This window comes from Bidens hawaiensis, unplaced genomic scaffold (genome assembly GCF_021521415.1).
Source record: "Bidens hawaiensis isolate Kalapana, Puna unplaced genomic scaffold, B.hawaiensis_p1.1 tig00018136_1, whole genome shotgun sequence".
NCBI classification, from domain to species: Eukaryota; Viridiplantae; Streptophyta; class Magnoliopsida; order Asterales; family Asteraceae; genus Bidens; species Bidens hawaiensis.
In genome coordinates, this window is record NW_027492741.1 from 181,567 (window position 1) to 253,655 (window position 72,089).

Sequence of the window (72,089 nt, forward strand, 5' to 3'; positions counted from 1 at the left end):
TAAAGTTGAGTCTTCTATGTAGGATTGCATGCAAGACTTATGAATTAGGATGTGATTCTTCCAAGACCATCTTCAAATCTTTTCATTTAGTTTTGATTTAATTTTCTAAAATTCATTACTTATGTAGCTTTCACAATTTGAGTTTGTGCGTTATAAAAATCTTTTTCTTTGTAGAATTTTATTATGTTATGGTGTTAATTTAATGTCTCATGACTTAAAACATATACATGCTGTAGCATTCTTGATCCATTTAGCATTCTTATGTTTAATCTCTCTCCTTTTTTTTATAGAAACATAGATATTACATCAATATAGCAGGTAGGCGGGCAACAAGCTGCGCCGCCACCTCTTTCTGAATTGCAAACCCTAACCTGCTAAAGACATACTTCTGCCCCTTTGGAGTCGACACATTGCTATGCACAACCTGTTGGACCCTTGTTAGGAAACGGATAGCTTCCGGTGCCAAGGAGCCAAATGTATCAAAAGCCAGAGGGACAAAAACATGTTGGTTCTCTTCGTAGGCTTTAGCATGTTTCTCCACCTTCTTCGTTTCAGCCCTTTTCATTGCTTGCCCATCTACAAACCCATTATCCCTCAAACCAGCTAAGGGAGATACCCCTGTGAGGTCAACACAAGCGTGTTTTCCCCCGGCCCAACCAAAGACGAGCAAATCTGCCTGTCGTAGAGTGGATCTCCCTTCCGAGGGGTCTGTAAGGAAGTTTACGGGGGCTTCCTTTTTAGCTGATATCCCAGCTCGCCTTAAGATGTCCCAAAGAACGTCCTGCACCCAATCATGTCGGTATTTGAACCCAGGCATCTCCTTGCAATGAACCGCATGCTCTCCGAATTTATCCAGGCAAGCCTTACGGCAGATCGGACATGTTTCGTCTTCCGGGTACATTGGGACCATCAAACGGTACTTAAGAATGGCCCTATACTCGACCGCAGACATGCTTTGGCCCAAGCCATCAATCGGGATAACGGTCAGAAAATCTTGGGCATGAGGACCTTGTAAGCATTCAATAACCGCCTTCTGTCGGGGGGACAATCCAAAAACTTCTCCCAGGCTCTGAGCGATTTTGCCAAAAAGGGCATTCGCCAAAGTTTTTTGAGGCTTTGGTGGGGCGGTGTCCATATTAGAGAAACCGCCAATGTCAAAGTCTGGGAGAGCGCCATTTAGGCGTTCCAGGGCCTGCACGTAGTCTGAGTCCAGGTCGACAACCCCGCTATTCCTTAAGATGTGATTCTGTAGCTTCCAAGACTGAGCCCTCGACGCTACAAAAGCGTAAACCCCAACATCATGAGCCGAAAGAAGGCCTAAACCCCCTAAGCGCATCGGTAAAGATGCAAGTCGTCACTGAAGATCACCAAAGAACGGGCCTCCACATACAACTATGTCTTCGATGGCTTCTCGTAGCCCCTTATCAAAACAGGATACCGCATCATCCATCAAATGGGGGTGGCATGTTCGTAACCCAAAAAGCAACTTAGCAACCCCCATGCAAGACCTAAGTAGGAGGAGTTCGCTTTGGGGATCCCTAAGGCAAGGTAAGAGTTTCATAAGATCAACCGCACGAGATGCTCTCCGCCTCGCCAACTCCTTAATAAAGTATGGATCTCGACTAACAGCCCCTCCAAGGAGCTTTACCCCTCTCTCTGGTCTACCAATCCTATTAGAGAAGAGCCCATCTTTGACTTTCACCCCATTACACGCTGGCCAAAAAACCTCGGTTTTCTTAATATTAAGTTGCAGCCCCAATGATGGCCCTTCCGAGTTGATAATGTCTAGGGCTTTAGCGACTTCGTTGGCACCACCAATAATAGTCCCATCATCCAAGTACCAAGCATGAAATGGGAGGTTACAGTCATTTTGTACCCGGAGAACCAGAGGGTGTAATGCTAAGGCAAAGAGGAGGGGGCCAAGGGGGTCTCCCTGCTGAACCCCAGTAGTAGCCCCTATACAGTCATCACCAACATACAACCTAGCCGGCTAGGCATAAAGGAACTGGACCCATAGATAGATAGACGGTCAATGATGATGAACCTCCCGGAGAAGGGCTGTGCGGTCGACCATATTGAAGGCGTTGGAGAAGTCCACGGTAAGCATAGCTAAAGAGCCGTCCGCGTGAAAGGAATTAAGAAACCGGTTTGCGCCGTGAAGCACCGCCTCTGCCCCATTAGGGGTCCCCACCCCAAACTGAAAGTCCCCTAAATACTGAGTCATTTCCTTCCCAACCATCTTCATAGCCACTTTAGAAACCAACCTACGCCAGATAGCCCCCACAGCAATGGGCCGAATTCCATTATCCGGCTTTAATAAAGGGGTAAGAGGGCCGAAGCAATAAACTCAGCGAGCACCTTGGGGCACAGACCCCCTAGCCATAAGTTGACGACTTCAGTGATGGCTGAGAGCAGACCCATGGAAGTCACTGATCCCTCACCACTAAGAGCGTCCAACAAGTGTTGCGCCCGCATCCTGTCTCTCCCGCATGAGGTCCCTTTAGGAAATGATCGGATACATCTAAGCACACAGTCCCCATCCACAGAGAGAGTAGGCAGGGCGACAGAGCTAGAAGGCAAGGACGGAGGCAGCACCACTGGGTGTTTATCAATGAGGGCTTTCATGGTTGAATCTACGAGAGGGGCAACCCCACTTGAGCATAATACCTTGACTGCAGCTGTGAAATGACCATCCCTGACTTTCCAGAGACATTGTTTAATATTGAGGCTGTTTTCAGAACCCTCCTCCCCTCACTACCATATAAATAAATATATATATATATTTATATGCATTTGTGTGTCTGTTCGCATGTGTTGGGCGAACGAGACAGAGATTGAAAAGATAAAAAAAATTGGCAGAAAGCGCAAATGATTACGTACAAATTACAAATGACCATGCCGATTTAATAGATGAAATTGATATTATGACGAGACTCTAATTAATGAAAGTTAAATATATCTTGAATAACAAAATTAACTAAACTTTTCATTGTTTACCCTCTCTTTCAGATCAAGTGCCACAAATTTTGTTAAATCTTAAATCTTTGTATATAGTTTTTTTTTAATTATATCATAAAAGATTATTTTTGTTTTTAATTTGAGTAGGGTAACATTACATATTCTTTAAATATTGACGCATTATTGGTGTTATTGATGCGTTTAAACTAGTTACAATTATGCATCTGAATTTTATGATGCGATGTATGAATGGATTATACAATTTTCTCTCTGATTATATGGTATTTGATTCGATATTATAAACCACAAACCAAAATGATAATCCTACCATGTGAAACCTTGCAAAAATTGTTGAAAATTTTATGTGAATATAAGTTGATATACATGTGTACTTAAACATATACATTTGACAATCAAACTAATCTACCACCTTTTCAAAATTAACATTAATGAAGGTGGGCCCCCATGTTTTCTACATAAATTTTAAATACATACTACTTTCTATAAAACCATCCGCAATGAGAATGTTTTTCACCTCAAAATTCTCCCAAAACTCTATGAACATCGCCCCCCCCCCCCCCCCCTCTCTAAGTTATGAGGTAAGTTTTGGCATGAAGAGTTATCCACAAAACGCCTCTCCTCATCTCTTCTAGCCAATCAAATTTTTGTCCCATATTTATTTCTTTTATTTATATTAAAAAATTAGAAAAGAATAAAAAAAATAATAATTGTTTAATGATTGTTGGAGAGTTTTTAGGTATTTTACCACTACACCATTTTTTGCAAAACTCTCGATTACTGACTGAGATGACACGTGTCGCACAATGCCTATATGTGAAAAGTTTTGACTACACATGTATAATTATTATTCGTTATTTTTTTGCCCTCTATACGTTCCACTTAATCTTGGAAATATCACAATTTAAAATATTATTGTTTAACGTGTAAGATATAAAATGTTTTCATTTTTTTTAAATAGATATATGTTATATATAATATTACAAACTTTAAGATGGGTATATAAAAAAATTAACTCTTTTGACTATTGAAATAAGAAGTTTCGGATTGAATTATAGAGTAAAGGCTATAATAAAATAATAATATGTGTTATAAAACCTTAATATAACAAACAAATATATATTTTTTATTTTCAAAAAGAATTTAAACCTATCTAACCATAAAGAATATTCCATGAGTCGTTTTCAATTTCACTATGGATTTCATTCATATTAATTAGCATGATCTACACCGTTGTGAAGTATAATATTTGTTTTAAATTATATCCAAATCATATTCAAAAGTTCAATTTTCGATTTTCAAATTTTATGGTATCATGTTTTCAATCTAACACTCACGCACCGCCTCCTCAACCCACCACCGTCATTCACCATTTCACCATCACGTAGTCGTACTAAGCACTGACTTAGCACTTACTAACTTAGAGTTTCTTAATCAACATCATACTGGCCCCACACTTACTGATACCGAAGTTGTCAAACAAGTGAAACAACCCTTTAAAAACACATGCATCTTGCAAAATAAAACCATACACATTTTTTCCACTATTTTGGTGCATAAATATGTAACCAACCATGACTAAAGCTTACAAAAGATATTTAGGGTGAAAATATACATTGTCAATCGAAAATTTGAAAGGAACATTGTGATACTCGAAAACTTCCTTACACTTGATACACAAAAACTCGTCGTGTGTGTAGAGGTTCAAATAAGAACTACATGAAATACGAAAACTATAAACATTATATGTTCATTCATACGTGAATATCAGAATATAGACAAAAAACAAATAAGAAGCATAAAAAGGGTTAAAAGCCACTAAACAATTCTTCGATTCAAATGTTATTAGACGTGTCTATATGTGTCTAAATAATCATATTTAACTTTATTTTTACTTTTTTAGTATTATTTTGATTTTTTTTATCATGATGTTATCAATTAACTCCTAATTATATGTGAAATAAGTTATAAAATTTGGATTGTCATATAGTTTTGCTTCTAGAACAAAAGGTCATTTTAATGTATTTACTTTTTACTTGATTATATTAATAGTAAAAAGCTCACATTGTCCATTTTTTTCCCTAAAAAAAAGCTAACGTGGAGCTTCAACTATTCTTTTCGAAGCCCAAAGTTAAAAAGCCTTTTGTTTACCTTATTATTATTTCAAAATACAGATTGCAACCACATGATATCCACGTGATCGTATCTTTGTCTTAGAACAATCTTTTATGTTTGTAATTTATGAAACATATTTAAGAGATTTAAGTACCCTTAGTAATATGATCAAGTACATAATTTATTTGTTTTTTTATTTATTAAGAACATAATTTATAATAAAGTTTTTTGAAACTTACCGGGTCAGGTACACAGGGGCGGATCTACGGTAGTAACGGATGGTTCCGCGAAACCACCCGAGTTTCGAAATTATAGTGTATTTATATATAGAAAATAATAAAGGAACCACCCTATAAATTATACAGGAACCATCTTAAAAACATATAAAGTGCATGCCCGGCTGGTAGTTTGTGGGTTTTGTAACCCGGAGGTCGCAGGTTCTATTCCCGTTTTTAATAGTTTTTTTTTTTTTTACTAAGTTACCCTAACTGATGTTAGGGTTTTTTATAACAAACATAAGCAAAGCAGCTGCAGCGCCTCTGGCCTCTCTTCGCAAATCGCAAACAGGCAACAGCCAACAACACTACAGCACGCAGCCACTGCCCAGCCCACTGACCACCGTCCACCGCCGTCCGTCGGCGCCAGCAGCCTCCCTCAGCTACTCCCGCTGCCCACTGCCCACTGACCACCGTCCACTGCCCACTGACCACCGTCCACCGCCGTCCCTATCAGCCTCGAATCCTCCCACTTTGAAGGTAATAATTTATTTTTAAATGTTAATTGTTCATAATTGTTAAGTGTTAACTACTTAATTGTTAAGCTATTTGTTAAATTTAGTTTTAGTTTGTTAGATTATTGGTTTTAATTTGTTAGTTTGTTAGTTTTTGTTAGTTTCTTAGTTTGAAATTGTTGATTTGTAGGTATTTTGAATATGAAGAAATATTATCAAAGTGAACCATCGAACCTTGGATCATCATCTTCAAGTAGTAAACCATTAAAAATAAATTTGGATGATCTACCATGGGATCCTTCCGAAAGGCAACCAATTTCATCTTATCACCCAAGTCAAAAAGATGAAATTAGACGGGCATATCTACTTAGAGGTCCATATCAACCAACCGGGCATGATTGTCCTCTAACAAATTTTAGTGGTAAATTAAGACGCTTTAATGAGGAATGGTACACTAGTGAATTTGGAAATTGGTTGGAATATAGTGTCAAAGCGGATAAAGTGTATTGTTTGCATTGTTACTTGTTTAAGGAAAGTGGACAAAATGATGCATTTCTAAGTGAAGGATTGCGATGTTGGAATAGGTGTCGGGAGAAATTTAGCAATCATGTTGGAAAAATCAATAGTTTTCATAACAAAGCACGTAAAAAGGGGAAAGACTTACTTAACCAAGCTCAGTCTATACCTGTGGCCATTGATAAGGGAACAGATCTACATAAAAAACAATATAGAATCCGATTACATGTTTCGGCTAGACTTACCAAAGCATTGTTGAATGGTTCATTAGCTTTTCGTGGTCATGATGAGTCTGAAGAATCTCTTTACAGGGGAAATTTTATTGAGTTCTTAAAAGTGTTTGGAGAACTAAGTGAAGAAATTGGTAAGGTTATATTGGGCAATGCTCCCGGGAATAATCAAATGACGTCTCCATCAATCCAGAAAGAACTTTGTAATTGTTTTGCAGAAGAAGTATTAAAGAGGATATTTGAAGAACTTAATGATGATGTCTTTTTCCATATTAGTTTATGAATCGAGAGATATTTCTAAAAAAGAACAAATGGCCGTGGTTTTAAGATATGTTGATAAATTAGGATTTGTGTGAAGGAGCGATTTATTAGCTTTGTTCATGTTATGGAAACAACCGCGTTATCTCTTAAAGCTGCAATTGATGACCTATTTGCTCGCCACAACTTGAGTATTGGTAGGGTAAGAGGCCAAGGATATGACGGTGCAAGCAACATGTCCGGTGAGTTTAATGGTTTGAAAGCTTTAATTTTGAAAGAAAATTCTTCGGCATATTATGTTCATTGTTTTGCTCACCAACTTCAACTTGTTGTTGTGGGCCTTGCAACCAAACATTATGAGATTTACAGACTTTATAAAGAATTATCAAATTTAGTAAATGTTGTTGGTGGATCTTGTAAAAGAATAGATTTGTTAAGAGAAAGTCAAAGAGAAAGTTTGGGATTGAATTCGGAAGTTGAAACCGGAAGTGGAAAGAATCAAGAATTGTCACTTGCAAGAGCTGGGGATACACGTTGGAGTTCTCATGAAAAAACAATTATTCGTTTGCTTACTTTATATCCTTGTGTTATTGACGTGCTTGAATATATAGAAAAATCGGGAGAGTTTTCAAATTACCAAAATGAATCACGTGGGCTTCAAGAATTCATAAAAACTTTTAATTTTGTATTTTATTTACATTTGATGAAATACATCTTGGGTGTTACTAACACATTGTGTCAAGCGCTTCAAAGAAAAGATCAAGATATGTTGAATGCAGTTAAGCTAGTTAAGTTAACTGATGAAGGCCTAAAAAGGTATCGACTTGAAGGTTTTGACTCACTTTTGGAAGATGTCACATCCTTTTGTGAAAAATATGAAATTGAAGTGGTTGATATGGAAGCCGAGTATGTTGACCCGAGATTTAAAAGAAAGAAGACCGGTATCACAATCGTCATCATTATGTGGTTAATAATTTCAACACGGTTCTCGATATGCAATTCAAGAGCTTGGAAGCCGCTTTAATGAGGTAACCACTGAATTGCTTACTAATATAAGTTCTTTGAGCCCGTCTTGTAATTTTAGTGCCTTTAGTAAAGTAAACTTGATAAACTTGGCCGAGATGTATCCATGTGATTTTGATTTTGATGAAAAGGATAAGCTTGTATATGAACTTGGCCACTACATTACTAACGTGAAAGAAGATAAGCGGTTTGCCAACTTGAGTGGCTTAGGTGATCTTGCTAAAATGATGGTGAAAACAAGATTACACATTGATTATCCGTTAGTGTATCGTTTAATAAAGTTATCATTGGTTTTTCCGGTTGCAACGGCAAGTGTTGAAAGATGTTTTTCTTCAATGAAGAATGTGAAAATGGATTTGCGTAATAGGATGGGTGATGAATACATGAACGATTCTTGCATTTGTTACATTGAAAGGGAATTCCTCCAACAAGTTTCGGTTGAAGAAGTAATGCAACGATTTCAAAAGATGAAGACTCGTAGGGAACAACTATAAGCATTTTTTTTAATTCATAAAGACTATTGTATTGATATTATGTGTTTTTTAATTTCTAATGACGGTGTCTCTTTTATTATTTTATCGTATTTTTATTATGTAATGAACTTTTCCCGAACCATCGAACCGACCCGGAATTTTATATACCCTACTAGGTGAAATTGAAACATATAAAAGTAGTGCACCACCCAAAAAATATTCCTGGATCCGCCACTGCAGGTACATTCCACATTTCCAACTCCTTGTATTTAAGTTACAACATCCGCATTTCACTACAATAAAACACAACTAACCGTCTTTCAACGTAAACGATCTCCACTTCTCCCTAGTGATATCCGTCATTTTCAATATTTTTCGTACCCATAGAAACCCAAAGGTTTTTATATTCCCAACCACATTGTTTAAAAGTACCGGTTACCGACTAAAAACCACATCGTTTTGAGCCTTTCATAGACACCAAATCGTTGCAAGACAAATAGCATGAAAAACCGGATTGGAAAACTGCATATACATCTCCAAGACATCCCGAGTACCAAAGGCAAACAAAGATATTACATTGCACCATTAGGTGATCAATTGTCACGTTGCTTTGACGAAAGGACACGACACAAAAATGTGTTATGTGGATTCTTCGATTGTCCCACATATCAGATAGTCTACCGGTGGTACGTCCATATTTTGTTGTATAAGCAGGGGTGGCTCGTAGGACAGCGAAAACAAGTAAAGGCTTTAGGCTCTCACTCAATTAAGGGCCTCCAAATCCAAAAAAAAAAACATTATATATAGATATTTTATAGTGGGTATAGTAAACTCGAAGTAATGTATTGGTGTGATGGTATGCTTGGTTGTTATTAGAGTATAGGTTATGAGTTCAAAACTGGTAATAATCAAATTTTTTTTCTTAACAACTGTTATGAAAAGGCCCCAAAATCTTGTTTTGATTTAAGCCTTCACATTCGCTAAGCCGGCCCTGTATATAAGTAAACATTACTTTCAAGCCCTTGTATAAGTAGTTATTATTTTTAAATAAAACAATTCAACCTAGTTTTTGTATACTAAAATATTTAAATATATAAAAAGTACAAAAAGGTATATCAATTTTATCGTAATGAAATCTCTAAACTTATTTAGAATAGATGTATTTATGAAATAAATATATAAAACAATAACTTGTTACCTCTAAAACTAGTCATAAATTTATAAATCAACGTTGGATCATTTTTCAAAAAGAAAAACATAACATCTAATTTTGACAAATTTAGAGACAACAAGTCATTATTATAAATACTTTTCATAAATAATGTATTCCATATAAGTTTACAAATTATAGCAAAATGATTTCTAATTAGAGAGTGCAATATCCTAAACACAAAGGAAAAAAAAAGCGTCATTCTAAAAAAAACTTTTTATATGTATAGGTTTTAATATACAAAATTTGAATTGAAAACATTATATGAAAAATAAGAACCATTTCAAGTGTTTAAAATATCAATGTATTTAATAACACGAAATTTTTATTATTATATTAAAGGAATAAAGAGAGTGTTACGTTTGATTTATCACAGGCTTTTTAATGTACAATTCTAATTAATAACACCTGATGCTAAAATTGCATCTTACATCATCACTTACAAATATTTTGTTAGCAAGTACAAATTGAAGAACGGAGCACGCGTATATTTAATAAAATAAAATATCTGAAGTAAGGTTTAAAATATAATTATTTTTATAAGTTTTTTTTTTTTTCATGAGAATGAAAATTTGGGTCTCGTTTTTTATCATTGTTTTCTTTATTAAACTCATGGATACGGATGACTAATTCAACATATATTTTTAACTCCAAACACCATATTTTTATTTTGAGTATAATGCGGTTTTCGTCCTAGTAGTTTGTTCAAATATATGGTTTTAGCCCAACAGTTTTAAATTTGCGATTTGTGTCCCTGTGGTTTCATTTCACTTGCAATTAAATCTGAATTCACTAATCCTGTTAAGTCTGGTCGTTAAATCCACCAGCGTGCCCTTCACATGGGGGGTAATTTTTCCTTTTTCCTCGAATACACATCAGCCCCTCACGTGAGGGGGCTTGCGAATTAGGACTAGGGTTTATTTGGGGAGAAAAATGACAAAACTGTCCCTCACGTGAGGGGCACGCAGACGAGTCTTAACAACCAGATTTATAGGGATTAATGAATTCTGGTTTAAATGCAAGTGAAATGAAACCACATGAACGAAAATCACAAATATGAAACTATTGGACTAAAATCGTAAATCTGGCCAAACTACAGGGACGAAAACTGCAGTTTACTCTTTTATTTTTGTCGAAAATATCAATCTAAATATATGTATATATTTAAAATCGTGTGACCCAGATACGACTTCTTTTACCAATTTATCTAAATATGCGAAACCATATGACGGGTTGGCTGGTAGTACTCAATTTTAAACATGTTAATCACGTTGATATGTCGAAAAAAAATGGGTTAATGAGTTATGCATAGGTTAGGGGATTGACATGTTAAATTAAGCATGTCAAGCCTAAATATAACCCATTTAATAAGATAGATAAACCGGACTATGACTGATATATTAAACTAGTTAAATATTGTTTTTGTGTTGTATATATTTTTTTTGACGTGTTTAAAATTGTCACCTAGGACGACGTTAGTTAGAAAACAAATATTCCATGTTATATATTAACATTATAGTTATAAGTATAATTACAACTAATTTATTAATATTTATCTATTTTTTAACAGTATTTGGAACTAACGTTGTAGAAGTATGTTTACAAGGTCGCGTACTCGCATCAAGGTATGTCATCGAGGGGAGTTTACTTAACTCCGCCTAATTACTAAGAATCAATCAAAGGTGGTTAGCCCCAACCACAATGAGCCGATTTTGACTTAAAAAACAAAACATAATTCGTATTTCTATAATTTTAAGGAACGAGTATAATTTTTTTTTAATTTAATGATTAGCAATTTTAGAATGGTTTATTATTTAAAATGCATTTTTTTTCTTATTTGTATTGATATGCACATATTTTATTATAAATACTAGTAAACTAATGATATGTGTCATATATATAATATCTAAAAATTAATTTTATTTATATTTTTCATGTCTGAGTACTCTAAGTACACCCAACTCTCTAATCGGCCACATAGGGTCCGCTTAGCGATTTTTGCAACTTTGTTTGGAACGATCCTCGATACCTGAGTAAGTCTTATTGAGACAGGATGTCAATCATCCATGCTGATTTTAACATTTCATGCTTGACTCACCCATGAGCACCGTCAACGAGGAAACCCGACCACCATTGTGAAAAACCCCATTGAGTCATGTTTCAAACATGAAATCGAGTGAATAAGATCTCAAGCCCTATTCAACCCCATGCTATTAACCCTAAAGACCAACTATATTAACACCTAAATGTTGGTTATTTGACAAATCTCGTATAAATTCAAAATAAAATCCCTAACTTGCGTATGATTAAATACCTAAATATTGGTTAATTGACAAATCTCGTGTAATACACATGTTTTCAAAAGCTAGTTTGTCTAATATTTATGTATAATTAATATCCGTTGAACATAAGATACCATTTATGCTCCCAATAAATAATCAAAGGTATTACTATTTACTATTTACTAGAGAAAGCATATAGAGACAATATCCAAAACAGTGTTCGGTCACTTTTGTTTAAATGTTCTTTTCTAAGCTTCTTTGAAGCCTTCATGCTAATCAGAAGTTTTATTATTATTAAGTGATATCCAACATTCTAACTCATCTATTAAACAATAATAATAAATAAATAAATTTAATTGAAATATATTTGATCACATTGAAGAAAACGTGTGCTCAATTTAAACCTTTTAAATTGGACACAAATACACATGGTAAATTTGATTCTCATACGGTATAAAAAAATTAATTTGCATGCCAATATTTTAGATGTAATTTATTAAAGATTCTTATAGTTAAATATATGCATTATTTAATCATAATGTTGATTTTATTGTATACTGGTTTAGTGGTTTTTTATGGAATTTGTATACTATTTTTTCTAAATGAAATTTGCCCTGGTCGATTAATATGGACAAAGATGATAGTCGTTTTATGAGGATCTATTTGTTTAAATTATAATGTTTTTTTTAATTGTTTATTATATTATTTAAATATATACTATGTTATTAAGTTAGTCAAGTTAAATTAAGATGAAGATTTAATGCGGAGTACTCAATAATGATAAATAATTTATCTTGGGTCGTGCACCGTAACATATCGACATCAAAGAACTGTAACTTTGTTTTTAGTATGAACGGATTTGTCATTCAAAAAGGGATTGCGGCGCAACTTGGTTGACCGCTTACATGACTCTCTGTTGTAACCGAATCCTTTAGTGAAATTATCTATATTATCTTTTAAACAAAAAGTATTTTGGTTAATAAACCAACAAGTTAGTAGCGAAGTACATAAAAAAAAAAACTTTAATAGGCCAATTCCCAAATCTAAAAAGAAAGTCTCTTAATTTTATTTATTATACTCCTTTAAACTTATTTGATGATTTTATTTGCTTGAAATTTAAGTTTTATATGTAATATCATTTTAATTTATTAGAAATACTGAAATTATCATATTTGCTTCTTTAATAGTGAATACAATGTTAGTTACTTACAAGAATATATTTAAGAATAAACAATTTTTTACGGCAAATTTGTTTTTATTTTCGGCGTACGTGGGACTTAACCAAATACCTTCTACACCCTCCCAACCCAACCCAACCCAACCCAACCCAACCCAAGGTGTTTGAATACTTTGTCTTTGCAAATGAACAACCAATCTACTGGTTATAGAATAAACCTCTCATAATTATGATAAAAACCAGTTACTTAAAATAGTTTCAATGTAACGACTGTCGTTACATTGAAACTAGTTTCACTAACTAATTTTAGCTATCAAATTAATATGACAGGATTGTTAAGGTAAATACGAATATTTTAAAAGTTGTATGTATTATTTATCTCTACAATTATGAAATACATTAATAAAATTATATAAATTATATGTCCTTGTATCATCAAAATTATATTGATACATAGCTATAAATTATTACTTATTAAAGACAAATAAAATATATACTCAAAAAAATTACGTGTAATTAAAGACGAGTCAACTTTGTATATTTTAAGAAGTTTAATATTATCCAAAACTATTACAATTTTAAATATAAATATACAAGAAAATGACTACATATATATTGACCAAATTCCACCAATAATAATAACAATAGAACATTCCATTGTACTCTTACTATTTTGAACCCAATAGCCACCTTAATTGGCCACCACCCCACCTCTATATATAATACATTTGTGTGTTGAAAACACATACTCACTAAAGCAGCTCATAACTATATTTTCCTAAAGGTCTTACTTGCATCATAAATTAATTAGAATCCAAGTTATTTATATTTTTAATATTTATATTTTTTTTCTCACTAATTCTTGAATTCTTTTGTAGTTATGGAGCACAATTGGAGGGTGAACAACAATGGCATGATTGATGTTACTCCATTCTTGTTGTTTGAGTCATCTGCTGATTCTGATGATACTCATATAGATGTTAATCATAACCATCATCATCATGATTATCATCATCATCATCATGTACATCATCATCATCATAATAATAATAATACTCATAGTCATCTACAAGAAGAAGACCAAGAGCAACAAGGAGCCTTGAGTGATCATGATGCTGAATCTTGGAGTTATGACCATTCATCATATCCTAATGTTCAAGCCCATGATCATAACCATCATCAAGCTCATGGGTATGATGGATATGAATCATATGATAGTTATAACAATCATCAAACTCATGGGTATGATGGATATGATTATAATATTAATAATAATAATATTAATAATAACAATAATATTAATAGTCATATTCAAGCTCATGGGTATGATGGATATGATTATAACAATTATAACAATAATCAAGCTCATGGGTATGATGGATATGGTCATAACAATCATCAAGCTCATGGGTATGGTTATAATAATAATCATCATGGTTATGATGATTATGGAGATGAAGATAATGATGATGACAAGAATTGGGGTGATAGCAAGATGATTGGCCAAAGAAAGAGATGGAATGAGTTGTGTGGTAATTCTTCTAACATGGATGATAGACAGTTTTGGAAAAATTGTTTGGGGTCTTGATTTTGTTTTAAAAAAATGAAAAAAAAAAAAATAGAAAAAATAAAGATGGAGGTCCATGAAAGGTTTGTTGGATCTTGACTCAAATGGTTGTTGACATTTGAGGATCAAAATTTTCTTTTGTTAGTGTTTTAGTTTATTTTCTCTAAATATTAGACATGTTCCATTTGTCATCCATTTGTCATCAAAGTTGTCACCTTTTATATATGCAAAAGTTCATATCCTTTCTCTTATTTTGTATTTTATTTTGAATGGCGGCGAAAACATGACATAAAACAAACGAACTAGCTAGGAGCTAGAGAGAATACATGTCACCTAAATAAATATAGGCTCACGAAGTTTCATAATTTTTATTTAGTATCGGAAGATTCATGGGGTTTTGTCGATATAAGTGAAAGCAAGGTTTAACCTTTCAAGAGGTGATAAAAGAAAGTTAGTGAAATCGAGATTTGATCCGATACACCACCCCTTAAAAGTTTATGTTGTATGCTTTATGCTTTTCTAATCTGTATTGTGAACGGGACAAAACTAAAACATATCAGATGTGACTTAAATGTAAGCTCGTATAAATGGGTGTTAAAGTGGTCAATACGATGGTATGTCTTCATCTTAATCTATTCAATCCCATCTTTATCGCATATGCATTGTAAAGTTATGTTGTATAATATAACGTCGTATGCGCATTGTAAAGTTTGATAGGAAACCAATTTTGATTTGAGAACCGAATGTCATGTGTGATATAAACGAATATAAGGGACAACGAATTTATTTAAAATAAAATGTAAAAATCCTATGCCAAAAATCAACTTCATATAAGATGTATTTGTAGCTACACTAGATGTTTGTGGAAGTACAACTCCTTTAGGAGATAGTAGGTCATGTACTTCATGCCAATTATCCAAGATTAACAATAGTTGGTACATGTACTACATGTCAATTATCCAAGATTAATACGGGTTAGAAATTAGACAATACATATAATATTATAGTTCATGAAAGTTACTAAAATTAACTTTGTTGACCAAATTTTTATCAAAATAGACACAAATTTTCATCTTATAAGTTTATAGACATTTCTTATGCAAGCCAATCACATAGCTTCATTTTACACCTACAAGTCTCTTTGGGTTTTTTGTTTACACATTCAAATATAATTTTAATACAAGTTAATTTTGGCAGTAAGCACCAAAGTAATTAAAATTACCGAAACCCTAAAACGTTGCTAAGAATCATTTTGAAGAATCCATTTCAAGACATAAAAAAAACTCTAAAACGTGTATTCTACTTTTAAACAAGTTTGAGTAATCACAACAAAGCAAAAACTCTAATAATTCATAGTTAAAAATCAACGTACAACATGTAGGGCTTCGTACATGTATTTTAAAATTTCATATGGCAACATAAACGCGTGTATGAACTGATCAAAACTGAGTTTTGGATTACCCATCATGGGTCCATATACAAACAAAAATAGAAACATATAAATCCAACCACATGGGTTTAATCAGACATGCATATGACGAGTAAACAACTTAACCAGTTGAAACACCACGAGAACAACGGATCCAAACGCCAAATCTGATCACACGAAACAACTCAAACGAGTCAAACCCGAAACAAACAATTCAGTTTACTCAAACTTGACCCGAAAGCACCTGAACTTAACCAATGACTACTACTGGTCTGGCCAAAATTCCAGTATTGACGATAGAATGAGCAACACATTATATTTCTCCCAAGGGTTGAGTATCTCTAAAGTTTGCTCTAAAATCTTCTTCAATCATTGTTCATTCGAAATAAATTATATGTTTAAAAGCCACCATTTCACATGTGTATTTATACACTAAAAACCTTTAATACAATCATACACCAATAAATTCGAAATCTACATCCGAAGATCCTTTAAAACACTACTATGACGACTTATATAACTACAACTCATCAATCATCATTCCTTCGCGACTAGATAAACACGCAAAAAGTTAAACATCTCAAACCATGCAGACATAAACTTCAACCGCCATACTACTTTCAACAAACATCTTTCCCGCGTTTTACATAGTAACCACCGACTTTTCAAAATTTCTGATACCATCTTCCAAAAAAATAACCATATTCACCAATCGCCAGACAATCTAAATAATCGTAATGCTATAAAGTTGCCATTAAAGTTTCTCTTTTAAATTTAATTTATGGTAACAATAGAGATTTAATACTAGCCATTAATACATACATAACAACGATCCATGTTCGATCCTCACAGACAATACTTTGGGAGAGCATGAGTGACTCAATAAAGAAAGATCAGGGTTTTTGTGATCTCCGGTTTGATTGTGAGGGCGTCCGAGTTTACCACCAGTGGGCAGATGAGTATTCCCCGGAATTGAAGATTACTTTGAGGCGCTCTCCGTACGGCTGGCGGTGACCTTTTGCCATAGTCACCCCGTACAAAGTAGAGGAAAGCAAATAAACCGGTTAACCGAACCAACCCAAAAATCAAACCGAAACTGATTATATAAAAACTGGTTGAAACTGTAAGTTTGGAACCGGTTTGTAATTTCCTCCACCAAAACCAGTTCCAAACAGGTTAACCAAACCAAAACCGGCCAAAAACCAGTCAAAACCCAAACGAAACCAATCGTAATCTGGTCAAGAAACAAGTTTCAACCCGAATCGAAACCGATCATAAACCGGTTTTAACTTCAGTTGATCAAGCTGAACCACTTTCTACCCGAACCGAAACCGATCATAAATTTGTTTGTGCCTTTTGTTGATCAAACTGAACTAGTTTTAATCCGAACCCGACCCCAAACCAAAACCAATCATAAACCAGTTTGAACTTTCGTTTACCTAACCAAACCAATTTCAACCCAAACCAGTTTAAATTTTTAAACCGGTTTATGCACCTATATCAAGAACACCCAACCAGTTTATATTTATATTTATATACAGTATATATAACAATATTATTATTCATTCAATACTTGCCATTAATACATAATTATACATACACAATACACAATAATAATAATAATAATAATAATAATAATAATAATAAATTTTTTTTTTGAACGACCAACTAAGTAACGCCGGGTACTCCGTACGCGGCTCCCATTGGCTAAAGGTAGCCCGAGCCAGCCACTAGTCCGGACGGACGGAGCCCCTAGCGGTCCACCTATTGAGGGATTCACCGGATAAAACCCGACCCCATGGCACGACAACGAGGAGCCGGTAAAACCGGGTGAGATCAGGACTCGAACCCTGACAAGCCAGGGCCATCCCTCATATCTCCCATATAAATTGGTGATAGTGAGGTTTGAACCCCCCTATCTCTCACTTGTAAAATGAGTGCTCTACCATTGAGCCACAACCAATAATAATAATAATAAGACAGAATTACAAATTTTGTCCTTTAAAAAAAGTCAAATTACGGTTCGTGTCCTTTTTTTAGTTTCCTTGCAGGCGGTGTACTTTAAACTTTTTTTTCTACACGTAATGTGCTTTACGCTATCTGGGTTAGAAAAACTCAGTTAAATACCCTCACGTGAGGCGCATGTGAGGGCATTTTTGTTTTTTCGTATATACCTACAAAACAAAACCCCTTATTTGTTTGATTTGAACATTAAACAATCTTTCTCTCTCTCTCTAACACACCACCACCACCACCTGACAACCACCCGATAGCTAACAAATTCGGCAACATCTTCATCTCTCTACAAGAAAGCACCACCAAGGCCATGGTACCGTCTCCGCCGCTTGTGACGACCCCGTCGGGTTAAATACCATATCAGACCCCATCTGTACATGCTTTCTCTCTTTCTGGGCAACAAATCTGTTAAGAAAGAAGGTGTCGGCGGTGTGGTGTTGCGGTGTTCCGAGGCGAAACCTAGATCTGGTGTTTCAATCGACAAACCCTAGATCCGGGCCGCCATATCCATCGTATGAACATTCCCACCCACATATCCACTTGCCTCAAAGTAGTTGTGGGTTTGGTGGGTATGGTGAGATTGAAGTAGTAGACGGAGAAGATGAAGTGGTTGCCGGAATTTGGTGACGGTAAGAAGCCGGCGGCGAAGATGGAGTTGTTGGATTTTGTGAACTGGGTATCAATTGGTTGAGTTTTGTTGCTGTTTTGAGATTAATTTTGTGCTTGTTTGTTTATAGAAGAACAATTGTTTGGACTGATCGTTTCTGGGTTTTTGATTTTATGAAATGGGTATTTGATTGTTTTGAGTTTTTACTGCTGTTTTGAGATTTATTTTGTGTTAATTTTGTGCTTGTTTGTGGTGGTGGTGGGTTGAATGAAATCTGTAACGAGGTGGCCGGAATTTATGGTGATGGTGGTGGCTTAGAGAGAAAGAAGAGAGAAAGAAATGGAATGTATTATATGTATTTTCTTTTATTTTTTTTAAATTTAAGGATACATTAAAATTACAGTTATGGCCATCACATGTCTGGCACACATCATACTTAACTGAGTTTTTCTAACCTAGTTAGCGTAAAGGACATAACGTGTAGAAAAAAAAGTTTAAAGTACACTGCCTGTAAGAAAACTAAAAAAAAACATGAACCGTAATTTTGCTTTTTTTTAAAGGATAAAATTTGTAATTCTTAATAATAATAATATTCATTTCATATCTATACTAATTATTAACCCCCAATTATTTCACTCATTGGCGGGAACACACACACACACATCGATTGCAATCCAATCGAATCCATGGAAGACGAACACGAAGCTCCTGATCAACTCATTCGCCGTTCGGTAACTCTCAGTTATTATTATTATTATTGACCTAGGGTTTCAGTTTTCATTTTACGGCTATAATGACGTGTGATTGATGTAATTGATGTGTTTATGTTCAATAGAAACGAGCTAGGGTTCCGTCGAAGGCATACGATGGACAGCCGAGTGGTTTCGAGTCCGAAGACGAGTCCGGTGACGAGTTTGACCTACGGAGACGGAAACCGACTAAGCATCGGGCGGCTGAAGCTGCGGCTGCTGCTCCGGTGGTGATAGGTTTCGAGAATTTGATTGGTGAGTTGTTTATAAGTTTATAGGTTTAGGTTTAGTTTATGTGATTGTGAAATTGAAGTTAGGTTTAGTATGTTATGCCTTGCTTGCGGTGTGCGCGTATAGTGTATGTGTGTGTGGGTCAATAAGTAGTTAATGCGGAAAAATATCGGACGGTATCATTAATTTTAATATCATGCAATATATATATATATATATATATATAGGGGAAAGTTAACGTACAGATGAAATTAACGTGCTAATTGTGAGAATCAAGTAGAGTAATTATATATACAAGTAAAGTAATTATGTAATTACATCGTAGAGTAATTATGTAATTACTCTATGATGTAATTACATAATTATTCTACTTGATTCTCACAATTAGCATGTTAGTTTCATTTGTATTTGATCCAAACCCTATACACACACACACACACACACATGTATCAGTTTAACATTAATAATTCAGTATACATACTCTCCTACTATAAACAAATGAACATTTTGCAATGAGAACCAATATCCCACCGATTTTGACTATATAGGCGGGACTAATTTTGACGTTATTTTACTAATTTCGTGAAAACCACGCTAAAAGAGTCGGAAGGTTAATCATGCGTAATGTGGTGGCGTTGATGGCCAAAAGACTAGGGTACATGCATCAATTGGGCGTGCCCAGATGGTTGAGTGCTATGTGCCTTATGTCGTGTAATGACTGATATTGAATCTTTGTATCTTTTCTTTTTCTTAGAGGTGGTTAAAAGTAACGGGAAGCATATTCCACAAGTGGTGAAAGCGTGGGTTGAACAATACGAGAAGGATCCAAAACCTGCAATGGTTGAACTTTTGGCAATGCTGTTTGAGGTAACTATACTTTTTACCCCTTTCCAATATCACACGGGCAGTCTTATACAGCTTTCATATATTTGTAGTCAGAAGACACATTTATTAACTTGAGCATGCAACTTATTAGCTTTGATATTATACAGGTATGTGGAGCTAAATACCGCATCCAAGGAGAATTTTTGGATGAAACTAATGTTGATGATGTTGTAGTTGCTCTTGTAAATTTAGCCGCACAAGTATCCTTTGTTGCTGTTTTAACTTTTGTGTTTATTTCATGTAAATGCCTTGAAATGGTTTATGCAACATCCATTCTTGCGTTTTTCGCTTAATGTGACGTGAATTAGGGTAACATTGAAGACCATCAAAGTTCAAAAAAGAAAGAATTCAGAAGTTTCAAGGAGAACCTTGTGTCTTTTTGGGATAATTTGGTGTCAGAGTGTCAGAATGGACCTTTGTTTGACCAAGTCCTGTTTGACAAGTGCATGGACTATGTTATTGCTTTGTCATGGTTGGTACTTTTATCTGTTCTCTCACATGGTTTTTATAATAAACATAGTTCTCCGGATAGAATAATTTGGCTAATTAACCGAGCACATATATGTTTTTTCTCTTTCGATTTTGCAGTACACCACCTAGAGTTTTTAGACAGGTGGCTTCTTTGGTCGGCCTCCAGCTGGTCACTTCCTTCATAGGAGTTGCCAAGATTCTCGGTGCCCAAAGGCAGACTACCCAAAGACAGTTAACTGCTGAAAAGAAGAAAAACTCTGAGGGGCCTCATGTTGATCAACTTAATAAGAGGTTATCAGAGACTCATGAAAAGATCACAATGATAGAAGAGATGATGCGGAAAATATTTACAGGGTATTATTTTTATGTTTGAGCATAGTAACACCCTACGGGCTTCCAATTTATGTGTGGATAAATTCCTAAACTTTGTTTTCGCATTACTAAATTTAAACAAAAGTCCCCTGTTAAGAAGTTACAGGATCTAATGATCTAGTCTTGCAAAATTAATCTTAACAAGTTAAAAGATTCAATCATGACAGACTCGTTGGAAAGGAACTTACCTTTAAAATCTTGAAATTCAAGGACATAATTATGCAAAAGAAATGTCTGGTGATTTGTTTTATACAAAAAGTGAAAGTTTATACTTTATTCATACTACCTTTAATGTTTGTCATATGCTTTATAGTTTCTCTGATCTTTTTCAAGGTTGTTTATGCATCGTTACCGAGACATAGATGCTGATATCCGCATGTCGTGCATACAATCACTTGGAACATGGATTGTTTCATATCCATCCCTGTTCTTGCAGGACCTGTATTTGAAATATCTTGGATGGACATTGAATGACAAAGTAAGTTGGATCCATTCCATGAGTATTGCTAGTGACAGGCTTTTCTTGTGTAACATATATATCTTTTATATCTATAGAATGCTGGTGTAAGAAAAGCTTCAGTACTGGCATTGCAAAATCTATATGATGTGGATGACAATGTGCCATCTCTTGGACTATTTACTGAAAGATTTTATAAAAGGATGCTAGACCTTGCTGATGATATTGACATCTCTGTTGCAGTATGTGCCATCAGCCTTGTAAAACAACTACTGAGGTATATGTCAGCATACGTTTTCTGATTACTTTTAATTAGGTAAATGTGAGTAATATGTTCTATTTAATGGTTCCTTGCAGACACCAGTTGGTCCCTGATGATGATTTAGGCTCGTTATATGATCTACTAATTGATGATCCACCTGAAATCAGGCGTGCCATTGGGGCACTTGTGTATGATCATGTGATTGCTCAGAAGTTTAATAGCTCACAACCGCGTTCATCAGGTCTACCTGTTGACGACAGTTCTTATTTATTTTGACAAAGCGGACTTGGCTTCACACTTTTGAGATTGATTCTTGCAGGCGATGAGGGTGATACATCACAGATTCATCTTCTTAGGATGCTGCAAATACTAAGAGAGTTCTCAACAGATCAAGTACTGAGCCTCTATGTCATTGATGACATTTGGGAGTTTATGGATGCCATGAAAGTAAGTTGTATTAAATATAGCAAATATTTAATTTGCAGAAATAAAAAGTTGTTTTTTTTTATGTTTTGCAGGACTGGAAGCATATAACATCTATGCTTCTGGATGAGAATCCCTCTACGATTGACCTTACAGACGATGATGCTACAAATTTGGCTCGATTGTTTTGTGCATCTGTGAAAAAAGCTGTTGGAGAGAAAATTGTTCCTGCTGCAGACCATAGGAAGCAAAACCACACTAAAGCTCAGAGGGTAATTCATAATTGAGCTGTTTCTTTATTCCATTTGATACCGACATACGTTTTCATGTTGCGTCTTTATTTATTAGTTTGATTGTTTGGTGCCAATCATTTTCTTCAATTGTCAGGAGGTAATTCAAAACAGCAGGAAGGAGATAACTGTTTCAATGATGAAGAATTACCCGCAACTTATGCGCAAATATATGGCTGACAAAACAAAAGTACCGTCACTTCTTGAAATTATTTCTCACATGGACCTAGAGCTCTACTCTCTAAAGAGTCAAGAACAGGTATTTAGGTTAAGCTTTTCAGCTATAATATTCCCTCCGTCAGTTCGTCCTTAAATTATTCTCCACGAACAACAAAAACAAATCAAAATTTAAGATGTGTGCAATTAATGCAGTTTTTAGTTAGTAGAATGCCAAGTTTACCCTTGCATATAAGACACTGTCTACTTGTACAGCTTGCATTTATTGACCAGGCTAAAGGGTAAATGTGGCCATAGTTCTTTGATGGAGGGAATGCATCTATGTATATATATGCATGTATGTATATGTAGGGTTTGGTTCTCTTCAGAACTCCAAAAGAGTTTAAGAACTTCTAACAACCAATCATTTTGTTTATTTATTTTGAATATTCAATATTATTTTAGTGTATTTTTATCATTTATTATATGTAATTTACATGTATGTGATAACCAATTTACGCATGTGTAATAACCATAACCAATTTATATACGTGTAATCATAAAGTTACATATAATAAATGACAAATATACCTTCAAATAGTATTTAATATATAAAATGATTGGTTGTTAAAAGAGTTCTTAAAGTTTTTTAATTATTTGGACCCTATATATATGTTAAGCCTTAACATCTGAATACATATATTATTCTCTTTTCAGAAATTCAAAACACTTCTTCAGCTGATAAAGGACACATTCTTTAAACACGGTAACAAAGACGCTTTAAGATCCTGTGTTAAGGCGATTAGTTATTGTGCGAATAGAAGTCAGGGAGAGCTACAAGATTATGCTCAAAATAAGTTGAAGGAGCTTGAAGATGAGCTTATTAGCAAACTCAAAGCTGCTATAAAAGAAGTGGCGGTATGATTGTATATAACAATTTAAGTAACAGTATTCATGTTTTCGTTACAATAATATCCTAAATGTGAGGGTTTTTTTAGGACGGTGATGACGAGTACTTACTTCTTGTGAATACGAAAAGACTGCACGAGCTTCAATTAGATAGGCCTGTACCAATTGAAAGCTTGTATGATGGCATCATTATGGTTCTTAAAAACTTCCGGAATATAGATGACGAGGTGCAGAATCTAAAGGCTTTGCTGTCAGCCTATGTGTTTTTTATTCTATATTTCATACCTTATCTTGTTGTATTGTAGGTTGCTAGTTTTTTGCTTCTCAACATGTATATGCATGTTACTTGGTGCTTATACTTCATTATGAACAGCACGGATATCTCTGAGGCGTCCGTATCTTCTCTTATATTCAAACGAGACGCGTTGTTTGATCAACTTGAGCACTTTTTACAAATTTCACTTGAAGCTCATGGAAAGGGAGTTTCTAGAACCCTCGCGTGTAGGGTGAGCATGTATATGTTTTAGACCTTTTGAAATTAATTATAGGGTCAATTTCATATATATCCTTCTTAAGTTCATATTTTGCTATATCTCTCTCTAAATTTCATAATATCATATTCGTACATAAGTTACAAGTAATTGGTTTTAATTTATTAAGTTTGGAGTGGCTTAAATACAAATATATTTTTAGTGATTTGAAAGGGTAAAAATAGGATACAAGTTTCAGAATATGTAAAAAAATCTGAACTTTTACAAGGATATATATATATATATATGAAATTTTCCTTTAACAATATTGTTTTTTTGAACCGTTTAATGCAACTTTGGTTTACTAAAATCTTCTATTTCTCCAAGGTCTGTGAAATACTGGCAGAATTGTGGTGTTTGTTTAGAAAGTCGAATTACAATTCATCAAAGGCTGAAAGCTTAGGATACCGTCCAGACCCTTCCACAGTCAAAAACTTCTGGATGCTTTGCGAGCAACAACTTGATATTTCAGGTAATATAATCGTACTATGTTAAAACTGCTTATACATGTGTGAGTGTGTGTGTATATATAGTTGCCTCCTGTATGATGGGATCTTTGAACAAACCTGCAGATGAGACCGATGATGAAGATGCTAACAAAGAGTATGTGGAAGAGACAAATCGAGATGCTATAATGATTGCTGCTACTAAATTAGTTGCAACCGGAGCTGTTGCTAAGGTTAGTTTTTGTACTTATTCATAACTGTCGTTCTGATTACCGCTATCAATAATATTCGTAGTTATTATTAGTTGTTTACATGTATACTATCAGTTATATTATCTCAACAAGAATATAGTTTATTTGAATAAAATGTAGGAGGTATTGTTTATTATAGTACACTTTTGGAAGTTTTGACCTGTTTTTATTTAGATATTTTTGTTTTATTTTTTTCACATTTTCTTTGTTTTTTAATGCAGGATGACCTTGCCCCGGATATTATTTCTCATTATACCATGCATGGGGCAAGTGCGGCTGAAGTGGTTAAATTTATGATTGTCAATATTAGTAAAAAGGACAAAGATGTCGATGTTTTATTTTTGAAGGCACTGATACTGGTAACTCACATAATACTTTTATATATTTTTTGCAGCTAATTATTAGTAAATGTTGTTCTTTAGAGTCCACTTACACTAGGATATTATATAGTGCTCGATTCAAATTCTTATTGAGCATTGTGAAGAAAAAAAGGAAAGAAAATACCATTTGAAACATGTTTTTCATTCATTATGCATTCTAATACCATTTGTGGGTGAAAGCTTACTTTGAGATGAATAAAATGCACAATAATAGAAAAAATCATTGCATATATGAAACATGTTTTTTTTTCTGGATTTCCACTTTTACTACAGGTCACAATGGATTCTGGTCAAAACGTGTCATTTTAGTCTGGCCGGGTTTGCTTGACTCGAAATCACCTTTTTTTTTATAGTTCATTAATCTATTACGACAGACTACATAAGCATTATGATAATTAAATGATTTATTTGACTTGTTTGAGATTGAAAAATTGTTTCGGGTTGAAGTTGTCACAAATAGTTTTTACTAAAATATTTTAATTATTTATTTTCTTTCTGATTATTGATACTAATTAGTTACCGGTTTTTGAGCAGGCACATACACGCTACTTAAGTGCACTTGATACATCCAATAATGAATCATTATCTGCCACACGACTCAAAGAATGTAAAGATTTAGCAAGTCGGCTTTCTGCTTTCCTTGTTGGTCCTGCTGCACGTGATAATTTAAAATATATAGTGGGAAATGGAGTTAAGTATGCCTTCACGGACTGCCCAAGACGTCTGTCCTTTTTGACGTGTGCCGTCACAGATTTTGCATCCAAACTTTCCAAGAATGATATATCTGATGTGTGAGTATTAATATTATACCTGGAGATCTATTATGCTCAAGCACTAATATTTTTTTTTTATAACAGATTAAAAATTCTTCAAGGGCAAACAAAGCATGTAAATACTGATGAAGATCCGAGTGGCTGGCGCCCCTACTTGACGTTTGTCGAGACCTTACGTGAAAAGTCTTTCAAAAATGAAGGTTGGTTTGTTTATGTAAACGCCTTTTGACTTTTTTAAACTGGTCAAATGGAAGCGGATCGAATGCATCCCAAATTTTATTAATAATAAAAGGTGTTGGTTTTGTGAGAGTAAATAGTCACCTCCAACCGTAGCATGTCATGTGGCATGTAATTTGTTTCTTCAAAATTTCAGTTTCACCCCCTTGTACTATTTAATGATACACATCTTTAACCTATTTAATTTTTAAATAATATTTTTTCTTTAATAACTTGTTGTCGCTAACTTATTTATTTAAAAAACTAAATAAACGATTGTGATTATTTTTTTTCTCTCAACATACTGATATAATTTATATTAAATACGAAGTGGTATCGGAAATAAAACATTTTTTTAGTATCGTAGACTATACCGAGTGTCGGTACCTTACCATGCTAAATCGAACTCGTACCTTTTTGTTGAGTGCTTTTATCTTAATATTGTTTTTTGGTAAATAATTTTTAATTTTACTTTTTATCTTTATTTTTATTTTTTGCTTTTTAATGTTCATTTCTGTAATTCTTAGCGTACGTTTTTACAATGATGTCACTTTTCGTGCTTTCCGAATATACCATTGCGAAGTGTTTTCTACTCTATATTTCGATTTTTAAAAACAACCCGCCGCAACACACGGGATATATTTTGCTAGTTTTTTAAAATGCGTGTAAAACCTATTAATGTGCTTTACTTAACAATAGACTATATATACCTTTTGTTTATAATAATATTTGGTTTTCAGATGAGAGGGAAGTGAAGGAAGGGACGGCAGCTAAACGGGGTCGTGGTCGGCCTCGTAAAAATCCAAAGATTGAAGGGAAAAAACTGTTTGATGAGAAAAGCTCAAGTGAAGAAGAGGATGAGATACACGGATCCGATAATGACGAGGATGAAGAAAATCAAGTGGATGAAGATGAACAGGTGCCTTTAATACAATCAATTAGGGCTTCTGCTAAACTCAGGGCCCTAAGAATTTCGAGAGATGAAAACAGAAATCAAGGACATCAGGTGTGTTTGTGTGTTTTTATATATTTATACAACATACATATATGCATACATGTATGTATTACATATACATGTAGGGTGGAGATGTTTGAGAACTCGTTGAGTTGTGAGAACTCGAAAGTTTTTCACTAAACAATATTTTTCAAAGTACTTTTTCTATATGTATAATAATAGTTAAGTTACATCTTCAAACAAGAAATAAATAAATACGTGAATCGGCTTCGGACGTAGGTCTAACGAATATGCGAATGCTCATTACACTAACACAGAGTACACTATTCAGTATTTACATATACATGTCAACGCTTGTTACACAAGCAATCCATATAATTTATTATTATTATTATTATTATTATTATTGTTATTATTATTATTATTATTTGTAGATATGACTTATAAAACATGAATTTGATTTTTGTAAAGAATGCTGATAATTTGAGTTCTTTCTAGTTCTCCGAGTTTAAGTGAGTTCTCAGATGATCTCAATCCTATGCGTGACGCCAAATATGATTTAAGATATGTATTATTATTACAGAAATAATATGATTTTAAGGATGCATTTTGGTTGTGCAGGGGTAGAGAGAAAGAGAGAGGTAAGGACAGTGAATTTAGGGGATTGAATTATAAAGATATTTAGTTTGTTTATTATGTAAAAGTATTGCGGTATTTTATGATCTTTTTTAGGTCTTAAATGTTTTGGACAAACATGTTTTAACATTTGCTCTTTATGTGGTATTGGTGTTAAGAGACGATATCGTCTTTGGCCGTATCATGCAGGAACTTTGTGTTCTATGTTCGGCTATTTCTATAGTCTTTTATCTGACAAATCATCAAATTGGCGGTTTTATTTTATAAGTTTTTTTGGGCACTCGCAGTTTCAGATGTTCAAATGGCCTGTAAGTTGTAACTCAAACTGACGCAAATCAGCTTGAGCTATTCACGCGTTAGTTAATCGACTCATTTGTAGTTTTTCTTGATGAATTTGAGCCGGTATGAGTAGAGTTGCACAAATCGCCTTTTTTTTCTAACGGGTTCCGGTTTTGGTCAACAAAGGCAAGAACCAAGTAGAGATAAAAACGGTTCCAGGTAGGTTGGGTCTTTGGCCGGTTTATTATCGGTTTGTGACTGGGTGTATGTAGATCTGGTTCCTGTGGTTCCGATTCGGTTCCAGTTTCGGTTTCTCTGAAGACTGGTACGGGTTTGTACCGGTGGCTTGTGTAGGGTCAAGTCTGGTTCTGGTTTGGGTGCGCTTTACATTTTTTCAGTTTTGATTACGCTTTGATTATTTAAAACGAGTGATGAGTTGGCTCAAGTTGTAGACTAGTCAAGCTCAAACTCGTATTTCTATATGTAATGTGGGGTTAATTGAAGCCGACAGTACTATGAATAACGTTTTGTCCCAAACATATTATGGTAAAAAGTGGTCCAAAGTTTGGACAATTGTAAGAGCAAATGAAGTGTAATGATTTATAAAGGCGGACAACACTATGAATAAAATTTTGTCCACAGCATTATAAACGCTCTAACGGTATGAATAAAGTTCGAACTTATGTCTATTACTCAACATTAGTTTGAAACTCTAAATGCCTAAATAAAGAGAACTGAATCTGATCATGTCCAAAGAAGCATACAGACACTCTTATCAAACCATTATAAGGTACTATGTAGTGGCCTAAATCATGTGTTATCAAACCTCTACCTTCAAAAGGACTAATGTCCGGTAGACCAACTAGTAAAAAGGAAATGAGATTATTTAAAGATTGAGAAGAACTCGAAGGTTGGATTTGGAAGAAACATGACCTTAAAAGTAGTCAAGGAATTGGACACAATATTAGGTCTTGCACGAAAGAGAAAAAAGCCCATAACCAAAGTAAGCGAGACAAAATGGACGTAAAAAATTGATTCAACAAGTGTAGCCCGTGGTGGATACGGTTGTTAAGAAGTTAAGAACTCTTATTTTAACGTGTCATCATTAACAATTTTCCCAAAAAGAAAAAAAAAATCACGTCAGCATGGTAACCTATCAAATAGATAAAAAAAAAGATGTATGACTAAGACATTAGGTGAAACTCATAATTAAAACAAAAAAAAATAAAACAAAATAGAAACTTGATTTAATTGGAACAGTGACAAAACTTGGTAATCATTCTATAACGTTTTTCCTTTTAAAGAGAATGAGTAGCCTTGAGTTGTAAACAAGTCAAATTCAAACTCAGATTTTTATGGGTAATGTGGTTTAGCGAAAGCTAACAAATGCACTGTAATGATAAATAAAGGCTCACGTACGCACTGTAATGATAAATAAAGGCTCACGTATCCGAACCCGACCCGACGGTTACTACATGGAACCGGATCTGACTCTACCCTACCCGCGGGTACGAACCGGGCTTTGGTTTTCCCCCAAGAACTGTACCAGGAACTGGAACCGACTCAAAACCGGTTCCTACCCAGACCCGGTTTTGACTTTTGTTGACCATACCCGGTTCCGGTTCCTGAGAATACCCGGTTTGTGCACCTTTAGGCTGACAGGGCAAACGTACATTCTAACGCTATGACAAGCTCCAGCTTCCCTAGGTTAAGTTCAAACTCGCGTTACATTAATGTAAAACCATTATCGTTGTAACTAATATAAGAAATATAACCATAAAATATAAACCATGACACAAGACACCAAAACCACAATCACAATTAGTTCAAAAGTTGTGTAAAAAGTTTGTATTCCTTATTGTTGGACGATCGATGTAGTAGTAAATATATGCCAGAATTTACATACACAAAGACAATGTCACTCTGCACTAAATCAAATTACAATCAACCCCACCGACGATACAAACGCCCCCCGTAATAGTTTTTCTCTATAACTTACAAAGAAATCAATATGTTATTATCCATTTGGTAAACTCCAAATTTAGAAGCATATAACTACTGCGAAAAAATATGCCGAAAGTGAATCATATATACGCAAGCGAGTTCCTATCATGATCTTGCGGACGGCCCCTTGTGGGAGTAGGTGGTCTTTGAATATTAAGTTCCTACGATACAAATAACATAAATAAATAATAAGCTTAACTATTACATAAATAGACACCCAGTGTCATCTTGTGAACACGGCCGTGGGCATGTTCGTGTTTGTACACTTAACTTTAACAGAACACAGGCACGAGCATTTGATCGAGCATATTTTCTTGTTCACGTTCGTTTATCAAGAAGGCTGTGTTCATGTTTGCTCGTTTAAAACATAACTGAACAGTTTGCGAACGTAAATGAACACAAACGAACATAAATAAACGATAAAAAATGTGTGTTCATGTTCGTTCATTTAACTAAAAGAACAAAAAAAATTGTTCATGTTTGTTCGTTTACAGGCCATTATATTGGGGAGAAGGTTACCTGCATCCAGGTGTCATCTTGTGCACGTTCTGGAGACATTTTTGGTGATTGAAGTGGAGGCGGTAACGGATGAATTAGTTTTGGAACTTCCTTATGAAAATGAAAACGATTGTGTTCCCGTTACGCGTCATAAATGAGCCAGTTTTGGTCGTTGTCTTGCCTTTTGGGCTTGACAGTAAACATATTAGTTCAGTGTTCAATTTATACAACTACTTTAATGCCCAAATAGCGATTTTCAACTCAATATAGCATATAATAAATATATAAATAAGTCATTAATCAAAATGAGGTGTTTCGGTTAATATGGTCCATTTTCCACATAAGACAGGAACAGAATAAAAAAAAATTCGGTATTAAAAATCTTAACCTGAACCATCAGTTAGCTAAATGGGTTTGAATTTTGTGTCAATTATTCAATTGTTGGTTCAGTACCTGTCTGCTACCCCGAACAAAGTCTCTAATCTTTACATAAAGAATTTTTTGTTAAGTTTTAAAAGTCCAAAGATTTAATCATGCAAAAATAAAGTCAAGGACTCACAATCACTTGAAAACTCATCAAAAGTCCATAGGACTTTTTCAACAATTGCCTAGAAGAAAAAAAAACTTTGAAGACACTAAAAACTTACCGCAATAGTTGGTTGCAGAAAAAAGGGTAATTAATTGTCCTTGACCAAATCTTTCAAATCCATCCATTACGCATTCATGTGCTCTTATAATAAGCTGAAGTTTATTCTTTTTACAAAAATCCGAAACCCTGTCAGGCTGCAAGCAATTAAAAATTCATCAGTAACAAATGTAAGATCGAAAGGAGATAAAATTATGCCCTGTTTATGTACAAAATGGGTCGATTTGGATTATGTTGTATCTAAATATCTACCAAATAGGATAATCCAAAATAAATAACTAAAAAAACTTGTCATATGAGATGTATTCAAATGCACAAAACCTTCTATAACATTTACTTTAATAGTTGGATCGTTATTAATGCAATGGTTCTGTAGTCATATTTTACACTAACCATTTGTGTTCACTTGCTTAAAACGGTTATCTTCTTTATCCTTTTTTGAGTTGTATAAATAACTACGGTATCAATTATGATTAATAATTTGCACTATTAAATCAATTGGCTTTGGGAAACTTGCAAGATTTAATGATTAAGAGTAAAGAATGACAAAATGGAAAAGCTAGTAGATTATACCTATTTTTTTTTAAAGCGGACAACTATTTCAAGACACAAAATAAGAAAATGGGACACAGGGAGTATTAAATAATTAATTCTACATATTAAAAAACTGCATTCATACCCCAAAAGTAACAAGACCAGGTCCTCTGGCGTTTAACCTTCCACGCTGTCATTTTCTGTGGGGTCAGACCTACCAAAAACAAACAAATTAACAAATAAATAAAACTTGTATCTTCTCTACTTGGTACATAAAATATTAAAAAAACAAACGTTACCATAGCAAATCCATTAACACGAGCATCCATAGTTATGGGTCTTTCTACTAAATGTATCGACCTTCCTATGCCACCATGCATACAAATAATCTTTTTTTCAACAAGTGCTGCAAGTGGAAGGTGGTTAAACAGTTGATTGAACCGAGTCCAAGCCCAGATCCCATCATTTTCTCCCTGCATGTCATACATCATATGTTAATAATGTAAGAAGACTAAACAATATATGTAATAAGTTTTGATTTGAGACTTTAGGCATACTCCAGCAGTAGAAGGATATCCATATTCATCAAACAAACGCATCAAATCACCAAATTGACCATGTAGATCACCAAACACTTTAATGGGAGCTTTTAACTGAAGTACGGTTGGCTCATGCAAAAATAGCTGTTCAGCAGCATAACAAAGCTCTCCAACTTCATAAGAATCAAGAAAAAACCTCCTGTTAGCAGGAGGTTTTCAGTTTCTAGGCCTAAGTAAAGTAGATATGACCTGATAATTATGAAGCAATATCGTTGTCAATAAATACTACAAAATAAGTCAGATATTATTACACAGACTTAATAAAGTTGCAAATCTTACCTTCTTATGCAAGCCCTGCGGTGACTTTTGCCTTGTAAACCTTTTAGCAGAAGATGACATGTCATTTTTGCAATGGAATTATTCGTCTACTCTCGTTTTCAAATTGATCCAATGACAGTTGCCGAACCAATCCGCCAAGGTTACCGACTGCCTCTTTAGCTACCACAACCTGCGTTATATGTTTATATTAACATCAGTTTAGAGAATACAATATGCACCCACTAATGAATGGATTGATTAGGGTTTGTTTTATCACATACTAGTCAAATTAACAATTCTAGCTACGAGAAAAACAGATTAAAATCGCCCAAAGTTTATTAAAAACGCGTACCACCACTTACGTCGCTTTATTCACAAATTTAGATTACTATTATTGTACTTCTTTGTCCCAAAATAAGTGCCACAAATAACAAATTAGAGTTTAAGAATATAGAATCTACAAAAAAAGCAATACTCCTATCCCGAAAGTACTGAAATAAGCATAAAAACACAATTTAAGCTATAAGATATGTAGAATTAATGCAGCTAAGCAGGGCCCACGTTCTAGCTATAGGAACGCTCTCAATATATATTGAAATCCTGATATCTATCAGATATCAGGATTTCAATATATATTGAGAGCGTTCCTATAGCTAGAACGTGGGCGCTGCTTGTAGTGCGCGCATATAATGTATTGAAGAAACACTAACCGGACCCCGGGCAGATTACGGGTAACCTGGGGATTAGATAGATGTTTCCCACGAGGGGTTAGACCCAGGGAATATGGTTCTTCTGATAACCTGCAAAACAGACACCGTGAGCTCGTCACTGAGAAGGGGGGGGTTCCTCCTTGTGACCACCCTCCGGCGTGAGAATTAGACTAGATTGCTCTTTAAATATAAGTGTATATTAAGAGATTGCTAGAGCAGATATCAGGTATAATATGATGATAATGTGATAAGATGAGATGGTCATACCATTTGTGGTATTTATAGCCGAAGGTAGGTTTCCAAGGAGGTGTGGCCGGCTGCAACAGTGTTCCTGTTCCACCAACAGTGGCCTACGCACGTGCCCTGCTGGTAGTTGGTGGGTAGGCAGCGGCTGATAGTGACCAGGCATGCCGTGTACTATTCCTTTTCCACCAACTGCCGGCTACGTGTAACATCTGCCCTGATCCGACCCGACCCAGGTACCCGTTTCTCTTACCCGATCTCTTTCTTTTATGATTTAATATTTATTTATACTTATATTTTATTTTTAATAATAATAATATATATTTCCTTCCCGCCTCTTTCTCTCTCTTTCTTTCCGCCGTCCCGTCCCTCTCCTTCTCTCTTTCCGCCTTCTTTTCCCCCTTGTCGCCGTCCCGCCCTTACTCCTTGTTTCCCTCTTTCCTTAACTCTTTGCTTGTCCTTTGGTTCTTCCCGCATAAGGATGTCTGCAGCTCCACGCGCCAGACTCCTTACATGGAAGCCTGCGTGAAGACATCTTGTTCCTGCGATGCGTGAAGAGAACTCCTCTCGCAGCGCGCTAAGAATGCATGTTCTTCCCGCAATGCGCTAAGAATGTATGTTCTTCCCGCGATGCGCTTAGAATTCTAGGTTCTTCACGCAGCGCGCTAAGGATTTGTGATCCTTCCCGCAGCGCGCTAAGGATTTGTGATCCTTCCCGCAGCGCGCTAAGGATTTGTGATTCTTCCTGCAGCACGCTAAGGTTTGTTGTGCCAGCCTTCGCGCTCGCGCACTCAGCCTTCTCGTGCTTGACCCTTTAGTCTAGTCTTCTGTTTATTCTAGCCGTTTGCTTTTGTAATCTCTTTTCTTCTGAGCTGTTGACCTAACCTATCTAATGTCTGAATAGTTACTTTCGGCGCAGCATGCGCACCAACCCCATTGGTTGGCAGATAAAGTGACTGACATTATCTTTTGAGATCTGCTTTTTCCATGCTTGACCTGTACCTTTATCTGAACCGCCCATGCTTTTTTTTACTGTTCCCTGACAGCTTTATCTTGCCTCTGCAGCTGCCATATCTTTCCATATCTTTTGCTTTTGGATTCTTATGCTTTTTGATATCTTTTGCTTGATCCTGTTAAGATCTTTTCCCCTTTTTCTAGGGATTGTGTTCCCTAGGGTTTCTCTATAAATAATAGTATTATTTTTCCTAACACTACACACACAAAACACTTACTCTCTCCTGTTTTCCTTGCTCTCTCTGCCGCCTCCCTCTCTGCCTCCGTCTTCCTCCCTGTTCTGTCCTGCTTTTCCGGTAATATATATAATAATTTACTTATTAATTATGCTAACTTATAATCAAGACTTAAAACCAACCATTAAAACAATAATCTTATTCATAGGTTAACTTGTGCTTGTTTAAAGTTGGTTCTTGCTTTATCTTACACCGCATCGTTTATCAAGTGAGTAATCTCGTACCTAATCCCTTTTTGCTTTTAATGTTTTGGGATGATCATGTGTTCATACAAACTTAGAGTCTTAAACTTGTTTATGAACTTTAGTCGCGCAGTATCCCATGTGTTGAGGACGTAGACTTGGCTGTTTATTTGTATGTGTGGATCATTAACCGTCTTGTCGGTCTATTCCGCAGTTTTCATGGTACCATTAGATGAACACGGGAGAACTATCGTTTATGATTTTCTCTTTTGTATACACATGCACAGTTTGTCTTGTTTGTGAGCTCAATTGTGAGCACTGGCAGTCTTGTCTCTTAGAATTGGTCCCGATCTGATTACACCCTTGTCGAAACCCAGACATACACATGTTGCGCGCAGATTTATGGTTATCTATGTATTGTATTAAACTTGATTTCTCACCAACACGCAAGTGTTTGACGTTTATTTTAACACATGTTCAGGTTTGCAGTAGCTGTTTTGGAGCTTGTGGACACATAGGAAGTTTTCTTTATTTTGGACCTAGATTAAAATGTATCAAGACAAGTTATTGCTGTTCGAATATTTTGATTGATAATATATTGATTTATGATGATTTATGTTATCTTACTTTTACTTTGCGCGTGCGCGAATGAATGTATTTATTAAATATTGACACCCAATAGTGTCACGAGTAAGGAAACAATATGTGGCGCCCCGATGTATAATCCGCCTTTGGTCGGGGTGTTACAGATTGGTATCAAAGCTCGTTGACTTTAGGATAGGTGGTTAGACGTAACGGCCTAGAATACCTAAGAGTCCCTTCTCGCGCATGAGAGAAATCTCATGTTTGCGCGCTTATTGTTAATTACTCGTTGTTTATGAATATGCTCGCGCTTGCGCAGTATATGATTTTATGTTTTATTCCGCGATATTTCGATTTTTGTGAATTTCGATTTTTATTGATTTTTCTTACATATTCGTTTGTTGGGTTTGAAAATCCGAAAAGTCATGGTGATACATGAATAGTTGATTTTCAATTTCCATTTACGATTATGTTCTGAGGTTGGAGACTTGAAAAGTCATGGTGATGCATGAATTGTCAACCTCCAATACTCATTTTCTTGTGTATTTTATATTGAAGATTGAAAAGTCATGGTGATACATGAATCGTCAATCTCCAATACTCGTTTGCTCGTATATTTTAAATTGGGAATTCGGAAAGTCATGGTGATACATGAATTGTCGATTCTTGATTCGAATTTGTTACCTTTATTAAGTCTGCATTTAGGATCATTTATTTTACTTAAACTGTTGACTGTAACTGACTCCGTGAACCCAAGCTTTATAAGATTAAAACTTTGCGCTAAAACCAAGATATTAACTAAAATTAAAATTTTTATAGAATGCCTCCGCTATCTCGCCGATTTCAGAGAAGAGAAGCCTCGCGCATGCGTAGACAGCAACGTTCTCAGGAAATGGCCGCCGCGATAGCCCAAGCCTTGAGCCAAAACAACACCTCGAGTTATAACATTAAGTCCTTTAACGCGGGTAACCCTCCAAAGTTCACAGGTCTTGAAGGAGCCACCGTGATGCTCCAGTGGCTTGAGAAAATAGAAAACACTTTCCTTCACACCCAATGCCCCTCAGACAGACGAACCCTATATGCTTCCAGTGTCCTGGAATCCAGAGCGCTTACATGGTGGAATGGAGTAGCTCATGCGCGTGGCGCAGAGGCTGCTTCTAGCATGACATGGGAGGAATTCAAGGAAATTCTTACGCGAGAATTCTGCCCTCCCAACGAAGTTAAGCGCCTGGAGGAGGAATTTTGGAATCTTAAGCAGTACAGTGGTGAAGCGCGCGAGTACGCGACGCGCTTCCATGAACTAAGCCTGCTTGTCCCTCACCTAGTTACCCCTTCCCGCCGAGCCATAGAGAAATTTCTTGGGGGTCTCCCCATGGAAATTCAAGATTCTGTATGGGCTAGAAACCCAGTTACCCTTTCTGACGCCATTGAGTTGGCCGCTGTGCTCAGCGACAACCATGTCAGAGCAGGAACCCTGTTCCTGCGGGGAACAGAAAAGACCAAACCCAAGACTGCCCCTGAACCAACAGAAACCAAACCTGAACCCTCAAACCATAACCAGAAACGTAGGCGCAGACAAGCTTACGCGCTTACCAACCCGCCCATTGTCCAGCAACCCATTTATCAACCTCCAGTTTACGCGCCTAACCCTCTGTCAGCTTACCCAACACCTCCTGTAGCCCACAACTATGCATTAACCAATCCCGCACTCCCTGCCCCGCCTCCTAAGAAACCTTACACAGGAAACCATCCCTTTTGCCCAACCTGTAGATTTCACCACCCAACCCAAACCCCGTGTCGACTTTGTACCCGATGTGGCCGCGCTGGTCACCTTGTAGAAAACTGTAGAGTCCTTCTCGCCAATCCAATTGCGCCAACACCACCAGTCTACCCGCAGAACCCACAACCAACCTACCAAAACCCACGACCCAGATCGTGCTTTAACTGCGGTGATACCAGTCATTTCCGGAACGCGTGCCCAAGGCTACAAGTTCAGATCACACAAGCGAATCCGGTGAACCAGATTTCGAACCAAGTGACGCGTGGACGAGCTTTTAACATAACCGCGCACCAAGCGCAAGCGAATAATGACGTAGTTAATGGTACATTTTTGCTTAACGGATTTTATGCTTCTGTACTTTTTGATACTGGCGCCGATCGAAGTTTTATCTCTCGCGCCTTCGAGCAGAAGCTTGCGCGACCGCGCGATAACTTAAAAGAAGATTTTTCAGTTGAATTGGCTAATGGCGAAACTGTTTTAATTAACTCAGTGATTAAAGATTGTACGCTTAACCTTAACGAAAACGATTTTCTGATTGACCTCATCCCTATGCCTCTTGGAAGCTTTGATGTTATCATTGGTATGGACTGGCTCTCGAAGAATCGCGCCGAAGTTATTTGCGCCAAGAAATTTATTCGCATACCTCGAGAAAATGGTGATCTTCATATCTACGGCGAGAAACCCTCCCGCGGTCTTAAACTTATGTCTTGCGCCGAAGCCCGAAGACTCATGCGGAAGAAGTGTGTTGCATTCTTAGCCCATGTGGTTAAACCTGCTGAAGAGAAGAAGCTTCGCGATATCCCTGTTGTGCGTGATTTCCCTGAAGTTTTTCCTGATGATCTTCCTGGTATCCCTCCCGCTCGTGAAGTCGAGTTCCGTATTGATCTTGTCCCTGGTGCTTCCCCCGTAGCTAAATCTCCTTATCGTCTTGCACCCGCTGAGATGCAAGAATTGGCAAGCCAACTTCAGGAGTTGACTGCTAAAGGATTCATTCGCCCTAGCTCTTCGCCCTGGGGTGCTCCGGTGTTGTTCGTTAAAAAGAAAGATGGATCGTTTCGCATGTGTATTGATTACCGCGAGTTGAACAAACTCACCATTAAAAACCGGTATCCCTTACCGCGTATTGACGACCTCTTTGATCAACTCCAAGGTGCCTCTTGTTTCTCGAAGATTGATCTCCGCTCTGGCTATCACCAGTTGCGCATCCGCGATGAAGATGTTCCGAAGACTGCTTTTCGAACTCGTTATGGCCATTTTGAATTCTTGGTCATGTCCTTCGGTTTAACCAATGCACCCGCCGTTTTCATGGATCTAATGAACCGGGTGTGTAGGCCTTTCTTGGATAAATTCGTGATTGTGTTTATCGATGATGTTCTGGTGTATTCTAAGACAAAGGCCGAGCACGAGCAACATCTTCGGTTGGTGTTGCAAAAGCTTAGAGCTGAGCAGCTCTATGCCAAGCTTTCCAAGTGTGAATTCTGGTCTGATGAAGTACAGTTTCTTGGCCATGTTGTAAACAAGATGGGTATTCATGTCGACCCATCCAAAATTGGAGCAATCAAGAACTGGATTACGCCATCCTCTCCTTCCGAGATCCGTTCCTTTCTGGGCTTAGCTGGTTATTACCGGCGCTTCATTTCGAACTTCTCGAAGATCGCTTTGCCTTTAACAGCTCTAACGCACAAAGGTAAACCATATATTTGGGGCTCGAAGCAAGAAGAAGCCTTTCTAACCCTCAAGCGTTTGTTGTGTGAAGCTCCTGTTCTTGCGCTACCTGAGGGTAATGATGATTTTTTCGTGTACTGCGATGCCTCCAACCAAGGTCTCGGTTGTGTTCTTATGCAACGAGGCAAGGTTATCGCTTACGCATCAAGGCAACTCAAGGTTCATGAAAAGAATTATACAACTCACGACCTCGAACTTGGTGCAGTTGTTTTTGCCTTGAAGATCTGGAGACACTACCTTTATGGTACTAAGTGTATCCTTTACACTGACCATAAAAGCCTTCAGCATATCTTTGATCAAAAGGAACTTAACATGAGGCAACGCCGATGGAACGAACTCATCAGCGATTACGATTGTGAGATCCGGTATCATCCTGGTAAGGCTAATGTGGTAGCCGATGCGCTCAGCCGAAAACCCTGCCAACTTAACTGTATCTTGCCGCGCACCCAGCTTCACTTCGCGCCGATTCAAAACAACCTTGAATCGCGTATTCGTGACGCGCAGCGCGCATCCATCAGTAATGGTAACCTTCGCGCCGAGTTAGCGTGTGGCGCGGAAGCGCACTTTGTCCCTAATCTGAGTGGAATTCTCTGTTATCTTAATCGCATCTGGATTCCCTTTGATGAGAATCTTCGCGCTGATATCCTGAGTGAAGCGCACAAATCTCGGTATTCTATTCATCCTGGCGCTGATAAGATGTACAAGGATTTGCGCATTACTTATTGGTGGCCCGTTATGAAGAAGGATATTGCTGTGTTCGTAGCTAAATGCCTGACTTGTTCTAAGGTAAAAGCTGAACACCAACGCCCATCTGGTTTGCTCGAACAACCAGAAATTCCTACGTGGAAATGGGAATGTGTAGCGATGGACTTTATTACCAAGTTACCTTTGACAGCAAGCAAACATGATAGCATTTGGGTAATAGTGGATCGATTGACTAAGTCTGCTCACTTTCTGCCCATTCGTGAAAACTACCGTGTTGAGCAACTCGCGCAGCTTTATGTCAAAGAGATTGTCTGCCGCCATGGTACTCCTTTGAGCATCATATCCGATCGCGATGGCCGTTTTATATCTCGCTTTTGGAAATCTCTCCAATCTGCGCTAGGAACTCGCTTGGACATGAGTACGGCATATCATCCTCAGACTGACGGTCAGTCTGAGCGAACTATTCAAACTCTTGAGGATATGCTCCGATCTTGTGTTCTTGATTTTGGAGGTAATTGGGATTCGCACCTGCCTTTGATCGAGTTCTCTTATAATAACAGCTATCATTCCAGTATTGGTATGGCCCCATTTGAAGCACTTTACGGTCGTAAGTGCCGCTCCCCGATTTGTTGGAGCGAAGTGGGTGAAACTCAAATCACAGGACCCGAACTTGTTCAAGAGACAACCGATAAAATCGCCAAGATCCGTAATCATCTGCTGACTGCCAGAAGCCGACAGAAGAGTTACGCAGATCGTAGGCGGAAGCCTCTCGAATTTCAAGTTGGTGATCTTGTTCTCCTCAAGGTGTCGCCCTGGAAAGGTGTTGTCCGCTTTGGGAAGAAAGGTAAGCTTGCTCCTCGATATGTTGGTCCCTTCAAGATTCTCGCGCGTGTGGGAAAAGTTGCCTACAGACTTGACCTGCCGCCCGCGCTCAGTAATGTGCATCCAACGTTCCATGTATCCAATCTCAAGAAGTGTTTAGCTGACGAGAACCTTCACATTCCGCTTGATGAAGTTCAAGTTGATGAAACTATGCATTTCGTTGAGAAGCCTGTTGAGATTATGGATCGCGAGGTTAAGCAAACCAAGCGCAGTCGTATCCCTATCGTGAAAGTTCGCTGGGAGTCCAAGCGCGGAGCCGAGTTTACATGGGAAAGGGAAGATCAAATGAAGATCAAGTACCCGCACCTGTTCTCTGCGCAACCTACTTCGAGATAAATTTCGGGACGAAATTTCTTAAAGTAGGGGAGACTGTAACATCTGCCCTGATCCGACCCGACCCAGGTACCCGTTTCTCTTACCCGATCTCTTTCTTTTATGATTTAATATTTATTTATACTTATATTTTATTTTTAATAATAATAATATATATTTCCTTCCCGCCTCTTTCTCTCTCTTTCTTTCCGCCGTCCCGTCCCTCTCCTTCTCTCTTTCCGCCTTCTTTTCCCCCTTGTCGCCGTCCCGCCCTTACTCCTTGTTTCCCTCTTTCCTTAACTCTTTGCTTGTCCTTTGGTTCTTCCCGCATAAGGATGTCTGCAGCTCCACGCGCCAGACTCCTTACATGGAAGCCTGCGTGAAGACATCTTGTTCCTGCGATGCGTGAAGAGAACTCTTCTCGCAGCGCGCTAAGAATGCATGTTCTTCCCGCAATGCGCTAAGAATGTATGTTCTTCCCGCGATGCGCTTAGAATTCTAGGTTCTTCACGCAGCGCGCTAAGGATTTGTGATCCTTCCCGCAGTGCGCTAAGGATTTGTGATCCTTCCCGCAGTGCGCTAAGGATTTGTGATCCTTCCCGCAGCGCGCTAAGGATTTGTGATTCTTCCCGCAGCACGCTAAGGTTTGTTGTGCCAGCCTTCGCGCTCGCGCACTCAGCCTTCTCGTGCTTGACCCTTTAGTCTAGTCTTCTGTTTATTCTAGCCGTTTGCTTTTGTAATGTCTTTTCTTCTGAGCTGTTGACCTAACCTATCTAATGTCTGAATAGTTACTTTCGGCGCAGCATGCGCACCAACCCCATTGGTTGGCAGATAAAGTGACTGACATTATATTTTGAGATCTGCTTTTTCCATGCTTGACCTGTACCTTTATCTGAACCGCCCATGCTTTTTTTTACTGTTCCCTGACAGCTTTATCTTGCCTCTGCAGCTGCCATATCTTTCCATATCTTTTGCTTTTGGATTCTTATGCTTTTTGATATCTTTTGCTTGATCCTGTTAAGATCTTTTCCCCTTTTTCTAGGGATTGTGTTCCCTAGGGTTTCTCTATAAATAATAGTATTATTTTTCCTAACACTACACACACAAAACACTTACTCTCTCCTGTTTTCCTTGCTCTCTCTGCCGCCTCCCTCTCTGCCTCCGTCTTCCTCCCTGTTCTGTCCTGCTTTTCCGGTAATATATATAATAATTTACTTATTAATTATGCTAACTTATAATCAAGACTTAAAACCAACCATTAAAACAATAATCTTATTCATAGGTTAACTTGTGCTTGTTTAAAGTTGGTTCTTGCTTTATCTTACACCGCATCGTTTATCAAGTGAGTAATCTCGTACCTAATCCCTTTTTGCTTTTAATGTTTTGGGATGATCATGTGTTCATACAAACTTAGAGTCTTAAACTTGTTTATGAACTTTAGTCACGCAGTATCCCATGTGTTGAGGACGTAGACTTGGCTGTTTATTTGTATGTGTGGATCATTAACCGTCTTGTCGGTCTATTCCGCAGTTTTCATGGTACCATTAGATGAACACGGGAGAACTATCGTTTATGATTTTCTCTTTTGTATACACATGCACAGTTTGTCTTGTTTGTGAGCTCAATTGTGAGCACTGGCAGTCTTGTCTCTTAGAATTGGTCCCGATCTGATTACACCCTTGTCGAAACCCAGACATACACATGTTGCGCGCAGATTTATGGTTATCTATGTATTGTATTAAACTTGATTTCTCACCAACACGCAAGTGTTTGACGTTTATTTTAACACATGTTCAGGTTTGCAGTAGCTGTTTTGGAGCTTGTGGACACATAGGAAGTTTTCTTTATTTTGGACCTAGATTAAAATGTATCAAGACAAGTTATTGCTGTTCGAATATTTTGATTGATAATATATTGATTTATGATGATTTATGTTATCTTACTTTTACTTTGCGCGTGCGCGAATGAATGTATTTATTAAATATTGACACCCAATAGTGTCACGAGTAAGGAAACAATATGTGGCGCCCCGATGTATAATCCGCCTTTGGTCGGGGTGTTACACTACGCACGTGGTATGGCAGTAGTTGGTGAGTAGGCAGCGGCTAATAGTGACACAGTACAGGAGCATGCTGCTCGCCATACTGTTGTCAATAAGCTGTCGTATCTTTAGTCAGATCTTTTTCCCATACCTCGTCAGGTACAGTACAGAAGATCTTCCTGTATCGTACGGACTGGCTTATTTGGGCGGGAGTATTCCCCCTCCCGCCACTGTGCGGGATTGTTCCCGGCTTTGCTCATTCCTTCAGGTGACACTGAATGATTGAGAGCTAAGTGCCTTGTGCGTGTAGCCTTGCTGCGCGGGTGGCCTTCCCTGATGGCTTGTATCCGAGGCTGCGGGGACAGGCGGAGTCCTTCACCATTGGGAGGCATTTCCTGCGGGAACAGCTTGCGTACTGCGCGTAAGGACGTCACGTCTCTGAGCATGGTTGGTCCTGCGGATCCAGTTGGTTTCTGCGCAGACGTTCCTCTTCAAGGTGAGTCTTGCGGGTCCAACTGGGCTCTGCTGGGACCTACCTCTTCAAGTCCCCCCAGTCCAATGTTCTTCTCATGAGTGTTTAATAAAGTGAGGTGAACTTTTGGACTTAAGCAAAGGGTTTTTGAAAAGGGTTTTTTAAGGTTTTCCATGGGGATTCTTCCCGCGGAAGTCCTTGTCACTTGCAGAAATTCCCGAGTTTCCTTCTTGATCTTTGGGTATGATGCGGGTAGGCTGTAACCTCCTCGCAAGTCAGGAGCGTTGAGTCCCACTTGTGTGGATTCTCCCTGAGGTTTTGGTAGTTTTGAACATAGTGATCAATTATGTTAAAACCACCAATTCCATCCTGGAGCCTCAAACAATGTAGTTCTCGACGTTCCCGCTATGCGGGGATGTTATTTCCGTTTCCGCAAGCATTGCCCAGAAGATCCTTCTTGGTTTCAATTCCCTGCGGAGCGCTAGGTATGTGAAGGGTTTTGCCTTAACACTGTACCCGCGCTCGTCTTACGGTTACTTTACTTCCAAGGTACCCCTGGCGTCAATTCCCTGCGGGTGCTAGGTATGTGAAGGGTTTTGCCTTTACACTGTACCCGCACCCGTCTTATAGTTACTTTGTTGCCGGGGTATTCTTGGCTTCAATTCCCTGCGGGTGCTAGGTATGTGAAGGGTTTTGCCTTAACACTGTACCCGCATCCGTCTTACGGTTACTTGGTTGCCAAGTTATTCTTGGCTTCAATTCCCTGCGGGTGCTAGGTATGTGAAGGGTTTTGCCTTGACACTGTACCCGCATCCGTCTTACGGTTACTTGGTTGCCAAGTTATTCTTGGCTTCAATTCCCTGCGGGTGCTAGGTATGTGAAGGGTTTTGCCTTGACACTGTACCCGCACTGTTCCACCAACTGTAGGCTGCGCACGTCCCATCGTAAGGGTTGGTGAGTAGGCAGCGGCTAATAGTGACAAACAGTACTAGAGGGTGCTCCTCCTCGTATTGTTGTCGGTGAGCTGTCACCCAGTGATTAGTTCATGGGCTGCTCTGGTCAAACTGTCTGTTCCGCCCATACCTTAGTAGGTATAGTACGAAAGACCTTCCAGAAGCATACGGACTGGCTCATTTAGGCGGGATTGTTCCCGCGTTGCTCATTCCTTCATGTGACTACTGAACGAATGCCTTGTGCGTGAAGCCTTGCTGTTAGTGCGGGTAGCCTTCCCTGATGGCTTGTATCCGCAACTGCGGGAACAGGCGGGGTACTTCACCATTGGGAGGCTTTCCCTGCGGGTACAGCTGGCGTACTGCGCGTAAGGTTCTTTGAGCATGGTGGGTCCTGCTGAAGCAGTTGGTCATTGCGCAGACGTCCCTGTTCAAGGTGAGTCTTGCGGGTCCAACTGGGCTCTGCTGGGACCTACCTCTTCAGCAATAATATTGTATAATGATGACATAAATCATATTTACTTACCGACGCGTGTTGATACCTTGATGAAGGGGCAACTCCAGGTGCAAGAGTCCATTCCCATGTACCATTCCTATGCATGAGCAGCCCATAAGCATCTGCTAATGGCTGCAAATGACACATAAATGTCATTATTGGTAGTCGTTAGCATAAAAATACAAGATGTCATAATATTTATCTCAACCACTAATGTTACCAAATATTTAATTTCCATCTGATTTCAAAAATATAAACACACTTGCATATAAATATATACTTATATAGTATGAAATGCATCACGTGCAAAGTTACGTGTATATCATTAACAATAACAAAATTAATGGCACCACATTAAAGTGACAACCATATCCTACCCCTATACTACCAAGTGCTAACTGAGATAAAACAGAGTAATGTGCAAGAATGAAATGCATATAAATATATATAGTACGAAACGTATAAAGAGTAACATGTTACATGTATCAGTCTATGTCATTAATAATAAGAGAAAAGCACAATGAAAATCAGCAGATATTAATTGAAGCACATTAAAGTGACAACCATATCTTTATACTACTAACTGAGATAAAACAAAATACTGTGCAAGAATGGCATGGTAGTAATAAAAACGTGGACTTTTAAATTTAATTAAAATATCAAAAAGTAACTAATAATACTATTATGCAATGCGTATATTTTAATGATAGTCCTTACCGTGCCCGAAGTGTCTCTTCCGCCACAAAGCAAAAACATACCATCGGTACGGGCACCAGCTGTTGCATACCTGGAAACAAAAATTCAATTTAAAAAATGAAGATAGTACACACAAGGTATTTAATATACATTTAAAATTACATGTTTATTGAAGTTTATCACAAATTCATAACTGACTTACATTCTAGCAGAAGGTTTATCACCATCTGGATTCAGCTTCTGCCATGCATATGGTTTTTTAGCCGTATCCAAAGCCCAAGCATCTGACAGTACCTTCTTTCCTGTATAAAAAGTATATACATTATTAAACTAGCAATTAAAATATCGTCAAGCACAGCCCATTGATCCCCAAAAATCAGCTATTCATATAATTCGTTCAAGATTAAAAAACTAAAAAAAACATTTTTTACAAATGTTTTCATTCTAATACTATACTAGTTAAGTCAATTCTTTTTACCACATTAAAAGCATTTCTAGTCATTGCTGAAGCATAAGAAAAAATAGATTGATGCCCTAATATACGACAAATAGACAAATAAAGTCGGAAACTTAAAATTGATAGATTCTCATAATAGGACCATTACTGTTAGTAAAGGAAATACAATCGAAACTCTAGATTAATAAACAACAAATCATAAATCAAAATTCACCTAGTCCACTTCCTGGTTATAACATCATACAAATGCACCGAACACTATAGTAATTAATTTATGATTTGTTGTTTATGATTTGTTGTTTATTAATGTTTGTTTATTAAAAGTTTGGTTTTCGGTTCGGTTTTACTCAAAAACTGCACCGAACCACACCATACACCCCCTAATTATGATTAATTCAAGCAATATTCTTTATTTATATTAGCTACAACCAAACACTATATTTGTTAGCTACAACCAAACACTATATTTGTTAAAGTACTTTAACAAATATAGTGTTTGGTTGTAGCTAATATAAATAAAGAATATTGCTTGAATTAATCATAATTAGGGGGTGTATGGTGTGGTTCGGTGCAGTTTTTGAGTAAAACCGAACCGAAAACCAAACTTTTGGTTTTATGATATTTTAAAACCGTTCGGTTTCGGTTTTAGGTTTTTTGGGTTTCGGTTTTACGATTTTGCTACTCGAGTCAACTTTTTGGGAAAAAAAAAAGTTGGCCAAAGATATTGAAATTGGGCATTATTTTTTGTTATTTAAACTAATAATTAATAGAATATTTAATATTTGGACTTCAAATAATTAAATCTAATAAAAAAATATATTAAATACCAGTATTATTTGTTAATAACCATATGTAGAAACCAAATATATTTATTATTAACCATATGTTAAAACTAAACAAATAGTCGTCGGTAGATTTTGTTTTAATGGTTACGGTTAAGATATTTTGGTTATTTTGTTTTTTTTTTTGTTATTTCGGTGCGGTTCGGTTTTTTCGGTTCTTAACAATACTCAAAACCGAACCAAAACCAATATTTTGGTTTATGCTAAAGTTCAAAACCGAACCACCGGTTTCTAATTCGGTTGGTTTTTTCGGTTCAGTTTATTTGAGTTCTTCGGTTTCGATTCGGTTTTTTCGGTTTTATGCGCACCCCTAATCATAATATACATGTTAAATAAAAAAAATAATAAAATTATAATCAAAGTGAGTTCAAACTATATTCAGTTTTTCATTTTCCACTATCAAGACTGTGTTTTGTGATTATTAACTCTACATACAAATTACAAAGATATCAATTCTATATTACAATAATGACGAAAATGCCCTTTAGCAAAGAGAAGCCACAAGTGAATGATGATTCTTAGCACAATCAAAATCAAAAAACATATGATCAACAAGAGACTTCATGTTCGCCTTAGCTCCTCGAGCCACTAGCAGCACGACCACATGAGTGTGGCCCACTTCCATGGCTCGATGCAGAGCGGTGCACCCAGTGTTATCCACCAGATCAACACGTGCACCATGATCTAGTAAAAGTTCCACACTCTCCACATGACCCTTAAAAGCCGCTCTATGTAAAGCGGTCCACCCATTTTGGTCCTTACCATTAACCATTGCACCTTCGGCTAAGCATTTCTCGAGCCCATTAACATCGTTTATAGTTGCGGCTTTATGTAACACGTCTCCTAAATACAACATATCATATAAATCCCTATGATCATTTTCATATGCAAGTGCTATTGCGGACTTTCCCTCGTTGGTCAATGCGTACTTCACATAACTACACGAGTTTAGCAAAAACTCGACAACCGCCACGTGTCCTTCACTAGACGCGCAATGAAGTGGGGTCCACCCATTATTGTCTACAACATTAGGATCACTCCCTAATGTAACTAGAAACTCGAGTGCTTCAACATGACCTCGGTACGCGCATATATGTAGAGGCGTTTGACCTCGTGAGTCAACCGAATTTATGTCTAGATCTAAATAACTCATACACAACACTTCCATTATATCCACTCCGTTCACCATAGCCGCCTCGTGTAAAAACCGGTCAATTGTATTGTCAATCACAAAACCGGACTCCGCTATGACCCGAACCACATCCACATTTTTGGACCCGATCGCCAATGACATCACCGAAATTCCATTCACGTCTCGATTATTTACATCCGCGTTATTATTAATAAAAAACGTAACAAAATAATAATTCCCAAACATGGCAGCTGACTTTATCAAAGAATTAAGATCCAACTCATTACAAAACGGGACCGATTTCGCTAGAATTAACGGAACATCAACACTTTTTGGATGTCGAGTTATCGATACGAGATATTCGACCACTTGTGGGCCCACAAACGAGACGGGAATTATAGCATCTTTAAATACACGAATATCCGGTTTAGAAAACATGACACGCACACTTTCGTGATCGCCTTTTCCATTAAGTACCATCATTGACCGGACAACAACGTTAGCACCAAATACAGATAGTGGCGGCTGATCAAACGGTTGAGACTGAATAACAAAAGACACGGTCCCTAACGGTGGAATAACCGAAAACGGGTGCGTGAACAAAACAAGAGACGGGTTAGACGACTCGACAAAAACCGCAACCGGAAGGGTGTGCATCAAGCTAGTCAATTCAAAAGTGGTGCAACATTTATGGTTTGGTTTGAACACAAGGTTAAGTTCCTTGACATGTGACTTGACCAACCTATCCATAATATGTTATTAGCTACTTAGCCACTTAGCCACAACAATCTAGGTAGTGACTAGGTTTGATTGAAACATGAATTATGTGTGGATTTGATATTAATAGGTCTGGTTTTTTGGATCTAAAAAGTACTGCGGAACATGACATATACAAGACTTGGTTAAATGTTTGACTTGACCCTACCAACACGGTAAATATTTTATATAGTTTTTAATATTATTATAATCTTGGGACCATTTTGAATGGCATCTAAAGTGAGCATCATTGGAATCTTTATATTTGGCCTTGCCTTACATGTAGACAGTTTCTTGATACCTTTAATCTAGAAATAATATCATGAAAATGTTACTAACTTATTATTATTTATTTTTATTATTATTATTATTATACATTTATACGGTAGTGTTCATGTATGTTATTATTTTGTGAACGAAACACAAAATAAAATAAATTCGGTTTGAGTCAGTTTTGAGCTAGAACCAAACCAAAAATCGAAAATTAGGTTTTGTAATATTTAAAAACCATTTGGAATATGTTTTTTTCGGTTTTTTCGTTTTTGTCATTTAAGCTTGAAAATATTAGGTCGAAGAAAAAATGGCTCAATACATGAATTTGAGTGTAAATAACTCTGTTAATTAATAATAACTTATTATTACACAGTCGGGGCTAAATATTTAAGACCCGCAAAAACCGTTTGTATTTCAAGTCAATTATACAACATGGTTTTGATAGCAGAAGATCACGATCATATCTAGCCAGTTTTTGTATTTTAAATCAATTATCAATCTGGTTTTAATAGCAAAATATTACAATTTATCTAGCCTGATTTTATTTAAATCTCCCCTAACTACTATCGAGTGCCGACTTGCTAACTATCAAGTCAAGGATACAGACACATTGCACAATACATCACCCATACTATCAAGTTACGCACACACAAATATAAAATAAGAACAATTTTTGAGGGTTTATTATGATATTTGTAAGGTAAAAGAAGTCGGGTCTAGTCCTTACAGTTAACTAGTTCAATACTAACAAATGAGTCATATACTAATTACTAACATACAAGTCTAGGACTTGAGAAACCTGTCTAGGACTCGACCCGAGTATTAATTATAGGGTCGATTCATGTGTCCAGTCTTTATTATTAACCAGATTTAAGCTAGAAATGAGTCAGTTTTAACAGGAAAGACCCGTTTAATCACCCCTAAATAGAAATCAATAACTATGAGTGTTATGGATTTAAATTTAATTTGAAAAGGAAAAAAAACGAGAAATAAGTTGAGCTAGTAGTCTAGACTAGAGTCTAGACAAAGTTAGAAAAGTTAATTGAATAAGTCAAATTGTGTCGGTAACTCATTAAAAACGACAGAATATAATGACGTATGAGTACCAAAAATATAATATTAATTTATATTATTAAAATATAAAACCCAAATTTTCCAAAGCTTAAATTACAAAATTAATAATAAGTTCCAATAATTAAGACAATGGGCCAATTATGACCCAAGAAAGCTCTTTAACATTGGCAACATAATCATAACGTTTGTAATGTCACCATATGAGATTGTGATGGTTCATGGTTGAAAGAGTCTTGTGATTGGTTGTTCAAAGCTTCATAAATTATAGGCATATATAAACAATAAAGAAATGACACATGTTTTGATTTATATTTGTAATTTTTAAGGTTTTTGTATTTGGTTTGAATCGGTAAGAACTATCAACATAATCATAACGTTTGTAATGTCACCATATGAGATTGTGATGGTTCATGGTTGAAAGAGTCTTGTGATTGGTTGTTCAAAGCTTCATAAATTATAGGCATATATAAACAATAAAGAAATGACACATGTTTTGATTTATATTTGTAATTTTTAAGGTTTTTGTATTTGGTTTGAATCGGTAAGAACTATCAACCTAGGAGAAGTTTGTACTCGAGAAATTACTAGCACGACACGTTGAACCTTGTTTAGAAAATCCACAGCCTTCAAGACTAAGGAGCCTAATGTATCGAAAGCAAAATGGATAAACACGTGTCGTTAAAATAAGTATACATACATAATACATACTAGACCATAATCAGTAGCACAAGCTTTAGTGATCAAGAACATATTAATTCAACACCATTATTAGCGGCATTGTATTTTGAAAATTTCAGTTACCAAATTTGTCATAAAACTCATGCTTGGTCTTATAATACCCGTACTGTGTTAAATGTGTATACATGAATTATATTCGAATATGTGTTCCTAAACTCCTAAATTTGTGTAACTTCAGTAGGGATCTGATACTAACTCCAAGGATCAAACCCTCACGTTAGTACATTGCGATGACAATAACTCTTTCGGTTTTGGTGCACTTGTTAAAACAAGTGAGAGAGAAAACCTCACAGGTATATTCGTAATATGTTCAAAGCGAGTTCGTTTCATTGATCTTTTAAGAATTTATGTATTTAGACAAAGTATGTCATGTTCAACTAATTTAATTCCTTCCATTTAGAAGTTACAAGCAATCTTTTTTCTTCTTTATTGTAGTTTTATATCCATTTAAATTATTGCAAGATATCAAAACAATTGACATCTTACATAAAGTAAAAAGTAAATATAGAAAGAAAATAACACATCCAACTAAAACATCTTTTCCTAATTATGAAAATGGTAAATTATCACTAAACTTTAGATCAAGTGTCATAATCTCAATCATTAGATATGAAGTTTAATGTGTAAAATATAATTAGAAAACATAAAGTACATAAATGATCTTAATTTTATATTAAAGGAGGGGATTTAGTTAACTCGGTTGAATCAACGCCCATTATAGCTCACAAATTTCTATTTTTGTAAAACTCAATGTTGTTAAACGACAATGCACCTCAGCTCAAGAAAATGCTCGAAAGTTCGTGTAGGAGCCTAGAATCGAACCATATGTTAAAAAAAACCCAACATTTTGATTTAAAACAATTAAACCAGCATAAAAAGAATCGTGATTACTGCATGGCGCCCTGTAGAATGTCTATGTAGACGTAAGGCAATACTAATCTTTAGCAACAAAAGTCGCATATTGGACGCATGAAAGGACAACCAGCTGATCACGCCAATATATAATCAACAACCATGGTCGATCACAACTTGATTATAATAACTACCATATAGAACAAGAGATGAACCATGCCCCCGATCTAACGGTTTCATCGCAATCAAGTCATTAAACTTAGAAATCTAGAAATTCTGGTCATCTAAAAACAATGAACCTGGAAGTTTGAATAAATCTAGTTTTCCTTTATTAATCAACTATAAGTCTTTAGGAATTCATTACTGACAATTACAAACTTAAAAGAATACATCAACACCCTGCTAATTAGCAGATCAAAATAGTTTCGTTTATTGTACACATGCATTACCCATATCAATAATATGGGTTCTTTGATTTTTTTTTAATATCAATGGATCATAAGTTTAGTGGTAAAATATTTGTTTAATAACCCACATAAAAGATGCTAAAATAAAAGTTAGTATGATGCTTGAAAAAAAAAGTGTACACATCATTTTACACTTAGAAAACTTGAGAATAAAAAAACGTGAGGGGTGTATAATGTGTATTGTGATTACCAAAAGTGGCCCCTAGCCTAGGTTACATCCAAAGCTCCCAACCACAAGTGGGAAGAACTTTGATTTCCCTTTGAGAATTGACACAAAACCAAATCTTGCTCCCATTGTTAGTTGCAATTATCCCAAATTCCAAAACAGTCCCCATGAATAGCAAAATCAATCACAAACAATTCACAAAAGAGAGAAAGAATAGAGAAAAGGAAATGCATGATTTGGACTTGTCCTCATTTGCCCAATCATTTCTCTTCTCAAATTCTCTTTTTTTATTTTTCCCTCTATGCCTTTATTCCAATTTGTAATGGTCCACAAACACCACACTTACACAATCAACAATCTACAATTGTTTCATGTACAACTTTTCTTAGAAACAGTTTTATACCTAAAAAGTAGAGGTGCCCAAGTCGGTTTAAAATCGATTCGGTTTGGTCAATAAAAATCAAAGTTGGTTTATGATCGGTGTCAGTTCGGGATTTGACCGGTTTGGAACTGGTTTTGGTGGAAAAAACTAAAAACTCGTTCTGAACCTACGTTTTCAATCGGTCCCAAACCGGTTTCTACATAATTAGTTTCAACCGGTTCGATTTTTGGGTCGGTTCGATTAACCGGTTTATTTGCCCACCTCAACTAAAAAGTTGTTATCATTAACTAGATCCTTAATATATATGACTATACGTCTTAACTCTTAATGAGGGATTTGCGTAGTTGCGTAAGTACCAAGGAGTTTCGTAGAATATATTGCTAGATATAATCAATATACGTTCAGATTATAAGTTTCAGTGTGAATTTTTTACAATAGTAAATCTATTAACATACAAGAAACTTTAATCCAAAGTTATAACGAAAAAAGTGAGTGATATTTTTAGTTCTATTCATAATAACTAAAAAAGTTTCATAATATCATCGATTAGCAAGCAACAAAAGTTGCAAATGTTATAAAGTTTTACGCATAGAAATAAACAATCGAAACAACCAAGAATGAGGTTCTATAACTTGTATTCATGTTTCCTCGTTTTTTTATCCAGACAAATGAAAGAGCACGAAAACATAAGCCAACATGTTTGCGTTTCTATAAGGAAACAAACTTATGTATTCGTTAATACACTAAACATATATATACATGCATTCATATGTTCATATACACGAGACGAGCGTTCATAAACATAAGTACGCTAACAACTAACAGCTAAACGAGACTAAACAAAGATAATTCATGATAAGATGTGTGGCAAGTTAAAAAACACCATCACTACCAAAAGGCAATACATTCCAAAATCAAGAAAACAAGAGAATATATACCAAAAGAGACTAAAAACAAAGGTTGACACTTTCATTGTTCATAACCAAACAGACCATTATATACTTAACACTAGATCAAAGTATATTAATAAGAACAACAATAGCAACACTACAATGTTTCCAACGCCACTGAAACACACACCCATGAATGCTTTCTTCCTTTCAAACATCCATATCCATCCTCTTCTCAAGTTAGCTTCCCACGCTTCCCCGTCTCTAAACCCCAATAACTCATGTAAAATTACCATATTACCCTTGTCACCATAAACCCTTCAAACCAAGCATCCACGCTCTACTTAACACGGTTTCAGCCATAGTCTGATCAAATCACAACCCCTTCGTAAAACTTTGTGAAATTACCGTTTTACCCTTGCACACGAACCGCCACCCCCCCCCCCCAAAAAAAAAAAACAAAACAAAAAAAAAACACAAGATAAAACACTTACCTAGTTACCTACCTCCCACAAACTATAACAAGTACACAAAAACTCATATATAACTACACAAGAAAAGGACAAATAAAAAAAGGAAACTAATAATACTAATAATAGTAGTAATAATAATCCTACTATATTATTAAAATAAATTAGTTTGCCTCCACATGTCTCTTTTTTATTGGTCAATTCCTATCCTTTCCAAAAATAACATGCAGTTCTTGTAATTTCTTTGTAATAAAATAATTCAAAAAAAATAAAAATATGAATTCCATTGACCATTATTAACATCCGTATCTTTAATCCTTTTCTTTCACAATATGTAACCCTATGGTATATTCTTTGATACATGCCACTAATGTAATTTAATGCCTCTTTTCATTGTTCATTTTTCGACTTTAGGGGAAAGTTGGTCACTGAAGAAACGTGGATCTACTCACTGGTAGCAGATCTACTTTCCTCGGGTGTGATTATACTATTTCACCGATGGTTCTTCTGGATCAGTGTTCTTCCACCTACAAAATGAACAGCGCCGTTACTTACCCCTCAGAAAGGGACAGAGGGGTCCTCTTTGGGGTAACCCTCCGGCGTGAGAATAAGTATGTGTAGGAGAAGACAATAATGTGAGAGTGAGGGAATTGGGAGAGTATTGCTTAATAGCTGAATACTGTATGTTACTCTGTATGATTGTGTGATTGAATATGCTTCAATGTGAATCAATGTGTCTGTAACTGTCAATGATTGAGTATGAATGTCCATCAAAGTGGAGTTGATGCTGTATTTATAGTGCTAGGGTTTCCACTGATTAGGCTCAACCTCGTTGGCCTCCTCCAATCGCACTGCGCCACGTGTCCTCTGGGACACCTGGCGTTTTCTCGTTGGTTGTAATCACGTGGTAGCACATGTGTCATGCTGAGTTGTCGACCTTTCATTTGGCAGCTGTCAACATCAGCATATTCTTATTCCTTAAAAAGATGCCTTCTGGAAGGTTGTCTGACGTGCACAATCAAGGTTGCCCTAATCCTGATTTGGATAAGGACGAGGTCGATTATGTGCATGTGTGATATGCGCCCATCCTGAGGATGCGCGAGGTCTTCTCTTTATTCTCACGCGCAGATATTTCATGCGCAGATGTGATATGCACGAGCATGTGATATGCGCCGCGCGCTGGTGCGCCGCGCGCATATGTGATGCGCGAGCATATGTGTGCCTGGGCAGATGTGATATGCACGAGCATGTGATATGCCTGAGCATGTTTTGTATGCGCCATGCGCATAGGTTTTGGCTTTGTGCCTTCATAATGTGTTTATCTTGTGGGTTGACCCGCCTTGCTCGGTGTTGAGGCGGGTACATACCTCTTCAAGCCCCCCCAGTCTAATGTGTGTCTTATCTCGCGCGAGCGCGGTAAGATAGATATTAGACTTACTGATTTGGTCTTTTAAAGGGGTTTTGTCGTTTTCTTGGTTGTTTTCATCGTTGCGCGAAGTTCTATCCATTTGGTTGAAACGAAGGATCCAAACACGTGGTTGGTTGGTGGTGACGTGCGCCGTAAACGTGTCAGACGTTTCGTGTGCTCGAGGTGCTACAGTTGCCTTTCATGTCCCCTCGCACAGCTGTCTGGAACACGTGTCGCGCTCGCATTGGTTTGCACCTGCGAGTGGGGCGCGTCTCTGCTCCGTGGCAGGTCGGTTACATTTTTATGTCCCCTCAACAGTGTTAGGGACACGTGCCGCGCCCTCGTTGGCTTGCACCTGCGAGTGGGGGCGCGTGAAATCCGATCAGTTGCCACATTTCTCTCTCCTGGGCTTATAAAAGCAGGCCCTTAGGAAATTTTTTATCTTCATCTTCATTGTTGCTAATTTTCGAATTTCTGCCTTTCATATTCTGATTTGAGTGTTTTGATTGTTTCGAATCCTCGATTATCTGCTGCTGCAGTTGTATGTCTGATAGTTCAGACTCCTCTAACCCCTCCATCACCTCTATTGCCTCCCGAAGACGCCGTGTGAAATCTGTGGTGATGTCGACATTGAAGCAGAAGGGCAAGGGGAAGAGGGTTGTTGAGACCACATCGGAGGAATTAGGGAAGACCAAGGCCCCGAAAAGGTGGAATGAAATCCCCTGCAAATTGAGGCAGGCCGATCTCGACAGCCTCATCTCGTCACAGGGTTTCCCCCCTGTGTTTGGCTGCATGTTGCCTGTGGCCGGGCAGACGGCGGCGGACCCGCCTCCCGGCTATATTTCACTGTACACCCATTTTTTCACCCACTTCAACTTTCGTCTTCCGATGACAAGGTTTGTAGGCGCGGTGTTACGTTTTTTCGGGATTCATATATCCCAAGTCCATCCGTTTGGACTCGTGCGCATGACTCATTTCGAGTTCATGTGCAAATCACAGCGCGAGGAGCCCACCCCTCGGCGCTTTCAATTTTTTTACAAGCCCAAGATCCAAGATTCTTGGATCTCCTTTATTCCTCGCAGTCAGAAGGTTAAGTGCTCCACTGTTTCATTCAAGAGCCTTCATGACTGGTCTGAGAGGTTCTTTTACATTAGGGCTGGTGTGATACCCATCCGTATGATCATGCGCTCGATCGATTCTGCGCCCGCGGATGTGGATGTTATTAAGAACCCAACCGGCGCTTGGGTTAAGAAACTGACCACCGAACCATCCCCCGCCAAGAAAATTCGCGAGGAGGCGCTGGTGGGGGTCGGCATGAGTAAGCTGTGGACCGACAGCGCGCTTGAGCCCGTTATCCAAGTCGACGGGTTGTGTAAGTTTATTTCGTTGCTTTATTTCTTTTTCTGCGCGAACATAATTGTTTTGCTGATATGATTTGACTTGTTTTTGCGCAGTCACCAAGGATTATATCCACGCCGCTTATGATGATCAAGTGGAGGGCGGCTCCGTCGCGCTTGGCGCTAGGGAGGTTGGTTTCCCAGATCGCTTTGATGACATGTTCATCCCAGTGGATCTGGAATTTGACTTTGAAAGTGACGCGCCTGGTAAGCCTTCGCACTTATGCTTATTCCTTTAGAATACCAAAGTTTATTAACAGTTCTGTTGCATCTATTGTAGATGCGCTGGAGAACTACGAGCTGGAGCTCGCGGAGGAGGAAGAGGAGGCGCCCCTACTAAAGCGCAAAGCTAAGGGGAAATCTGGCGCAGGGGGCAGTAAGAGACAAAAGAAAGATGACACCCCTGTCGCTCATCCCCATGCTCAAACGAAGGGACCTGCGGAAACCGAGGTGTTTACCACCAAGGTTTCTTTAGCTTCCCTGCCTGTGAAAGTGGGCAGACCTCCTGTCCACTTGAGGTATGGTGGCGTCACCTCCTCCGTTCGCGCGGCTGAAGAGAGAAGCAGTGCCGCGCCTGCGACAGGTATACTTTGCTTATCTTCATCTGATTGAATTATAATTAAACCTTTGCTCCTTTGAATGTTCGCAGGACCGGCGACGGTCGCAGATCAGCCGCATGCGCCACAAGGTGCTGAGGCTACGCCGGGGGCTGCTTCGAAGTCCCCTGTTCTACCCTCTGAAAAGGGTAGAATGAACTTTATGGCGATGTTCGCCGCGCGAACAGAATTGCGCCAAGGTATGTTTTGCACATTTGTCTCCTGAATTTTTTCTTTTGGATCCAGTCGTAAACCAATTTTCCTTGTTGATTTGTTCATAGGAGTTGTAGCTGGCGTACAAGTTGCTGGCGACACTCCTGGCGCCGTTGCCGGCGCCGCTGGTTCTGGTCCTGCTCCTGCTAGTGCTGAGTCTCCCCTTATTGGGATTACAAAGGAGCAGGAAGCCGTATTGCGCGCCGAACTGGCGGCGTCGAGACCTCCCTCGCCTCCTCCTACGCGCAGCCCTCTCCGCGAGGCTGGTTTGGAGCCCTCCAAGTCGCAGGAGAAGAGGCCTATTGAAGAAGATGAGGAGGATGAGGGGGCTCAAGCTGAAGACTCCTTGGGAGACCGCGCCAGCCCTGAGATGCCACAAGACTTCGCAGCGCAGACTTCTGGTGGGGCTGGCGCTGACTTTTCTGCTTCATCCCCGCAGGTATGTTTTAATTTGTTGCTCCGCTGCGCGTACCTCCATATAAGTATGTTTTATGACTTAGAACATTTCTTGTGTTTTGTAGGAAGGTGACCACGTTTATCGCCCGAGATGGAATATTAATGAAGACAGTTCCTTCCAATCCATGGGCGTATGCGAGGACTTCTGGGCTCATGCCGTGCCTCCTACTGAAAGGAGGTATCAGGAGGAGCGCACCCGCGCTGACTTGCTCAACGATCACATTTTCGCTGGGTCAGCTTTCTTTGCTGCCTCCCAAGAGCTTCATCGCGATTATATTAAAGTACGCGATGCTCTTATGGCAGCCCAGCAAGAGGCTAAGGTGGCTGCCTGGAACCTTTCTGATGCTCGCGCACGAGCTGAGAAACTCCAGGCGGAGCTCAGCGAAAATAGAGCAAGTGCCAACACCGCCTTTATTAAGCGCGGGCATGAGCTCCAGGCTGCACGGGAGAAGCAGCAGGTGGCGGAGGCCGAAGTTGCCAAGTACGCGCGGAGAGTGCGTGTCTTGGAACAGCAGGCTGAGGCGCGTGACCAAGCTATCGTCCAGAGTATCACTGAGAAATCATCACTGGAGAGTGAGGTCGCGCGCCTGAAGAAGGAGTTGGCGGCCGCGCAGGCCGATAGAGATGAGGCCTTGGCGACGGCAGCGTCCAGCCAGGAAGCACTTGATGCTGCGCAGGCGGAGAAAGAAAAAATATTGGCGGCAGCAGCGTCTGATAAAGAGGAGCTAAAAAAGACCAAGGAAACTGTTGAGTTATTAAACTCACAGGTTCCTGCCCTCGAGACGTCTGTTGCTGGCCTCGCGCAGGATCGCCAATGGCTGGTGTCACAGGGCGTGACTCGTTGCGCTTTGGCGATGAAATATTCCGCCGAGTTTCAGGCCCTTGTGATGGACTGCAATGCTGCCGCTCGCTTGGTGGGTCGAGCTGAAGGGTTTACGGATGGGTACGAATATGGTATGTTGAAGAAGAATCCATCCGAGTACCCTTACAAGAGCGACGCGGCCTGCGCGGACATGGCCGCTGTGGGGGAGAAGTATATGAGTACTCCCATCCCCATCCTTGTTCAGGTACCTTGACCTTAATGAGTTTTTCTTGATTAATTTTCCAAGTGTTTTGTACTCAATACTTTTCTATTGATTTGCAGATTGCTGCGCTTGCTGACCAGCCCGACCTCGGCGCGCTAAAGAAGTTGCTCGACGAATGCGAGAGGGCTGGTGGCGATGATGGTGGCGCGGGGGATGTTGCCCCTGCCAGCGGCTCTGGCGCGGCGAAAGAATCTGCTCCTGACACCGTCGTGATAGAAGACTCCATTGAGGAGGAAGAACTTGACTATGGTCAGTTCGGAGATGAGGAGCGGGCCGCGCCGGATGCTGAGGGAGATGATGAGGGTGATGAAGTGGCTGACGTCGACGTGGAGACCTGAGAAGCCCTTCATCTTTCTAATTTTATTTTTATTTTTTATACTTGTAATTTGTAACCCATCATACTTGTAAATTTCAATGCTATGGAATGAAACTTGTTTTCCCTTTTTCACATCTTGCGCCTTTCCATTCATCTCTTCATGTTTGCTTGTATAGATATAAGATATGCTTGCACGTTAAAATAAGAACAAGGTTGTAAGGAAATTATTCACTTAACCATAGTCCTATTTTGTAAGTGGTTTCGCAGTATCTTGTTTATGCTGACATGCGCGATATCTTTTCTCAATTCCTTTTTTGCGCGTCGAGGTCGCGCGGTTTTAATATGGAAGTATGAGTTTTAGCCATTACATGTCAGCATGTGTTACTCAGATATCCACTATGATTCCGCGCGCGACCTCGACCTGAGACCTTAACAACTATGATATGGCATGTACTTTGCCTTAGTTGTGTTTAAGGATTTTTATGATCAGGCTGCGCGGGATGTAAGATGGATGTTTGTGAGTGTTTTGAGCTAAGGCTCTTTGTTTTGGGCTAAGGCCCTGACGTTTTTAGAGTTAAGACTCATTAACGTGTTTGAGCTAAGGCTCGTAGGTTTGGGCTAAGGCCCTGACGTTTTAGAGTTAAGACTCGTTAACGCGTTTGAGCTAAGGCTCGCGCATGTATGTTTTACTTCGTTTTATTTCGTTTTGAAGTCAATATAGTGTTGTCATATTGCTCCAAATTAATAAAGGAAGTGTGAAACATGTATGCAAAGGTAATAGAACAAATATTGAAAGATAGCGCGAATCATCATTCATGATGGCTTAAAAGCCTTGATTACATATTTGAACTTTTACATGAAGCATTTTCTAAGTTGTGCCGCGTTCCACGCGCGCGGTATCTTTTTTCCATTCAAATCTTTTAAAGTGTACGCGCCTTTCCCCAAATCTTCTGAAATTTGATAAGGTCCCTCCCAATTGGGGGACATTTTTCCTGGGGGTATTGCGCGGCTAGCTTCATTGTTTCGAAGGACAAAATCATTTTTCTTGAAGTGGCACTCTTTAACGCGCTGATTATAATATTTTTCCAGCTTTTTCTTGTATCTGGCTTCATTGATGATAGCCGCTTCTCTGCGCCCTTCAAGCAAGTTAAGGTCCAATCTTCTTTCGCGCTCGTTATCAGTCTTGCTCATCATGAGTACCCTATGGGATGGGCATCCAATTTCTGCTGGGATCATAGCCTCTGTCCCATAGGTTAGGCTGAACGGGGATTCGCCATTGCTAGTTTTGCTTAATGTCCTGTGCGCCCACAGGACATTAGGTAACTCTTCGACCCAAGAATGGGATTCTCCCTCCAACCTTTTCTTCAGCCCATTTAACAAACTTTGATTCGCGCGCTCCACTTGGCCATTCCCCTGAGGGTGGTAGACCGAAGTGAAGATTTGGTTGATGTGCAATTCTTTGAGCCAGCTGGATATCTTCCTGTCAGTGAATTGTTTGCCATTGTCGCTCACAATTTCCATAGGAAGGCCAAAACGGCAAATGATGTGGCTCCAGATAAATTGCTTCATCGCCTCAGCTGTGATTTTTGCTAGTGGCTAGGCCTCAACCCATTTTGTGAAATAGTCTATCGCCACTACCAAAATTTCACTCGCCCTTGCGCTTGCGGCAGGGGCCCCACAATATCAATGGCCCATTTGTGGAAAGGCCATGCAAAGGTCACCAGAATCAAGTTGTTCTTTGGCCGCATGGTGTTTGGCGCGTAGCTCTGACATGCCTTGCATTTTTGTATTTCTTTTAGCGCATCCAAGTACATGCCTGGCCAATAGTAGCCCGAGCTCATTGCCTTGGCAACCACCATGCGCGGGCCAGCGTGTATGCCGCAGATTCCTTCGTGAATCTCCCTAATCACATAGCTTGCTTCTTCAGCATCCAGGCATTTCATGAGCGGTCCAAGATAAGAGCGTCGATATAATGTACCATCAAGTAGTTCATAGTTCTGCTCAGTTAAGGCCACGCGCAGGAGCTGCTCAGTTAAGGCCACGCGCCTTGTATAAAGGCCACGCGCAGGAGCTGCTCAGTTATACCCCCGATTGCCAGGGACTCCTGATTGAAACGAGTGATGTAATCTTCAATCGTTTCATCATTCCTGCGTACGCAGTGCATGATGTCATCAGGATCGCGCGTGTGCCTGCGCTGCTGTACGAAGTGGGCTTGGAACTTTTCTAATAGTTCCTCGAACCCATCAATTTGCCCAGTCGGCAAGCTCTCGAACCATACCCGCGCTGCGCCTGTGAGGCAGCGAGCAAACATATGACACCATGTTGGCATCGTCCAGCTCTCTAGGTTTCCCGTGTTATAGAAACCTTGCAAAAAGTCATCTGGATCTGTTGTGCCATCATATTTGCCCAGACCACTTGGCATCTTGGTCTTGTGCTGGATGGGAGCCTGCGCGATGCGCGCAGTAAACTTTGAGTGTTTTACCAAGATGGCTGGTCTGTAGGGTGTGGTTACGTCCACTTGCCCTCTGACCGGTGGGCTGTACGGCATGTGCAGATCCAGATCTGCTCTGGCTCCAGGCGCCATGTTCACAGGCGCGCGGAGCTGTGAGCCTCCTGCATGAGTATCCCGTGTCTTCCTCATGCTATGCACTTCTTCATCACTGAACTCAGTGTGTGCAGTGTGAACAGAATGTCCTTCTTCCGGCGCGCGCGGCCTTTTTGTAGTCTGCTTATCAAACGCTTGCCTTTGTGTTTGGTCGGCTAGCTTCTTCTGTTTGACCATTTCATTGTACTTTTCCATCAGACGCCGCTGCTCGTTTATGAGCCATTCATTCGGATCATTTGTTTCTTCTTCTGGACCCATTGGTCCTTTCAGTTTCGCGGCGGCCATATTTTGTAACGTGAGATCGTCTGGAGGAGTTTCAGTCTGGCCGTGAGGGGTTGTGACGAAGGGACGGTTGCTGGTGGTACGCGTAGAATCACGCGGAACCCTCAGAACCTGCTGTCCGTCGTTAACACCCTCACGTTCAATATCCTCCAGAGCTTGATCAACGTTACGAACGCCAGAAACCATGGTGATTTATTTTTTTTATGTAGATCTGATTGCCGTTTGTAACAGTGGATGGCGCCAATGAAGAAACGTGGATCTACTCACTGGTAGCAGATCTACTTTCCTCGGGTGTGATTATACTATTTCACCGATGGTTCTTCTGGATCAGTGTTCTTCCACCTACAAAATGAACAGCGCCGTTACTTACCCCTCAGAAAGGGACAGAGGGGTCCTCTTTGGGGTAACCCTCCGGCGTGAGAATAAGTATGTGTAGGAGAAGACAATAATGTGAGAGTGAGGGAATTGGGAGAGTATTGCTTAATAGCTGAATACTGTATGTTACTCTGTATGATTGTGTGATTGAATATGCTTCAATGTGAATCAATGTGTCTGTAACTGTCAATGATTGAGTATGAATGTCCATCAAAGTGGAGTTGATGCTGTATTTATAGTGCTAGGGTTTCCACTGATTAGGCTCAACCTCGTTGGCCTCCTCCAATCGCACTGCGCCACGTGTCCTCTGGGACACCTGGCGTTTTCTCGTTGGTTGTAATCACGTGGTAGCACATGTGTCATGCTGAGTTGTCGACCTTTCATTTGGCAGCTGTCAACATCAGCATATTCTTATTCCTTAAAAAGATGCCTTCTGGAAGGTTGTCTGACGTGCACAATCAAGGTTGCCCTAATCCTGATTTGGATAAGGACGAGGTCGATTATGTGCATGTGTGATATGTGCCCATCCTGAGGATGCGCGAGGTCTTCTCTTTATTCTCACGCGCAGATATTTCATGCGCAGATGTGATATGCACGAGCATGTGATATGCGCCGCGCGCTGGTGCGCCGCGCGCATATGTGATGCGCGAGCATATGTGTGCCTGGGCAGATGTGATATGCACGAGCATGTGATATGCCTGAGCATGTTTTGTATGCGCCATGCGCATAGGTTTTGGCTTTGTGCCTTCATAATGTGTTTATCTTGTGGGTTGACCCGCCTTGCTCGGTGTTGAGGCGGGTACATACCTCTTCAGTCACTATGCAGGCCGCAAATTTAGTCCAGCTGTTTGTAAAATCATATCAGTGTGCAAATTGGTTGGGCTCAGTTCGTAAAAATGGTTGGCTGGTCAAAAAGACAATATGGTACTTTCTTTGATACATGCCACTAATGTAATTTAATGAATCTCTTAACAGGTCTTAATTCCGACTACTTTAAAACCACTGCAGATGCCTAATTGATACCGGTTCCTATCCTTGAAAGTTTCTAGGATGGCTTCTTTTCGTGTTAACTTGCAACCATTGTGAATTATATTCTGATGTTGTGCAAGAGCAGAGACGGGGTAAAGTTAGTGTTATTAAATACAGATGGTAAATGTAGAGATTTATAGTTTTTGTATACTTTGTAAATTGTAATTGTAACAGTAAGTTAATTTGTCAATGTTATATGTGATTGTTTGCTATTATCATTTTTCTTTATAAATTTGTGATTGATATCATTTACGATTGGATAATGCTTAAAGAATGTGCTTACTTTAATTAGTTAGTGTGAATATGCCAATGCTACTCAGGTATACAAGCAAGTAGGATGAGCAAAATCGGGTTTGGTACCGTCGGTACCAAATAAGTACCAGAGTTTTAAGTTTTGGTACCGGTACGGGACGGGACCAGTATTTCCCGAATTTCTACCTTCAATCCCGGTACCGTACCGGTACCGAACCGAATACTTCGATACCAGTACCAAGAATTCGCAATTATTGGGACCGGGACCGGTCGGTACCGGTACGGTACCGATCTCATTCCTACAAGAAAGTAACATATGCAGGTAATTCATTTGCTTATGTTGTTATTTATGTTATCAGTTTGTTTATCAAATTCCAAATTTGTCACAATTTTTTCCAACTTTTTAAGGGTTTCTTTATAGTTTATCGGCATAAATGTTTTATTTCTAAATAAATCACACTAAATTTTGACAATTTATGAATTTGTAACTTTTAAAGTTTTAAATTATGTTTCTAAACAATATACTATGAATATTCTTTATTAGTAACTTATGTTTTTAAGTGCTTTATTTACATACGAATATAAATTGCAATTATATCAAATACTTCTCATAATAAACATATAAAATAAACTTTTGTCATTTTAAAAATGTCTTTAGTTGACGATTTCATATTTCCACCCGTGTCATACACGGGTCAATAACCTAGTAATAATAATAATAGTAGTAAAAATGTCAAAAGCTTGTGTTATATATGGCTTCAAGTTAACTTTAAAAAAAAAAAAAAAACTAGTGGTCTATGACTCTATTTGGTCACAAGTCACAAAGCTTTTGATGACATCCATTAAAGTATAGAAATGCTCATTATTTGGCAAGAAATAGAACCCAATAGTAGCCTTTTTCAAGAACAACAATTTAACCTCTTGCCTTGCATCCTCTAAGCCTTTAACATATGCCAATTGCCAATCTTGTACAAGATCCAATCCAGCCACCACCACTAAACTTTTAGTAAACTTAACCCCTCTTAGATCCTTGCCACGTGGCCCAAATATATTACATGCTGGATGATCCCTATTTTCACCCTCGGGCAAAAATGCCCTCCAATACCAATCCCTATCTTGTACTCTAACAAAATACTTCCCGTCGAGGTTTTTTTCACTGTCTTTTCTCTCTTCTCCACCGAATAACGGGTGAAGTAAAATATTCCCTAGAACTTCCACCCCTTCCTCCGCGGCCCTAACCGCCACGTGGTGCGCGATATTCCCACCAGAACTGTCCCCCGCCAGATAAACATGAACTTTTTTATTTTTATTTTTATTTTTATCGTTTCCGCTCACTAGCCACGTTCTCGAATGAACCCATTTTAGGGTTTCCCACCCGTCTTCATAACAACACGGGTACCGATGCTCGGGCGACCGACGGTAGTTGACCGACACCACGACCCCGTTGACCAACCCCGTTAGCCGCCGGCAAAACGTGTCGTAGATCGCGCTATTCGCCGACGAGTGCGTGAAACTCCCGCCGTGGAAGAAAATTATCACCGGGATGGCTTCTGTCGTGCTTAGCGGGCTCTCGAGGTCCAAGATTCCGGTCGCCGGAGCCTCGCCGGAATTTTTTTCGCAACGGTATATTCGGTTGAGTAGACCCGTGGAGCGGTCTATGACGTCGAACGAGTAGACGCCGTCGACCGGGACGGTGTTTGCGGCTACTTTTCGGTCGAGAAACTCGGCGAGTTCGCGGTTAAATGTGCCGTCCGGTCGCCGGAGCATATTGTAGGCTAACTTAAAGTTGGATATTAAGATCCATGTGTGAAGTGGTACTACTTTCTGTTTAACAAAAAAAATTAAAAAAAAATTAAAAAAAATTAAAAAAATAATAATAAAAATAATAAAAATCAAAATAATGTTTTGGATAACTATATATTAACATCTGGCATTGCAAGATTGATCAAGTAATAGGGATAAAGAAGCACAAACTTTGATGGAAATAATATTATCAAGAAATTATTATTAATTTAATAATTTCAGAGTTTCAGGACTGAACACAAAATAAAAAATAAAGATTTTATAAACCCAACAAAAAATTAAGGTTAATTTATCCAGTTTATTTTTAAGAAGCTGAAAAAAAAATTAAAAAAGGCAACTTTTTATTATTATTTGTCATTTTTCTTTCAAATCCAACACAAATTTGGAGTTAGAAATTAACATAAAAAGGTAAAAAAAATGGGAAATTTGATTCTTGAAAAAAAAAGTGTAATTTTTTTTTTATAAAAAACAGATTTTAGCACCAAATTGAAAGAAAAAGTAATCCCAAAAAAAAAGAATTTATCAAAAATTATAAAACAAGAAAAATTAAAACTTGCTTTGAAATGTTGCTTACAAATTTGTTGTCACACATTAAAGAAATTAACATAAAAAGGTGCAAGAAAATGTGAAATTTGATGTTTAAAAAAAAAGTTTAAAAAAATTAAATGTTTTTTTTTTTTTGGTTATGTTCTTCCCAAATCAAAATTGTAAGTTTGATTCTTGTAAAAAAAATGTATAAAAAAGTATAAACTAAGTTTGATTCTTGTGAAAAAAATGCATAAAAAAGTATAAATCTTTAAGAACAAAAACCCAGAAATTTTATCCCCAAATCAAACAAAAAGAAGCAGAATTTGCCAAAATAATCCAACAAAACCCCCAAAAAAATAAAGAAAAACATTAACCATTTTAGGAACAACATGACAGACAGAGTATACAGATCACATAATAATAATAATAATAATAATAATAATAATAATAATACCTTGGCTTCATTGACATTGATTTGATTACTCCCAGCCATGAAAACAAGATTCAATCTTTTCAAGATTTCAAGATTCAAACTTTAATATTTTCTTGAACAAAAGATGAGTGTTTGACCACACAAAACTGATCTTTCATATTATTTTTTTCTGAAACAAGATGAGACACTTGTCTGATGTCAAAAAAGAAATATGGGTTTTAAAGAGAGAGTGTTTGTATGTATTCTAGAGAGAAAAAGCTGTGGAATTTGGGTGAAGTTTTGATAGTTTGAGAGAGGATAATAGAGAGGGTGTGTGTATGTATGTGTGTGTTTTGAGTGTGTGAAAGAGGAAGTGGGACCCACTGCATCACATACACACCACCTAACACTAAAATGGTTAAAATTAACCAGATTTGGGGTTTGAAGATTTTGGTTTTGAGTTTTGGTTTTGGGTTTTCTTGAAAGTGGAAAACGGGGTTTTCAATTGAAATGGTGATATATAAAAAGGTGAATTGTATGAAGGTGTAGGTTATTTGGACATCAGGTGTACTTATATAGTTTTTATAGAGGCTATACAGAGGCCGTTTAGGTTCAGAATCATGTCAATTTGTGTTGTAGTGTTTCAGGATTCTCTGTCTATACGAGTCGTATATGTCAGATGTGGTATGTGAGTCTATGGGTATGTTTGGCATAAAACTTTTAGGAGCTTATAGCTTCAAGCTTTTAAGAAAAAACTCCTCAATTAAAAGAATTGTTTGGTTCAAGGAGCTTGAGTCTTTTAGATCAGGAGAAAAAACTAAAGCTTCTACTAGTAGTGTTTAGATAACTTTTCAAAATAAATACAGTTACTATTATTGTTTTTAGTTATGTCTATTTTAGTAATTTTATACATTTTATTAAAGCTCCAGCTACTCTGCAAAACATTTAAATATATCTAAAAACCTACAGCTACCAGCTACTGCTACCAACTACCAGCTTCAAGCCACCAGCTACTGTTAGCAGCTAGTTTTGTCAAATATACATATGAGCCAAGGAAGCCTATATGGCTTTTATAGACTTAAAAGGTTGTTATTATGTCACATTTGTATATTTGTCAGTTATTTGTGTAGTCCTTACACGAGTTGTATAGAGTTAACATACCAGATGGGTGGTGTTTGAATATAATGACTTTATATGGATTGTGGTATGATTTAAGACTTATGGATATTTACTTTCATCAAAACTATTAGCATGTATTATTAATGTTTTTGTTTTTATTGTAACTAGTAAGTTTGGTGTTATGTGGTGTCTTTAGGGCGAGAATAGAGTGTAATCGTATGTTAGGATTTCGGTTATGCACATACTCACTCACACACAATCAAACTATGAATGCAAATGAACACAAGATGCAATGATTTAGGTGTTTTAGTCTAAGCCATCCTATATCCATGAACTGCAATCAGAGATATATTATTGTTTTGTCATATTTACTCTCGTTATGAAAAAATTACAAATTCAACAATTATATATAGAGAGACTGGTCAAGGGTGTATAGCTAATGAAACAAGAAAAAGCCTAAATGGGCCCTAATAAGTAATAAAGAGGTATACGGTCGGTTCAAAAGCCTCTCATGTCTTCAATCTTCATTAAGCTCAAACATGTCTTAAAAATAAAAATCGAGCACAAACTAAGCCCAGACCTCCACACAAACCCAACACTGTATGTGTAACTGACTAATTGGCATGGTTGGCACTTGGCACTCTTAAACCGTTTTCATTTAGACTAGCGTGTTAAGGCGTGGATTGGTTGAATCAACGTACCGAATCGTTGATGTATCAGTTTTCAATATTTTTTTTTCCTTTTTAAATCTAATATATTGCTTTGTTTACTATTTCATGTAGCATATTTTGTTTATTTAAAACTAACTCATATCTACCCATACGGTTAAACTACTTTAGTATTTTGTATGTAATTCATTAATTCGTTATATATTGTTTATAACTTTTATATATCTGTCCGACATATGAACGTGAATCCACTGGTTCACTAACTATGAAAAAACTATGCTTACTATGTTGTATTTATCTACTCAACTTTTAAATTTTTATTAATAATTGTGCTATATTTTTTAATAAAAAGTCAAATAAGTTAATGCTCTCACATACACACCATATGTAGTGGGCTCGTTTAGAACTTCATAACGAACCCAAAACGAGCTAAACACCGTCTAGGCCCCTCATATTCCTCCTCGTCTTGTCTGGGTTTGTTGTGTTTACAACGTTTATTTTACACGGTGGTGGGGTCAGGCACTCGTATACTCTAATAATAATGCAACCATCACCACAACGTCATGTTTTGGCCCTAATGACTTGATAAATACGAGTCATCTAGGATTGAAAGAAGAACCCTCGATTTGAAAATGTTAAAAATAAACACATATCCCGTAATGAGCAGGCCGCTGATGAGCTATTTGAGATTGACGTGTTAAAAGCTTGAACCGAGTTAAGGTTAAACAAGTTCAAGCCTTAACATAGGTTTGTTAAGTAAAAGAACTCGAACTTGAGCTTCACTTATCGAGGCTTTTACTTGTGTAAATTGTATTTAACTGGTAAGCCTTACCCGTGCGTTGCCACGGATAAACGCCAATGTGTAGCCATGATAAAACTGAACTCGTGGGGAAAAATTATCTGAGATTTCATTAGTGCAATAATAATGATAATAATTAACTATTTAACACTAGAAACAAAAAAAAACTTGAAATTTCTTGGATATAATGGATTAAGAACCCGCTTCTCATTATGTAATTTTGTTTTGTTAACAAAATTGCCCGTATGTATGCATCTTTTGGTTAATATATTCTCTGCCGTTAAAAAAAATAACAAAATAATAATAATATATGCGTTTTTTTTTAAATATTGAAGTTACAATGATTGACCGAGATAAATAAAAACAAGCATTCTAGTGTCTATCTAGTTAGAGAATTTTGTTTAAAAGTAGAGTCATAGAAATTAGCCAAAATCTCAACAAAGAAATACGTAATATCATTTTTTTGAAAATACATAGCGTAAGTTCTAACGTAAAAAACACATCTAACTTTGTACTCATACCATGTCACGGTCGGTGATAAGCTACACCAACATGCATAGGCACTCTCAATATCTGATTGAGTTATTTTAAGACGAGATGCTAATCTTCATACTGACATACTGATTTTGACGTTTCATACACTCAGAAACACTATTACGCCCTATTCTTGAGTTTTTTTAAAGGAGAGAAAGGAAAGGAAAACTAAGGATAGTTAAAAAATAGGTGTTCTTGAGTTTTTTTTAGGATGGAAAGGAAATGAGTAGGAGGAGTTAGGAGAGATTAAATTAATGTATTTTCCCAATAAATTATCATCCCAAAAATGGGATGATTACTAAGGATAACTATTTTTTAACATAGTTATCATTTTCTTTTCTCTAATTTCCTTCCAACTCAAGAACACACCTGATTAAAAAAAATTCCATTCCCTTCCCTTCTCTTTCTTATCCTTCACTCTTCTTTCCTTGGTTAAAAAACTCAAGAACAAGACGTTAAGGAGGAAATCGCCACTTTGAAAAAAAAAAAAACAAATCAGGTTTCAAACTTTGAACCATAAAAAACCATGTCTTAACTACCATATTATGTTAGTAGACTAGAAGAAATACGTATAAAAAAATCTTTGTAAATAAATATCTGGACAATATTATATTATAACATATTCCCTTAGAATTATAAATTATTAATCGTGTCCTCTTTTTCTTCATCGTGGCTGCTGGCTTCTCTTTCCTTTTTAAGCGGTTTATATTTAAAAGACCGACAATGAAGTGTTTACGAACGATTGACAAGTGGCCAGGGTAATAATAATAATAAAATAAAAGTTAATAATAAATACTTAATTTTATAATCCACCACCTGTAGGCTTGTGGCATGTTGGCTTACAACCTATTCTTGTATACAACTTACTGGCTTTACTATTTAAAAGCGGGGTTGTGGTACAGCTTGTTGTCCGTTTGTTTGTCACTTTATTGTAATTATTTTATAGTAATTATATATAAAATGAAAAAAAAAACCATTGTTGTTGATTCTTGCATGACACGATTTCTACGTATCAAGAACATTTGTTGTCATTATAATTTACCTTTTAAGGATTCATGATATGTCGTGTTTATAAAAATGGATAATTACTATTTAAAGTCATGCAATTATTAACTTTTACGGCCCCGACATAACATACCTCAAAACTATTTTAAATCAAAACTAAAAAAAATGAAAAAACCCTATATATCCAAATTAAATGTGTAAATTTGGAGCTTCATATCACAATTGTGTAAGGTCCCCTCGATTTATGCTTTCAGTGCTCGGGATTTGGTGGAAGTGTATAAGTTTTCAACATTTCCTAAAGACAAAGCTAAAGTATTCCATGCGGTGTGTTTGGTGTCAGTTTGGTGTATTTGGAAGAAACGTAATGCGTTAGTCCATAGTGGAACTCCAATACACGTGACTGATTTGGTGGAAGAAATCAAAGCGATGGGTTTTCTTTGGATAAAGAATAGATATAAAAATAGTGGGTTATTGTGGGAAGAGTGGTGCAAATTTCGAATATAATTCATGTACTAGCTCGGTTATCTCGTAGGTGGTAAGCCTTTGTTGTAAATGTCGGGTCTTGTATACGATGGCTGTTCTTGGTGGTGTTCTAGTTCCGTGCTAGATTCTTTTTTTTTTTAATAAAAAAAATTTTGGTTGTCGTTCAAAAAAAAATGTAAATGATAGTTTTGATTTTGAACTCTATGTTATACTTCTTTGTTTGATTTACTAAGTGACCCTTCAATCATTCAAAAGTTGAGTATATGTTGTATTACTACTTTCTACATACATTTTCTAAAAAATTAAATACTCTTTTGAAACCCCATTAACTAGTAGTCTATTGTGAAAGCAACTAGAAGGAAATACCATTAGGCTAAAGG

The 72,089-nt window shown here is 37.6% G+C and overlaps 4 protein-coding genes and 1 pseudogene across 4 annotated transcripts; 3 read left to right on the forward strand and 2 right to left on the reverse strand.

The window, feature by feature from the left end:
• Positions 1 to 5,582: 5,582 nt before the first annotated feature.
• On the forward strand, positions 5,583 to 7,849 carry LOC143555484 (uncharacterized). The gene is made up of 4 exons (XM_077045020.1): positions 5,583 to 5,846; positions 6,353 to 6,826; positions 6,926 to 7,067; positions 7,221 to 7,849. The coding sequence occupies exons 1-4, from the start codon at positions 5,583 to 5,585 to the stop codon at positions 7,847 to 7,849; spliced, it is 1,509 nt and encodes a 502-aa protein (XP_076901135.1).
• A 97-nt stretch (positions 7,850 to 7,946) lies between these two features.
• Positions 7,947 to 8,342, forward strand: LOC143555486 (uncharacterized). Its single transcript, XM_077045021.1, has one exon. The coding sequence runs from the start codon at positions 7,947 to 7,949 to the stop codon at positions 8,340 to 8,342; it is 396 nt and encodes a 131-aa protein (XP_076901136.1).
• Positions 8,343 to 19,263: 10,921 nt separating this feature from the next.
• Positions 19,264 to 28,118, forward strand: LOC143555494 (sister-chromatid cohesion protein 3-like). Its single transcript, XM_077045028.1, has 22 exons — positions 19,264 to 19,340; positions 19,445 to 19,613; positions 20,344 to 20,456; positions 20,582 to 20,674; positions 20,783 to 20,946; positions 21,063 to 21,299; positions 21,651 to 21,795; positions 21,873 to 22,051; positions 22,132 to 22,277; positions 22,356 to 22,483; positions 22,555 to 22,731; positions 22,847 to 23,008; positions 23,623 to 23,823; positions 23,904 to 24,041; positions 24,120 to 24,320; positions 24,672 to 24,816; positions 24,917 to 25,023; positions 25,263 to 25,400; positions 25,956 to 26,212; positions 26,279 to 26,394; positions 27,151 to 27,416; positions 27,987 to 28,118. The coding sequence occupies exons 1-22, from the start codon at positions 19,296 to 19,298 to the stop codon at positions 27,990 to 27,992; spliced, it is 3,333 nt and encodes a 1,110-aa protein (XP_076901143.1). The 5' UTR covers positions 19,264 to 19,295; the 3' UTR covers positions 27,993 to 28,118.
• A 19,510-nt stretch (positions 28,119 to 47,628) lies between these two features.
• Positions 47,629 to 49,104, reverse strand: LOC143555476 (protein VAPYRIN-LIKE pseudogene; annotated as a pseudogene).
• A 16,039-nt stretch (positions 49,105 to 65,143) lies between these two features.
• LOC143555495 (gibberellin receptor GID1B-like) lies at positions 65,144 to 67,521 on the reverse strand. Its single transcript, XM_077045029.1, has 2 exons — positions 67,144 to 67,521; positions 65,144 to 66,182 (listed from the first exon to the last, which is right to left on the reverse strand). The coding sequence occupies exons 1-2, from the start codon at positions 67,180 to 67,182 to the stop codon at positions 65,154 to 65,156; spliced, it is 1,068 nt and encodes a 355-aa protein (XP_076901144.1). The 5' UTR covers positions 67,183 to 67,521; the 3' UTR covers positions 65,144 to 65,153.
• Positions 67,522 to 72,089: the final 4,568 nt, after the last annotated feature.

What these genes read in the sequence shown, in the direction of transcription:
- LOC143555484 (XM_077045020.1), top strand. Translation starts at nt 5,583, where the DNA reads ATGTTAGGGTTTTTTATAACAAACATAAGCAAAGCAGCTGCAGCGCCT. An exon ending in TTGAAGAACTTAATGATGAT is followed by an intron (nt 6,827 to 6,925) that starts GTCTTTTTCCAT and finishes ATTTGTGTGAAG; the next exon opens with GAGCGATTTATTAGCTTTGT. An exon ending in CGGTGCAAGCAACATGTCCG is followed by an intron (nt 7,068 to 7,220) that starts GTGAGTTTAATG and finishes TATCAAATTTAG; the next exon opens with TAAATGTTGTTGGTGGATCT.
- LOC143555486 (XM_077045021.1), top strand. Translation starts at nt 7,947, where the DNA reads ATGTATCCATGTGATTTTGATTTTGATGAAAAGGATAAGCTTGTATAT.
- LOC143555494 (XM_077045028.1), top strand. Translation starts at nt 19,296, where the DNA reads ATGGAAGACGAACACGAAGCTCCTGATCAACTCATTCGCCGTTCG. An exon ending in ATCAACTCATTCGCCGTTCG is followed by an intron (nt 19,341 to 19,444) that starts GTAACTCTCAGT and finishes TATGTTCAATAG; the next exon opens with AAACGAGCTAGGGTTCCGTC. An exon ending in TCCGGAATATAGATGACGAG is followed by an intron (nt 24,042 to 24,119) that starts GTGCAGAATCTA and finishes GTTGTATTGTAG; the next exon opens with GTTGCTAGTTTTTTGCTTCT.
- LOC143555495 (XM_077045029.1), bottom strand. Translation starts at nt 67,182, where the DNA reads ATGGCTGGGAGTAATCAAATCAATGTCAATGAAGCCAAG. An exon ending in TCAATGTCAATGAAGCCAAG is followed by an intron (nt 66,183 to 67,143) that starts GTATTATTATTA and finishes TTTGTTAAACAG; the next exon opens with AAAGTAGTACCACTTCACAC.